Source organism: Lolium perenne, chromosome 5 (genome assembly GCF_019359855.2).
Source record: "Lolium perenne isolate Kyuss_39 chromosome 5, Kyuss_2.0, whole genome shotgun sequence".
Taxonomy (NCBI): Eukaryota; Viridiplantae; Streptophyta; class Magnoliopsida; order Poales; family Poaceae; genus Lolium; species Lolium perenne.
In genome coordinates this window covers 247,089,558-247,161,646 of record NC_067248.2, presented here as the reverse complement: position 1 = coordinate 247,161,646, position 72,089 = coordinate 247,089,558, and the positions used below count along the sequence as shown (strand labels likewise).

Here is a 72,089-nt window from a genome sequence, read left to right as displayed (position 1 = left end):
ATGATATTGCACTATGGCTAGCCTAAGGCATTACTAGTGCTTAGAAAATTTGCAATCGAATTAACTCCAAAGGCCCCCAAGCCACCTTTGCCTCTTTACCCGTATCTTTTCTTTCTCTTTCATCGCAAGTGCAGCTAATTCAGTTAGTCTTGTAATGAATATTAAGATTTTATCTCAAGGATTTTTATAAAGAACTAATTGAAGATTCATTTTAGAAAGATGGCACGTTTCAACTAAAAATTGGCACTTTTGAATTCTTAGATTGCTTTTTCACATGATGCACTTCTTTTAATTTATTTTACCACATACTACCTCCATTCCTATAAATAAGACGCACACATATTTCAATGTGAACCTTGACCAAATAAATAGGACAACAATATCACGATCATATAATACACTAGAAGTTACCCCGCGCGTTGCAGCGGAAAACTGTACTGTGCATATGTAAACTTTTCATAAGTTTGAAAAAATGGTGACATTGTTAGATACTATGTTATTTTAAATCTCTAGATATACAGGTAGAGTCCCCATAATTTATTAGAGTATACACCTTCAATACAATGTAGTGAAGCCGGTAAGATTGTGTACATAGTGTCCCCAGTCATCTTTAAAATAGGACAAATCATGTATGTAGTGTCATACAATGCTCAAATTTAGATTTACAAAATACTGGCCACCCATGTCAAAGTCTTTGCATATTATTATAAGCAGAGTGAGACGATCTGAGGATGCAACTCATCAGACACAGTGAAAATGAACGACATGAGATTCCAAACATAGCAAAGTAATGGTTTATATATAATCTTCGAGCGGTGTGAGGCAACTTTAGAATGCTTAAAGGCCCATTGCTCACATATTCAGCTGATCTTCAGGTATAGTGTTGGTAGTTGTACTGCAATACAACATGGCTTTTGTATATGTTCTTAACCACATTAACTGTGCCATTCTCTGCTTCTGTCAGCTCCACGGGTTCTTGACAACTGGGGTAATGAAAGGAATTTAGCATGTGATTTTTTTTATTTAATCTGCATACCTCGAACATCGTAACAAATCCAGAGAACTCGTATAATATATAAAAGTATCTTCTGATAAACACAACAGCTAAAATAGGTAAAAGGGCACGAGCACAGTAGATGGCTTCTTTCCAGGGGCCTCTATTTTTAATTCTTGTAGTGGTTGTGACATGGCTTCTCTTGACAGTAAAGAAATATCAAAAGGCTTCTCGGATGATTGCTGTTATTTTGTTAAGAGCATAGCAGATTCTTAGACTTGCAACTCATCAAGACAGGGAGAAAATAGTGATATGAGAATTGAGATCTCAATAACCAAAAGAGTACATTATAAACAATGAAAATTAACACTACTAATACCTGATTGTAGTGGAGTTCGACAAAACTCAACAATATTTATGTAGATAGCTCATAAATGGTTATTGAAGAGTCATTCAGGGGTAGTTCGTAGAGCTGAAGTGTTCATGTTTCTGATCCTGATTCCTCAAAAAAAAATGTTTCTGATCCTGCATTTAGCTGCTGCATGACCAATGTGAAAAACACATATTTAAATAAAGCAAATAGTAATTTATCCTGACATGACAAATGAATATTAGATACATTCATACATCAAATTATATCTTCCACCAGCCAAGACTGCATGGTACATGTCCTGATCCCTCTTTTTAAATCTCTGATAGACTGATATGATGCAACCGTCTGTCTTTCTGTCTGATAGACTGGCATAATACAGGGGTCTTTCAGAATAACAACTCTGCTGGAAATCAATGTATTACTGATTCTGTAGTGAACCATGGATAGCCTACATTCAGTAATATACGCAAACAACAAATCGGCAAACACCTGCAGTTCAAGAGTTAAATGACACAAAGAAAGGAAGTGAAAGAGAGAAACTAACGGCGGCGGGCCGACGGTGGAGAAGGGAATACCGAGGTCGATCTGCAGTCGTTGTGCTCGGATGAATACACGCATCGACGATATGGTTGATGGAGTGGAAAACACATGCACGTGGAGCTGTCCTGGTGAGTCTGTGATGACCTTTGCTGATTGATGGAGTCATGTTTTTGGATCGCGGCGTACGTACGTGGACAATGCGAACATAATACCGCCGATGCCAGCAGAGCTATGCGCCATGCGAGTACTGCTATTGAGTAACAATTGTGTGAATGAGTGGTGGGAATAAATAGATGCATAGATGGAGGGGAAGAGGAAGCATGGAGGAATCAAGAGATAGTTAGTAGAAGAAAGTGGATCAGTTAATGTAAGGCAAATGGTCTGCTCGTCTTGGCTAGAAATAATGGACATCGAGTGTTGGAAGGGGAGTGGAGAAGACGCCGCACAGAACCCACCACACCTGAAGGTTGTAATGCGACTGTTACACTACAGAAATCAATTAACGTCAGACAAAATGGAGGATGGTCAGTCCATAGAGCAATACGAAAACGGCTGAGCTGACATGTCGCTGATGTGGACATCTTGCATGTTGAGATAAATAGGGTAGTGGGGGTCTTCTATTTAGAGATCGAAGATAAGCAACATTGTTAGAATCGTGTTGGAAAATATTTTCTAATGATATCAGTTTTATATCAAATATTTTTAATATACTTCATCCTGAAAAATATGTTTCAACTTCATCAAAACTTGCATGTATCTACAAACTAAACTCATCTAAATACATGTATTTAGATAAAATTGAAACATCCTTTTTAAATAGAGAGATATAGATTAATATTTTGTCAAAGATAAAATACGAAAAACAAGGGCGCATTGTTTATTGAAATGGAGTGAGTAGTATATATAAAATCATCTTTGTTGCCAATGATCATATTGAGGGCCCCTATTTCTTGTTTTGCTCAGGGCCTCCGTATTCTCAGGTACGGCCCTGCACGCAGAGTTCTACATACACTCCCCTCATGGGCCGACCCAGGTAAAGGCTCTTCTATTTTCTTTTGTTTTTTTTTTTGGAAAAAAAATTGGTTTGAAAAAGTTCAAGTTTTTTAGCAAAAAAAGTTCAGATTCGAAAAATGTTTTACAGAAAATTGTTCAAAAAAAAAAACTGTTCAGGAACAAATTTTGTTAAAGAAATAAGTGTGCTAAAAAAATTGTGTTCGTAATTTTTTGTTCAGTAATAAAACTTGGTCAAAAAAATATGTTCGTATTTAGAAATTTTAAAAGTCATTCAGAAAAATAAGAAAAAAAAGACAGAAAAGCGAAAAAACCAAAACCAGAAAACTGGGAAAACCAAAGAACACAAAACAAGAAATGGCAAAAAGGCGTAATGGGCCGCGGCCCGGTGACCACCCCTTGTGCTTGCGGAGGGTATTCCCGCATGCACGCGGGCGATAAATAGGTTCAACCCCTGAACGCACAGGTCGCAAGTTCATGGCTGACGCAGTAGGGCCGTAAGGGCTCCGAACAGATCGCTCGTTCGGGGTGCTTCTTATCTGTTCGGCCGGCCCAAGCGAACAGATGAGCCCAACGAGAATGTCTTCTCTTTCAAACTAAAAGGAGCCCAAGGAGAAGTCTCGTAATTGGATTTGCTGGTCTTTGGACTTTCTAGGACTCTGAATTCTGAAACAAGCAGTCCTCGGCCGCCGCCTGCCTGCATCAGCGACGAACGCGGTCGCCGGCCAACGGCTCTTCAATGGTCCCAAATAGACGCACTGCAGCTAACTTCCCAAAACAAAACTATTTCACGAGTTGATGTATCCTTCAGTTTATGCGCTACAAGAACCAGTTTCAACCTGCTCTTAGAGTGGGATCAAAAGTTATACTAACAGACTACAACAACAATATTGACCGTGTTCTGACAAACAACTCGGGCACCGGCTTGACGAAATTCAGGCTTGAATATCATTCTCCTTATGTTGCAAAATCATATCATAATCTCAGAAGTTGGCCTAGGGTTGCTGTTACACCAGGGATTGAAGAACTCGACCTTACACTATCGGCGAATGATGCAACGTTTAAGTTCCCATGCTGTCTGACAGATGTCAAGAATCGGTTTGGTATCTTTGCCATGCCAACTGCACCTTATGTCCCAAATATGACCTTGGTTTGAGAAACCTGGAAATTCTGCATCGGTGTGAAGTACACTGTACGCATTAAGGAGGATAAGTTAGGGTGCCTTCTGTGATCTGTCCAGTTCCGTTGCTTTGGAAAAATTGAAGCTTATGTATTGTCATGACATAATTCGCCTAGACATACCTTGCCTGCTCCAGCGGCTCAGCTTCCTGGAAGTGCTTGAATGCTGGTTCCTTAAAGTGATAGAGAAAAGGCTCCAAATATCTCCAGATTTTGTCTTGCAGGTAATCAAGTGCAACTCTCACTTGAAGTGTCGCTCAAAGTGAAGAACCTGAAGTTGGACCATACTGGTGCCATTAGTTATGCTATTTACAATCTTCCTTACGTGTGCCGAATCTTGAGACTCTTTCAATAAATTCTGGTTATGAGGTATTCTCTTACTTTTAAGTTGCTAAATGCCCATATAAAATTAGGCATATCAGAATACCTGAGACTTAAGTCACTCTTAACCCTGCAAAAGATTACCTAACTAAGATGTTTGAAACATAAATTTAAATATCGTTGTCTTTTATCTTCAGGTTGCAAGACAGTCCGAATATGACTCTTGTGAGGGATCTAGAGATCCCTTGTCTCTTAGGAGCGTGTTTAGTTGCCAACAATGCGTTTTCTCGCATGGGGGAGAAGAAAATTGTGTGTTTGATTGCTCACGAGAGAAAGAATCTTTGCATCGCACGGACTTTAAAGCACCCGAAAAAGTTATATGCGGAGGAACGCTCGATTCGGCCGTTTCTAGCGATGCAGCCTCGTCTCATGCTCGCTGGAGCCTTTTAAGGTGTGAGGGAGAGATGGCGGGAGCCCGCACACGCCGGGGAAAATACGCGGGAGAAATTCGGTCACCTCCCGTTGATACTCCCCCCCCCCCACCCCGCCTCACCGCCCAAAGGCGCGGCACCATTTTCCCCCTTCCAAGCTCTCTGTCCACAGCTACTCACCGGCCTGCAAGGTAAGTGACGGGCTCGTTTGCAGACGGCGGACCTCCGCTACGGCTGCTCTTCCTCCTCCACCTTGCCAAGATGCCATTTTTCTTCCTTCGACGAGTCCGACTGCCGGATCACTGTGAGTACCATCCAACCCTGGCTTAGATGCTCTGATTTGTAAGACGTAAAGTAGTTTACCTATGTTTCTTGCTTTGATCTGTACGTTTAGTGTATATTTTCTACGTTCATGCTTAGATCTGTAAGGACTTGCTATGATCTGTAAGAGTATAGTAGCTTTGCACATGAGTTCTTGCTTCGATCTGTACACATACAATTGTTCTGATCTTGCTTGGATCTGTAAAGCATCAAGTGCCCGTCGTTTCGTCGAACACCAGTGTATGCATTCTTCTAAGTCCAATCGTCCACGTATAAGTGCGATAGTTGGTACGAGGACTGGTTCTACGATGTGTACAACTACTCCTTATACCACCTATGCACTTGTACAGGGCAGCATGCATAGAAGATTACTACTGTGTTATGGTCAATCTGTGTGCACACAACCTGCTTGTAACTTCACTTTGCTACCATGCTTGCACTTATACACTGCAGCTTGTTATCATACTTGCTTGCTTCTGATTGTTGCTGTACCTTCTCATGTCAGCTTCGATGTGTGAAAGATCTAGCTTGCATGCCATTGTTCTTGCACTTTGATACTTTGATTGTTTGTATAGGACGTGAGTCCCGTTGATCAGTCGTCCAAGTCTGTGCTACATGTTGTGCCAATCTGGTACATCCTGGTGCCTGATAAGTTCTGCCCTATCACGAAGAGGCCCAACAAGATATGGTCTGCCGCTCTATCCACCTTCGTGCTGAATAGGGTATGCGAGTTCGTCACAGAAGAGAAGGTTGGAGTGTCGTTGTTCAGGCACAGTGACCTGAAAGCGGTATGTGCGACTATTCTGAAGTACACTGGCCGTGAGGTTTGTGTCCCTCGGGTCTGCAACCATTTGAGGCACTAGAGAGCCGGGTGGGTTCATGTCTGCAAGCTCAAGAAGATGGAGGGGTGCGTTGGGTGGAGAAGACATCAGCTATCATGATGGACGACGATGCATACTTTGCGTACACCAAGGTTAGCGCATTGCAACTTCTCTTGCCCTTGATTCAGTAAGTCAAATATGATGCATGTTGTTAGCTTGCACATGAGAAAGAACTAAGTAACCTCGTCATAGCAGAATCACCCTAGCTAGGGACGCAGAGCTCCTGATACCTTCGATCCGGATTATGATTGTAGTATTGTAAGCTTTTTTTCCCTCGAAGACATAGGTTTAGTCGAATCTTAGGAAGCACTGCTAAAATGGTGTAAAGGAAATATCTACAAGACTTGCTAGTTGGTTTGATTTTATGTTTACCAGACCTTTCTAGTTACTTTGTTTTATGTTTTGTTCAATGGATGGAAATAGGCTAGGGTCAAGGATTCTCCTGCAGCTATGTATACATATAGAAATGAAGTACAAATATGTAGTAAATAAAATAGTGATAAGAGATTTGTGAGCATCACACCGGTAAATACTATTTCCCCTAAACCCAGAGCTGACAACAGTCTCTTGGTCCAACCATTGTTCCCACAGCCGTGAGTAACAACAATTATTAAGTAAATGAATACATACCAAAACATTAAGCTAGATGATTGTGCCGCTAATCCCGAGTGAATCACTAAACATGTACCATTACTTTCCCCTTTCTGTCACTGAGATTTCGCGGTAGCACACTATTCTCCCCTCATCCCACCTCTTCCCTTGGTCGACCCGATAGACATGGGTACCTGTAGACCATCGAATTGAGGCAAAGAGACAATGATACAAGATTGCAAAACTCATGTTCAATTCCTACACATATTCATGAGATTAGATGGATATAAACGCTGCGAGGATTCACCCCAACCCACAGCCCGTGAAGACTACTCACACCTGATATCAAGATCAAAGATAGAACTAATTGTTGCAAATACTTAGTTTGAAATCACAATATTCTTACAATGTTCGCCAATCTCAAGGAGATGTCTATTACAATGGTTATAGCTATGACTATGGAGGAGATGGGAGATGGAATGGATGAACTATGGTGGTGGATCTCCTTCAGTGTGGTGTAGATGGATCTGATGGGTGGCAGCTCTGCTTGACGGCGACTGGCTCTCTTTTTGGCGTGGCTCCCTTCACATAACTTCTAGGGTTTGACCTCGAGAGCACATCGTACGAGCGGATGGAACGGGAGGGCTTGCCCTGTACCGGTGGCCGCTAAACCCCATGTAACCAATTTTCGGCCTCTTGTTGATTTTGCTGCACTTGTGATGATATTTTCTTCAGTAATTGCAGGTCCATTTACCATTATGACTTGATTTCTAGCACACCATTCAAATATAGAAAAGATCACACACCTTTACAATAATTATTCATTAGTAGCACATTGAGAGAGAGACTTAGTAAATTTCTTGACATAGCTAAAGGTTTAAAAGTGAGAAAAAGTGGCGTATTTCACAGCCATCAGCTCCTCAACAGGCCCATAGAGAACTATGCTCAGATGAAGAGGATCTACACCGGCCGTGTTCCAGCCGCTCCGCTCATTCCTGATGCGGTCCATCGTGCTCTGAGCCACCTCATGGATCACAACGCACATGCGAGAAAGTATCTGGCGATGATCCCTGATGCCAGGATGTACTGGTTCAACGCCGTCCTGACCAAGTATTACCTGTGAGGAGCCGAGGCATTGGATGCATGTTGTCTTGGTGTTCTGCTGCTAATGATGAACGTCACATCTATGATGTACATTTTAGGAGTAGCTAGAGTTGATCTGCACTGATGGCACGTCTGTATATTTTGCGAGGTGGTATTTATTTTACCCCTCGGTTGATGAACTTATGTTGCATCACAAGCTGCCGCTCATGCCCTCATGGTGCAACTCCACTGCTAGAACTAATATACATATTCTAGCCTTGATGATTATGTGACCTATGGTTGTTATCCTGTTGTTCCATATTTAGTCGAACACCTTGTGGGCATCTTCGGTGAACTGGGTAAGCTCACCAAGAAGTCTAGGAGGTGATCATATTCCGCATGTTGGACGTAACCAAATAGTCTTGCTTTTGCTCAAACGCGATTTGTGGGCAACCAATCCCTAGCGACTTTGCTTCCCAACTGATGCGAAGTAAGAATTGTTGGCAATCAAACAACTTGCACAACGTGGATTAGAGGTTGCATTAACCCGTACAACATCCACGGAGCCATGTTCCATAGATGCGATCAAAAGTTGTGAGCAACCAATCACGCCCTAGATGAATGCGAGAACACCGCCATGGCAATCTCAAGCTTGTGATGACCACTTCGTTCACTTGTTTCAGCCCCAAAAGAGCATGATTGAGCTGACATGTCATATTCTTGAGAGTGCAACGTCATTTAAGTGCCTCACACCGGACGCTAGTCTTGATATTTATCAGTGTTGTTGCAATACATCGGACATGAAATGCCCTCCTATCGAAACTTCATATATAAGGCATGCGCATAAAGCAATCTTTGCGGTGAAAACATACTTTGAGAGTCATGCACTATGGAATTCAGATGGAAAATTATGTTAAAGCAGCTTATTATAAACCTAGAATTACAGAATAAGGTGTTACTGTTCGACCAACTCCATAAATTAAATAACCATTAGAATATACCCTGGGTTCATTTGGTTTTGTCCTATTATGTTTATGTTGATGGGGTGCTTAATGCAAACAAACCCCGAGAAGGATCGTTTTGGTGGAGGGGACGTAATGAGTTTTGCTTATTATTTTAGAAGCATTACAAAACTGTTTCCAACAGCTGAGGTTTTGTATAAACTGTTTATACAACCCCTTGCTTGTGACGGTAAATCACACGTCCATTGGGAACCCCAAGAGGAAGGTATGATGAGTACATCAGCGAGTTTTCCCTCAGTACGAAACCAAGGTTATCAAACCAGTAGGAGATGAAGATCACGTAAAGGTTGTTGGTGAAGGAGTGTAGTGCGGCGCAACACCAGGGATTCCGGCGCCAACGTGGAACCTGCACAACACAATCAAACTACTTTGCCCCAACTTAACAGGGAGGTTGTCAATCTCACTGGCTTGCTAAAAACAAAGGATTAAACGTATGGTGTGGAAAATTATGTTTGCTTGCAGAAAACAAAAGAGAACAATGATTGCAGTAGGTTGTATTTCAGATGTAAAAGAATGGACCGGGGTCCACAGTTCACTAGTGGTGTCTCTCTAATAAGATAAATAACATGTTGGGTAAACAAATTACAATTGGGCAATTGACAAATAGAGAGGGCATAACAATGCACATACATATCATGATGACTACTATGAGATTTACTTAGGGCATTACGACAAAGAACATAGACCGCCATCCAGCATGCATATATGCCTAAAAAGTCCACCTTCGGGTTAGCATCCACACCCCTTCCAGTATTAAGTTGCAAACAACAGACAATTGCATTAAGTACTGTGCGTAATGTAAACAATACAAATATCGTTAGACAAAGCATTGATGTTTTATCCCTAGTGGCAACAGCACATCCACAACCTTAGAACTTTTCATCCTTGTCCCGATTCAATGGAGGCATGAACCCACTATCTAGCATAAATACCCCCTCTTGGAGTTACAAGTATCAACTTGGCCAGAGCCTCTACTAGCAACGGAGAGCATGCAAGATCATAAATAACATATATGATAGATCAATAATCAACTTGACATAGTATTCCATATTCATCGGATCTCAACAAACACAACATGTAGCATTACAAATAGATGATCTTGATCATGATAGGCAGCTCACAAGATCTAAACATGATGGCATAATAGGAGAAGACAACCATCTAGCTACTGTTATGGACCCATAGTCCAAGGATGAACTACTCACGCATCATTCCGGAGGCGGGCATGGTGATGTAGAGCCCTCCGGTGATGATTCCCCTCTCCGGCAGGGTGCCGGAGGAGATCTTCTGAACCCCCCGAGATGGGGTTGACGGCGGCGGCGTCTCAGGAACTTTTCTCGTATTTTGGCTCTCGGTGTTAGGGTTTTCGGAGACGAAGGAATAAATAGGCGAAGGGGCAGCGTCGGGGGAGCCAGGGGGCTCCCTCCCCACATGTCGGTGATACGTCTCCGACGTATCGATAATTTCTTATGTTCCATGCCACATTATTGATGTTATCTACATGTTTTATGCACACTTTATGTCATATTCGTGCATTTTCTGGAACTAACCTATTAACAAGATGCCGAAGTGCCGATTCTTTGTTTTTCTGCTTTTTGGTTTCAGAAATCCTAGTAACGAAATATTCTCGGAATTGGACGAAATCAACGCCCAGGGTCCTATTTTGCCACGAAGCTTCCAGAAGTCCGAAGAGGAGACGAAGAGGGGCCACGAGGGGGCCACACCCTAGGGCGGCGCGGGCCCCCCCCCCCTTGGTCGCGCGGCCCTGTGGTGTGGGGCCCTCGTGCCGCCTCCTGACCTGCCCTTCCGCCTACTTAAAGCCTCCGTCGCGAAACCCCCAGTACCGAGAGCCACGATACGGAAAACCTTCTAGAGACGCCGCCGCCACCGATCCCATCTCGGGGGATCCAGGAGATCGCCTCCGGCACCCTGCCGGAGAGGGGATTCATCTCCCGGAGGACTCTACGCCGCCATGGTCGCCTCCGGAGTGATGTGTGAGTAGTCTACCCCTGGACTATGGGTCCATAGCAGTAGCTAGATGGTTGTCTTCTCCCCATTGTGCTATCATTGTCGGATCTTGTGAGCTGCCTAACATGATCAAGATCATCTATCTGTAATTCTATATGTTGCGTTTGTTGGGATCCGATGAATAGAGAATACTTGTTATGTTGATTATCAAAGTTATGTCTATGTGTTGTTTATGATCTTGCATGCTCTCCGTTACTAGTAGATGCTCTGGCCAAGTAGATGCTTGTAACTCCAAGAGGGAGTATTTATGCTCGATAGTGGGTTCATGCCTGCATTGACACAGGACAAGTGAAGAAAGTTCTAAGGTTGTGTTGTGCTTTGTTGCCACTAGGGATAAAACATTGATGCTATGTCTAAGGATGTAGTTGTTGATTACATTACGCACCATACTTAATGCAATTGTCTCTGCTTTGCAACTTAATACTGGAGGGGGTTCGGATGATAACTTTGAAGGTGGACTTTTTAGGCATAGATGCGATTGGATGGCGGTCTATGTACTTTGTCGTAATGCCCAATTAAATCTCACTATACTCATCATAATATGTATGTGCATGGTCATGCCCTCTTTATTTGTCAATTGCCCAACTGTAATTTGTTCACCCAACATGCTGTTTATCTTATGGGAGAGACACCTCTAGTGAACTGTGGACCCCGGTCCAATTCTCTATACTGAAATACAATCTACTTGCAATCTTGTTCTCTTGTTTTCGCAAACAATCATCTTCCACACAATACGGTTAATCCTTTGTTACAGCAAGCCGGTGAGATTGACAACCTCACTGTTTCGTTGGGGCAAAGTACTTTGGTTGTGTTGTGCAGGTTCCACGTTGGCGCCGGAATCCCTGGTGTTGCGCCGCACTACATCCCGTCGCCATCAACCTTCAACGTGCTTCTTGGCTCCTCCTGGTTCGATAAACCTTGGTTTCTTTCTGAGGGAAAACTTGCTGCTGTGCGCATCATACCTTCCTCTTGGGGTTCCCAACGAACGTGTGAGTTATACGCCATCAAGCTCTTTTTCTGGCGCCGTTGCCGGGGATCGAAGAAAAGTTACACCGCAAAGATTTTCAACTCCCACGTCAACAGCTCTTTTTAAGCGGCCATTGCTTGGGGAGATCAAGACACGCTGCAAGGGGAGTCTCCACTTCTCAATCTCTTTACTTTGTTTTCGTCTTGCTTAGTTTTATTTACTACTTTGTTTGCTGCACTAAATCAAAATACAAAAAAATTAGTTGCTAGTTTTACTTTATTTGTTATCTTGTTTGCTATATCAAAAACACAAAAAAATTAGTTACTTGCATTTACTTTATCTAGTTTGCTTTATTTACTGTTGCTAAAATGGCCAACCCTGAAAATACTAAGTTGTGTGACTTCACAACCACAAATAATAATGATTTCTTATGCACACCTATTGCTCCACCTGCTACTACAGCAGAATTCTTTGAAATTAAACCTGCTTTACTGAATCTTGTTATGCGAGAGCAATTTTCTGGTGTTAGTTCTGATGATGCTGCTGCCCATCTTAATAATTTTGTTGAACTATGTGAAATGCAAAAGTATAAAGATGTAGATGGTGACATTATAAAATTAAAATTGTTCCCTTTCTCATTAAGAGGAAGAGCTAAAGATTGGTTGCTATCTCTGCCTAAGAATAGTATTGATTCATGGACTAAATGCAAGGATGCTTTTATTGGTAGATATTATCCCCCTGCTAAAATTATATCTTTGAGGAGTAGCATAATGAATTTTAAACAATTGGATACTGAACATGTTGCTCAAGCTTGGGAAAGAATGAAATCTCTGGTTAAAAATTGCCCAACCCATGGACTGACTACTTGGATGATCATCCAAACCTTTTATGCAGGACTGAATTTTTCTTCGCGGAATTTATTGGATTCAGCTGCTGGAGGTACCTTTATGTCCATCACTCTTGGTGAAGCAACAAAGCTTCTTGATAATATGATGATCAACTACTCTGAATGGCACACGGAAAGAGCTCCACAAGGTAAGAAGGTAAATTCTGTCGAAGAAACCTCTTCCTTGAGTGATAAGATTGATGCTATTATGTCTATGCTTGTGAATGATAGGACTAATATTGATCCTAATAATGTTCCGTTAGCTTCATTGGTTGCACAAGAAGAACATGTTGATGTAAACTTCATTAAAAATAATAATTTCAACAACAATGCTTACCGGAACAATTCTAGTAACAACTATAGGCCATATCCTTATAATAATGGCAACGGCTATGGTAATTCTTATGGGAATCCTTACAACAATAATAGGAGTTCACCCCCTGGACTTCAAGCCATTCTTAAAGAATTTATTAGTACACAAACTGCCTTTAACAAATCTGTTGAAGAAAAGCTTGGGAAAATTGATATACTTGCTTCTAAAGTCGATAGTCTTGCTGCTGATGTTGATCTTTTGAAATCGAAAGTTTTGCCTAATAGAAATCATCATGACAAAATTACTACTACAACAAATGCCATCCAAGTTAGAATTAATGAGAATATAAGATTAATGGCTGAACTGCGTGCTAGGTGGGATAGAGAAGAAAATGAAAAACTAGCTAAAGAGAAGAATGTAGCTAAAGTTTGGACTATTACCACCACTTGTAATGCTAATGCTACACATGTTGCTGCACCTCCTACTAATAATAATAAAATAATTGGTGTTAGCAATGTTTCCACTTCTAATGCAAAGCGCGAGAAACTGCTAAATCGCTAAAAGCTAAACCGCACTTTGTGATAAAACTGCTGAAATTTTTTCCAACATTGGGGATGATGATCCCATTGCTTTAGATTATAATGGTTTGAATTTTGATGATTGCCACATCTCTGAAGTTATAAAGTTCTTGCAAAAACTTGCTAAAAGTCCTAATGCTAATGCTATAAATTTGGCTTTCACGCAACATATTACAAATGCTCTCATAAAAGCTAGAGAAGAGAAACTAGAGCGCGAAGCCTCTATTCCTAAAAAGCTAGAGGATGGTTGGGAGCTCATCATTAAGATGAAGGTTAAAGATTTTGATTGTAATGCTTTATGTGATCTTGGTGCAAGTATTTCCGTTATGCCTAAGAAAATTTATAATATGCTTGACTTGCCACCGCTGAAAAATTGTTATTTGGATGTTAATCTTGCTGATCATTCTACAAAGAAACCTTTGGGGAAAGTTGATAATGTTCACATTACCGTTAACAATAACCTTGTCCCCGTTGATTTTGTTGTCTTGGATATTGAATGCAATGCATCTTGTCCCATTATATTGGGAAGACCTTTTCTTCGAACTGTTGGTGCTATCATTGATATGAAGGAAGGTAATATAAAATATAAATTTCCTCTCAAGAAAGGTATGGAACACTTCCCTAGAAAGAGAATGAAGTTACCTTTTGATTCTATTATGAGAACAAATTATGATGTTGACACTTCGTCTCTCGATAATACTTGATACACACTTTCTGCGCCTAGCTGAAAGGCGTTAAAGAAAAGCGCTTATGGGAGACAACCCATGTTTTTACCTACAGTACTTTGTTTTTATTTTTGTGTCTTGGAAGTTGTTTACTACTGTAGCAACCTCTCCTTATCTTAGTTTAGTGTTTTGTTGTGCCAAGTAAAGTCTTTGATAGTAAAGTAAGTACTAGATTTGGATTACTGCGCAGTTCCAGATTTCTTTGCTGTCACGAATCTGGGTCTACCTCCCTGTAGGTAGCTCAGAAAATTAAGCCAATTTACGTGCACAATCCTCAGATATGTACGCAACTTTCATTCAATTTGAGCATTTTCATTTGAGCAAGTCTGGTGGCCTAATAAAATTCGTCAATACGAACTGTTCTGTTTTGACAGATTCTGCCTTTTATTTCGCATTGCCTCTTTTGCTATGTTGGATGAATTTCTTTGATCCACTAATGTCCAGTAGCTTTATGCAATGTCCAGAAGTGTTAAGAATGATTGTGTCACCTCTGAATATGTTAATTTTTATTGTCGCTAACCCTCTAATGAGTTGTTCTAAGTTTGGTGTGGAGGAAGTTTTCAAGGATCAAGAGAGGAGTATGATGCAACATGATCAAGGAGAGTGAAAGCTCTAAGCTTGGGGATGCCCCGGTGGTTCACCCCTGCATATTCTAAGAAGACTCAAGCGTCTAAGCTTGGGGATGCCCAAGGCATCCCCTTCTTCATCGACAACATTATCAGGTTCCTCCCCTGAAACTATATTTTTATTCCATCACATCTTATGTGCTTTGCTTGGAGCGTCGGTTTGTTTTTGTTTTTTGTTTTGTTTGAATAAAATGGATCCTAGCATTCACTTTATGGGAGAGAGACACGCTCCGCTGTAGCATATGGACAAGTATGTCCTTAGGCTCTACTCATAGTATTCATGGCGAAGTTTCTCCTTCGTTAAATTGTTATATGGTTGGAATTGGAAAATGATACATGTAGTAATTGCTATAAATGTCTTGGGTAATGTGATACTTGGCAATTGTTGTGCTCATGTTTAAGCTCTTGCATCATATGCTTTGCACCCATTAATGAAGAAATACATAGAGCATGCTAAAATTTGGTTTGCTTATTTGGTTTCTCTAAGGTCTAGATAATTTCTAGTATTGAGTTTGAACAACAAGGAAGACGGTGTGGAGTCTTATAATGTTTTCAATATGTCTTTTATGTGAGTTTTGCTGCACCGGTTCATCCTTGTGTTTGTTTCAAATAAGCCTTGCTAGCCTAAACCTTGTATCGAGAGGGAATACTTCTCATGCATCCAAAATACTTGAGCCAACCACTATGCCATTTGTGTCCACCATACCTACCTACTACATGGTATTTTCCGCCATTCCAAAGTAAATTGCTTGAGTGCTACCTTTAAAATTCCATCATTCACCTTTGCAATATATAGCTCATGGGACAAATAGCTTAAAAACTATTGTGGTATTGAATATGTAATTATGCACTTTATCTCTTATTAAGTTGCTTGTTGTGCGATAACCATGTTCACTAGGGACGCCATCAACTACTCTTTGTTGAATTTCATGTGAGTTGCTATGCATGTTCGTCTTGTCTGAAGTAAGAGAGATCTACCACCTTATGGTTAAGCATGCATATTGTTAGAGAAGAACATTGGGCCGCTAACTAAAGCCATGATCCATGGTGGAAGTTTCAGTTTTGGACAAATATCCTCAATCTCATATGAGAAAATTATTAATTGTTGTTACATGCTTATGCATAAAAGAGGAGTCCATTATCTGTTGTCTATGTTGTCCCGGTATGGATGTCTAAGTTGAGAATAATCAATAGCGAGAAATCCAATGCGAGCTTTCTCCTTAGACCTTTGTACAGGCAGCATAGAGGTACCCCTTTGTGACACTTGGTTAAAACATGTGCATTGTGATGATCCGGTAGTCCAAGCTAATTAGGACAAGGTGCGGGCACTATTAGTACACTATGCATGAGGCTTGCAACTTGTAAGATATAATTTACATGATACATATGCTTTATTACTACCGTTGACAAAATTGTTTCATGTTTTCAAAATCAAAGCTCTAGCACAAATATAGCAATCGATGCTTTTCCTCTATGGAGGACCATTCTTTTACTTTCAATGTTGAGTCAGTTCACCTATTTCTCTCCACCTCAAGAAGCAAACACTTGTGTGAACTGTGCATTGATTCCTACATATTTGCTTATTGCGCTTATTATATTACTCTATGTTGACAATATCCATGAGATATACATGTTACAAGTTGAAAGCAACCGCTGAAACTTAATCTTCCTTTGTGTTGCTTCAATGCTTTTACTATGAATTATTGCTTTATGAGTTAACTCTTATGCAAGACTTATTGATGCTTGTCTTGAAGTGCTATTCATGAAAAGTCTTTGCTATATGATTCACTTGTTTACTCATGTCATATACATTGTTTTGATCGCTGCAATCACTACATATGCTTTACAAATAGTATGATCAAGGTTATGATGGCATGTCACTCCAGAAATTATCTGTGTTATCGTTTTACCTGCTCGGGACGAGCAGAACTAAGCTTGGGGATGCTGATACGTCTCCGACGTATCGATAATTTCTTATGTTCCATGCCACATTATTGATGTTATCTACATGTTTTATGCACACTTTATGTCATATTCGTGCATTTTCTGGAACTAACCTATTAACAAGATGCCGAAGTGCCGATTCTTTGTTTCTGCTGTTTTTGGTTTCAGAAATCCTAGTAACGAAATATTCTCGGAATTGGACGAAATCAACGCCCGTGGTCCTATTTTGCCACGAAGCTTCCGTAAGTCCGAAGAGGAGACGAAGAGGGGCCACGAGGGGGCCACACCCTAGGGCGGCGCGGCCCCCCCCTTGGCCGCGCGGCCCGGTGGTGTGGGGCCCTCGTGCCGCCTCCTGACCTGCCCTTCCGCCTACTTAAAGCCTCCGTCGCGAAACCCCCAGTACCGAGAGCCACGATACGGAAAACCTTCCAGAGACGCCGCCGCCACCGATCCCATCTCGGGGGATCCAGGAGGTCGCCTCCGGCACCCTGCCGGAGAGGGGATTCATCTCCCGGAGGACTCTACGCCGCCATGGTCGCCTCCGGAGTGATGTGTGAGTAGTCTACCCCTGGACTATGGGTCCATAGCAGTAGCTAGATGGTTGTCTTCTCCCCATTGTGCTATCATTGTCGGATCTTGTGAGCTGCCTAACATGATCAAGATCATCTATCTGTAATTCTATATGTTGCGTTTGTTGGGATCCGATGAATAGAGAATACTTGTTATGTTGATTATCAAAGTTATGTCTATGTGTTGTTTATGATCTTGCATGCTCTCCGTTACTAGTAGATGCTCTGGCCAAGTAGATGCTTGTAACTCCAAGAGGGAGTATTTATGCTCGATAGTGGGTTCATGCCTCGCATTGACACCGGGACAAGGATGAAAGTTCTAAGGTTGTGTTGTGCTGTTGCCACTAGGGATAAAACATTGATGCTATGTCTAAGGATGTAGTTGTTGATTACATTACGCACCATACTTAATGCAATTGTCTGTTGCTTTGCAACTTAATACTGGAGGGGGTTCGGATGATAACCTGAAGGTGGACTTTTTAGGCATAGATGCAGTTGGATGGCGGTCTATGTACTTTGTCGTAATGCCCAATTAAATCTCACTATACTCATCATAATATGTATGTGCATGGTCATGCCCTCTTTATTTGTCAATTGCCCAACTGTAATTTGTTCACCCAACATGCTGTTTATCTTATGGGAGAGACACCTCTAGTGAACTGTGGACCCCGGTCCAATTCTCTATACTGAAATACAATCTCATCGCAATCTTTGTTCTCTTGTTTTACGCAAACAATCATCTTCCACACAATACGGTTAATCCTTTGTTACAGCAAGCCGGTGAGATTGACAACCTCACTGTTTCGTTGGGGCAAAGTACTTTGGTTGTGTTGTGCAGGTTCCACGTTGGCGCCGGAATCCCTGGTGTTGCGCCGCACTACATCCCGTCGCCATCAATCTTCAACGTGCTTCTTGGCTCCTCCTGGTTCGATAAACCTTGGTTTCTTTCTGGGGGAAAACTTCCTGCTGTGCGCATCATACCTTCCTCTTGGGGTTCCCAACGAACGTGTGAGTTACACGCCATCAAGCTCTTTTTCTGGCGCCGTTGCCGGGGATCGAAGAAAAGTTACACCGCAAAGATTTTCAACTCCCACGTCAACAGTCGGCGCAGGGGGCCCCACTGCCGCGCCGCCCTATGGTGTGGGCCCCTGATACGTCCATTTTGCATCACTATTTTATATCATAATTTGTTGTTATTCATTGATATATTTCATATTTAGAGGTGATACTTATGTTATTTCATCTATTTTGCATGTTTCATGATTATTGGAGGATCGCACACCAGAGTCAGGATTCTGCTGGAAAAAGCGCCGTCAGAATGCAATATTTCGGAAGATCTACAATTGACGAAAATTATATGAAAAATCCTATTTTTCCAGAAGACGAAGGGAGCCAAAAGGAGGAGCCAAGGAGGGCCGCCATGGGCCCCCCTCATAGGCCGGCGTGGGCCCTGCCCTGGCCACGCCGCCATGTGGGAGGGGGCCCACAGCCCCCTCTGGCCTCCTCTCCTTCGTGTACATCTTCGTCCCGAAAACCTAAGCTCCAAGGGATAGTCGCGAAGAGTCACAGCCGCCTCTGCGGGGCGGAAAACACCAGAGAGAAAAGAGCTCTCCGGCAGGCTGAAATCTGCCAGGGAAATTCCCTCCCGGAGGGGGAAATCGACGCCATCGTCATCGTCATCGAGCTGGACATCATCTCCATCATCATCACCATCATCTCCATCATCATCACCGCCGTCTCCACCGTGCACCTCGTCACCGCTGTAACAATTTGGGTTGGATCTTGATTGTTTGATAGGGGAAACTCTCCCGGTATTGATTTCTACTTGTTATTGACGCTATTGAGTGAAACCATTGAACCAAGGTTTATGTTCAGATTGTTATTCATCATCATATCACCTCTGATCATGTTCCATATGATGTCTCGTGAGTAGTTCGTTTAGTTCTTGAGGACATGGGTGAAGTCTAAATGTTAGTAGTGAATTATGGTTGAGTAATATTCAATGTTATGATATTTAAGTTGTGGTGTTATTCTTCTAGTGGTGTCATGTGAATGTCGACTACATGATACTTCACCTTTATGGGCCTAGGGGAATACATATTGTACTCATTTGCCAATTGCGGGGTTGCCGGAGTGACAGAAACCTGAACCCCCGTTGGTATATCGATGCAGGAGGGATAGCAGGATCTCTGAGTTTAAGGTTGTGGTTAGATTTATCTTAATTACTTTCTTGTAGTTGCGGATGCTTGCAAGGGGTATAATCATAAGTATGTATTAGTCCTAGGAAGGGCGGTGCATTAGCATAGGTTCATCCACACAACACTTATCAAAACAATGAAGATTAATCGACTATATGAAGCGAAAGCACTAGACTAAATTCCCGTGTGTCCTCAAGAACGTTTGGTCATTATAAGTAAACAAACCGGCTTGTCCTTTGTGCTAAAAAGGATTGGGCCACTCGCTGCAATTATTTCTCTCGCACTTTACTTACTCGTACTTTATTCATCTGCTACATCAAAACCCCCTGAATACTTGTCTGTGAGCATTTACAGTGAATCCTTCATCGAAACTGCTTGTCAACACCTTCTGCTCCTCGTTGGGATCGACATTCTTACTTATCGAAAATACTACGATACACCCCCTATACTTGTGGGTCATCAAGACTATTTTCTGGCGCCGTTGCCGGGGAGTGAAGCGCTATTGGTAAGTGGAATTGGTAAGGGAAACTTTTACTGTTAGTGCTGACTTTATTCCTGCCTGCTGCTATAATTCATTATGGAGAGATCTTCTCTTGAATTTTTATTTGGAAAATCTACTACTACTGCAAAGGTAGTGGATGAGGCGCCAGGTGAGGAAGAAGTTCCATACAAAATACCTATGAAAATTATTGAACGTGTTGTGGATAACCGTTATACAGGGGATGGAACTGTCCATCCTGGAGATCATTTACTGTTGTTACATGAATTATGCGGTTTATTCAAGTGTGCAGGTATTGCTATGGATGAAGTGAGGAAGAAACTATTCTCTATATCGTTGTCTGGTAAAGCGGCGCATTGGTATAAATTACTGAATAATGGGGATTCTCTTGAACGGAATGATATTGTGCCCCGATTTTATTCTAAATTCTATCCTCCAAGTGAAATTCACAAGGATCGGAACCGCATATATAATTTTTGGCCTCATGATGGAGAGAGTATTGCCCAAGCATGGGGGAGATTGAAGTCTTTAATGCTCAAATGCCCCATTTATGAGCTTCCTGGTAATATTATCATTGATAATTTCTATGCAAGACTTTCTTTTCAAGACAAGACCTTGCTGGATACTTCTTGTTCTGGATCATTTACACGCAACAAAGAGGTGTTTAAAAGGGACCTTCTTGATCGGATCCAGGAGAATACTGAAGGATGGGAGAACGACAAAGATAGAGAGTCAGGTATAAACTATGATTATAAATGCATTGAAGCTTTTATGGATACTGATAAATTTCGTAATATTAGTGCTACTTATGGTCTTGATTCTCAAGTCGTTGCAAATCTTTATAAAGCTTTTGCCTCTCATTATGAATTGCATAAGAAGAATTTTGATAAGTATCATGAACCGTATAAAGATAAAATTGATTCATCTATAAATAAATGTGTTGTAATTGAAACTGTTGATCATGTTATTCCTGAAGCTTATATTCAAAAAACTCCTTTCCCTGCTAAAATGAAGGAGTACTCTGTTATAAATAGTGCGGTTAATAAAAGTGAAAAGAAACCTATAGAACCTGAAGAGCAAATAAAAGTTGAACCTGCTATTGCAATAGTTAAAGATCTTGTGACTGAAAATGTGGAAGATGGTCATATTATTTTCTGTGAAGATGCTTCTAATATTGTTTCACATCCTAATAAGTCTAGGAAAACTAGTGTTCCTATGCTATCTGTTAGAATTGGTGATCATTGTTATTATGGTTTATGCGATATTGGTGCAAGTATTAGTGCCATTCCTTATGAGCTTTACACGGAGATTATGCACGAAATTGGTTCTTGTGAACTTGAAGATATTGATGTGGTTATTCGGCTAGCTAATAGAGAAACTATCTCTCCAATTGGTATTGTTCGAGATGTGGAAGTTCTATGTGGTAAGATTAAATACCCTGCTGACTTTTTGGTACTTGGTTCTGCTGCTAGTAAGTATTGTCCTATCATTTTTGGTAGACCTTTTCTAAATACTTGTGGAGCTGTTATAGATTGCAAGAAAGAGAAAATTTTGACTAAATTTTCTGGTGAATCTTATGAGTTTAATTTCTCTAAATTTGCCAAAACTCCTTATAAAGCTGATTCGCCTAATAATGATTTTAGAGTTGAACAATGTGCATCTATTGCTCTTGCTCCTAATAATCCTTTGCAGCAACATTTGGAGAATAGTGAGAGTGAAGTTTTTAGGGAAGAAAGAAATGAGCTTGATGAAATTTTCCTTCGTCAACCTATTCTTAAACATGATTTACCGGTAGAAGATTTAGGTACAACACCACCACCAAAAGAAGATCTTGTTTTTGATTTAAAACCATTTCCTGATAATCTTAAATATGCTCATATTGATGATAAGAAAATATATCCTGTTATTATTAGTTCTAAGCTTTCAGAGATTGAAGAAGAAAGGTTATTGGAAATATTGAAGAAACACCGAGGAGCTATTGGCTACACTCTTGATGACTTGAAGGGGATTTCTCCCTCTATTTGCCAACATGCCATTAATATGGAAGATGATGCAAAGCCTGTTGTTGAACATCAGCGTCGTCTAATTCCTAAGATGAAGAATGTGGTAAGAAATGAGGTATTAAAACTTCTTAAAGCTGGTATTATATATCCTATTGCTGATAGTAGATGGGTTAGTCCTGTGCATTGTGTTCCTAAGAAAGGAGGAACGACTGTTGTACCTAATGATAATGATGAGCTCATCCCTCAAAGAGTAGTTGTAGGGTATAGAATGTGCATTGATTACCGAAAAGTTAATAAGGTTACTAAGAAAGATCATTACCCTTTACCTTTTATTGATCAAATGTTAGAAAGGTTATCTAAAAATACTCATTTTTGCTTTCTTGATGGTTATTTTGGGTTTTCACAAATTGCTGTTAAAACTAAGGATCAAGAGAAAACCACTTTCACTTGTCCCTATGGAACTTATGCTTATAGACGTATGCCTTTTCGTTTATGTAATGCTCCTGCTACTTTTCAAAGATGCATGTCTGCTATTTTTCATGGCTTTTGCGAGAATATTGTGGAGGTATTCGTGGATGATTTTTCTGTCTATGGGAATTCTTTTGATAATTGCTTGCGGAACCTCGATAAAGTTTTGCAGAGATGTGAAGAAACTAACCTTGTTCTTAATTGGGAGAAATGCCACTTTATGGTTAATGAAGGAATTGTATTGGGACATAAAATTTCCGAGAGAGGTATTGAAGTTGATAGAGCTAAAGTTGAAGCAATTGAGAAGATGCCCTATCCTAGGGATGTTAAAGGTATTCGTAGTGTTCTTGGTCATGCTGGGTTTTATAGGAGATTCATTAAAGATTTCTCCAAGATATCAAAACCTCTTACTAATCTTCTTCAAAAAGATGTGCCTTTTGTTTTCGATGATGATTGTAAGGAAGCTTTTGAAACTCTAAAGAAAGCCTTAACAACTGCTCCTATAGTTGAACCTCCTGATTGGAACTTACCTTTTGAAATCATGTGTGATGCTAGTGATTTTGTTGTAGGCGCTGTTCTTGGACAACGAGTATATAAAAAATTAAATGTTATTCATTATGCTAGTAAAACTCTTGATGCTGCTCAAAGAAATTATGCTACAACTGAAAAAGAATTGTTAGCTGTAGTCTTTGCTTGTGACAAGTTTAGATCCTATATTGTTGATTCAAAAGTTACAATTCATACTGATCATGCTGCAATCAGATACCTAATGCAAAAGAAATATGCTAAGCCAAGGCTTATTAGATGGGTGCTTCTGTTGCAAGAATTTGATTTGCATATTGTAGATAGGAAAGGTGCTGATAATCCTGTTGCTGATAATTTGTCTAGATTGGAAAATATTGCTTATGATCCTGTTCCTGTTAATGATAGTTTTCCAAATGAACAATTGGCTGTAATAAAGGTGAGCTCGCGAGATAGCCCTTGGTATGCTGATTATGCTAACTTTATTGTTTCCAAGTACTTGCCTCCAACCTTTTCAGCCCAGCAAAGGAGGAAATTCTTTTATGACTTGAGGCATTATTTTTGGGATGACCCACACTTATATAAAGAAGGAGTGGATGGTATTCTGCGAAGATGTGTTCCCGAATATGAACAACAAGAGATATTGAGTAAATGTCATGGTAGTGCCTATGGAGGACATCACGCCGGAGATAGAGCCGCGCAAAAGGTTCTACAATCAGGTTTTTATTGGCCAACTCTCTTCAAAGATGCAAGGAAGTTTATTTTATCTTGTGATGAATGTCAAAGGGTTGGTAATATCTCCAGACGCAATGAAATGCCTATGAATTATACTCTTGTTATTGAACCATTCGATTGTTGGGGATTTGACTTCATGGGACCTTTCCCTTCTTCAGAAGGTAACACTCATATACTTGTCGCTGTTGATTATGTTACTAAATGGGTGGAAGCCATACCCACAAAAAGTGCTGATGGTGAAACCTCTCTAAGAATGCTTTTAGATATTATTTTTCCTAGATTTGGAGTTCCTAGATATATTATGACTGATGGAGGTTCTCATTTTATTCATGGTGGTTTTAGAAAAACTCTTGCTAAATATGGTATTAATCATAGAATTACTTCTGCTTATCATCCTCAAACTAGTGGGCAAGTAGAACTATCAAATAGAGAGATCAAATCTATCTTGCAAAAGACTGTTAATAAATCTAGAAAGAATTGGGCTAGTAAATTGAAGGAAGCACTATGGGCTTATAGAACTGCTTATAAGAATCCCATGGGTATGTCACCTTATAAAATGGTTTATGGAAAAGCTTGTCATTTACCTTCAGAACTAGAGCACAAAGCTTATTGGGCTGTAAGAGAACTAAATAAAGATCCTAAACTTGTCGGTAAGAAGAGATTGCTACAACTGAGTTCTCTAGATGAATGGAGAAGTGAAGCTTATGAAAATGCTAAACTCTTTAAAGAGAAAGTTAAGAAATGGCATGATAGAAGAATTATCAAAAGAGAATTTAATGTTGGGGATAAAGTCCTATTGTATCGGTCTCGTCTCAGATTCTTTGCAGGGAAATTACTCTCAAAATGGGAAGGACCATATGTCATTGAGGAGGTATATCGTTCAGGAGCGATTAAAATTAGTTCTCTCCAAGGCGATGCCTCACAAGTGGTGAATGGACAAAGACTCAAGCATTATATCTCAGGTGATTCTTATAATGAAGATGTTGATGTTATTCGAGTGGAAACTCCGGAAGCTTTCATCAAAGGACAAATTGACAGTCCGGCAGAATTCGACTTTGAATAGGTAACAGTACTGGTAATAAAAAGTTCGCGTTTTACTTTCCGAACAATGTTTTTGCTATTTTTGGAAAATATGAAAAATTACGAGATCGAAACGGAGTGGAGGAGACGCACGAGGGCTGATACGTCTCCGACGTATCGATAATTTCTTATGTTCCATGCCACATTATTGATGATATCTACATGTTTTATGCATACTTTACATCATATTTATGCATTTTCTGGAACTAACCTATTAACAAGATGCCGAAGAGCCAGTTGTTGTTTTCTGCTGTTTTTGGTTTCAGAAATCCTAGTAAGGAAATATTCTCGTAATTGGACGAAATCAACGCCCAGGGGCCTATTTTCACACGAAGCTTCCAGAAGACCGAAGAGTCAACGAAGTGGGACCACGAGGTGAAAGTCTGCCCAACAAGATTGAAAGATAAAACACCACATACTTACTCATGAGCTATAAAACATTGACACAAATAAGGAGTAATAAAGTTTTGAATTGTTTAAAGGTAGCACATGAAGTATTTACTTGGAATGGCAGAAAAATACCACATACTAGGTAGTTATGGTGGACACAAATGGTATAGGTTTTGGCTCAAGGTTTTGGATTCACGAGAAGCATTCCCTCTCAGTACAAGGCTTTGGCTAGCAAGGTTGTTTGAAGCAAACACAAGTATAAACCGGTACAACAAAACTTACCTAAGAACATATTGCAAGCATTATAAGACTCTACACTGTCTTCCTTGTTACTCAAACACTTTTACCAGAAAATATCTAGACCTTAGAGAGACCAATCATGCAAACCAAATTTCAACAACCTCTACGGTAGTTCTCCACTAATAGGTTTAAACTACATGATGCAAGAGCTTAGACATGATCTACTTGAGAGCTCAAAACAATTGCCGAGTATCAAATTATTCAAGACAATATACCAATTACCACATGAAGCATTTTCTGTTTCCAACCAAATAGCAACAAGTGCAGCGGCTTTCAGCTTTTGCCATGAACATTAAAAGCAAAACGAAGAACACCAATGTTCAAATGAAAAAGTGGAGCATGTCTCTCTCCCACACAAGCATGTTAGGATCCGATTTATTCAGAGAATAAAAATAACTAAACGAAAATAAAAGCACACAGACGCTCCAAATAAAGCACATAAGATGTGACAGAATTAAAATATAGTTTCACTAGAGGTGACCTGATAAGTTCTTGATGAAGAAGGGGGTGCCTTGGGCATCCCCAAGCTTAGACACTTGAGTCTTCTCAAAATATGCAGGGATGAACCACGGGGGCATTCCCAAGCTTAGACTTTTCACTCTTCTTGATCATATTATATCATCCTCCTCTCTTGATCCTTAAAAACTTCCTTCACACCAAACTCAAGTCAATCTTATTAGAGGGTTAGTGCATAATCAAAAATTCACATGTTCAGCAAGGACACAATCATTCCCAACACTTCTGGACATTACCCAAGGTTACTTAAATTTAATGGAGCAAAGAAACCCACTCAAACACAGTAAAAGAGGCAATGCGAAATAAAAGGTAGAATCTGTCAAAACAGAACAGTCCGTAAAGACGAATTTTTTTGAGGCACTTAACATGCTCATATGAAAAATCTCCAGTTGAACGAAAGTTGCGTACATATCTGAGGATTACTCATGAATTTTTTCAAAATTTTTAGATTTTTCTACAGAGAGAAAAACTCAAAATCGTGACAGCTAGAAATCTGTTTCTGCGCAGAAATCCAAATCTAGTATCAACTTTCTATCAAAGACTTTACTTGGCACAACAATGCAATAAAGTAAAAATACAAAGGTATTGCTACAGTAGTGACAAGCACCTTGACTCAAATATAAAACAAAAATTGCAGAAATAAAATAATGTGTTGTCTCCCATAAACGCTTTTTTTAACGCCTTTCAGCTAGGCGCAGAAAGTGAAAATCAAGTAACATCAAGAGAAGAAGCATCAATATCATAATTTTCCTTAAAACACAACTTGTCGCAAAAGGTATCTTAGATGCTCCATTATCTAAATTTTCCATAGTGGTACTAAGGGTTTTATCAATTTTAAGCTCATAATGATTCTTTGGCTTAGGCATCTTAGAGACATACATGAACTTTTGATCCTTACCCACATAAGCTTTCTCCTTAAACTTAAGAGGAGAAAAAGTTGAACCCAAGGTTCCCATAGCTTCTTCAAGTTCACCAATCCTATGGGTTTGATTATCATGGATAGCACAAGTTTCTAAGACAACAATTCTTTCATTAATTCCTCCTAGGGATTTATCAAGTTTATCAGTATTATCAAGTAATATTCCCAATTTAGTTTCAACACTTGGAAGATTTTTCTCTATGGCCTCCAGCTTTTTCATGACATCCTCAAGAGAGATTTCAATTTTAGCTTCATTAACAGGTGGTATTCCAACTAGACTCTCAATGATGCAACTAGCTTCTAAAGCAGGAGTACCTAGGAAATTACCCCCTGCAAGAGTATCAAGAACATATCTATTCCAGCTAGAGATACCAACATAAAAGTTCATAAGGAGGATAATAGTGGAGTGTTTCTTAGTGCACCTATGATGAGAATCACAAATTCTATACCAAGCATCTTTAAAACTTTCTCCCCCTTGTTGCTTAAACGAACGGACTTCAACTTCAGGTTTACTCATTTCAGCAATAATAAAAATAATAAAGCAAAACCGAATTAAATAAACTAAAACAAGTAACTAATTTTTTTGTGTATTTGATATAAAGAAAGCAAACAAGACAGAAAATAAAATAAAGCAAGATGATGCGCGTGGTTGACGTATTATCTTTCTGTTCGACACGCGTCCGTTGGGAACCCCAAGAGGAAGGCGTGATGCGCACAGCGGCAAGTTTCTCTCAGTAAGAAACCAAGGTTTATCGAACCAGTAGGAGTCAAGAAGCACGTGAAGGTTGATGGCGGCGAGATGTAGTGCGGCGCAACACCAGGGATTCCGGCGCCAACGTGGAACCTGCACAACACAAACCAAGTACTTTGCCCCAACGAAACAGCGAGGTTGTCAATCGGCTTGCTGTAACAAAGGATTAGATGTATAGTGTGGAAGATGATTGTTTGCAGAAAACAGTAGAACAATTGCAGTAGATTGTATTTCAGTATAGAGAATTGGACCGGGGTCCACAGTTCACTAGAGGTGTCTCTCCCATAAGATAAATAGCATGTTGGGTGAACAAATTACAGTTGGGCAATTGACAAATAGAGAGGGCATGACCATGCACATACATATTATGATGAGTATTGTGAGATTTAATTGGGCATTACGAAAAAGTACATAGACCGCTATCCAGCATGCATCTATGCCTAAAAAGTCCACCTTCAGGTTATCATCCGAACCCCTTCCAGTATTAAGTTGCTAACAACAGACAATTGCTTTAAGTATTGCGCGTAATGTAATCAATAACTACATCCTCGGACATAGCATCAATGTTTTATCCCTAGTGGCAACAGCACATCCATGACCTTAGAGGTTTCTGTCACTCCCCCAGATTCACGGAGACATGAACCCACTATCGAGCATAAATACTCCCTCTTGGAGTTAAGAGTAAAAACTTGGCCAGAGCCTCTACTAATAACGGAGAGCATGCAAGATCATAAACAACACATAGACATGAATTGATAATCAACATAACATAGTATTCTCTATCCATCGGATCCCAACAAACACAACATATAGCATTACAGATAGATGATCTTGATCATGTTAGGCAGCTCACAAGATCCGACAATGAAGCATAATGAGGAGAAGACAACCATCTAGCTACTGCTATGGACCCATAGTCCAGGGGTGAACTACTCACTCATCACTCCGGAGGCGACCATGGCGGTGTAGAGTCCTCCGGGAGATGAATCCCCTCTCCGGCAGGGTGCCGGAGGCGATCTCCTGAATCCCCCGAGATGGGATTGGCGGCGGCGGCGTCTCTGGAAGGTTTTCCGTATCGTGGCTCTCGGTACTGGGGGTTTCGCGACGAAGACTATTTGTAGGCGGAAGGGCAGGTCAGGGGGCCACACGAGGGGCCCAGGAGACAGGCCGGCGCGGCCAAGGGCTGGGCCGTGCCGCCCTAGCCTCTGGCGGCCTCGTGGCCCCACTTCGTTGACTCTTCGGTTGACATAGGCATCCCAAATGGGCCTGCCGAAGATAGTACCCGGGGTTTACTGAAGGCCCACTACCCGAAGAATAAGAAGATTCGAGAGCCCAAGATATATCAAGGAAAGTCAAGAGTTGTAATAGGAAGTGTTATTTGTAATCTGGCGGGATGAGTTAGAAACCGTCCCGGACTCTGTAACTTGTACAGCACGAATCCCTCGGCTCCACCTCCTATATAAAGGGGGAGTCGAGGGACGAAGAAGGAATCGAATCATTGTCTACAAACCCTAGTTTTCATAATCGTCGAGTACTTTTCGGCTGAAACCTTCGAGATCTACTTACCCTCTACTTCCAACTAAACCCTAGCCTACAATCCATAGGCATTGACAAGTTAATACCTTGTCAATTGGCGCCGTCTGTGGGAATTAGAGGCGTAAGGATCTGATCTCGATGGCACGTTCAAGATCTTCGACATCATCAACTGCAAGCAACACAATGGATCGAGGTAAACAGATCGCTGCTGGTCTTGTCGATTTTGTTCCTCACCCACCCTCCCGTTTGGATGCATATGCGTATCTGGCGGAGCCCATGGAGATGACGTTCGGAAGGTTTCACTTTCGCGTCGAGAAGGAAGGATCGTATCGTGTCGAGGTTCCGATTTCGTCGGGATCGTCGAAGGCCGATACCGATTTTTCAAGCTATACGTCGTCAACCGAGTCAGGAGAAGAAGAAACTTTGGCGACACGCTACATCAGCACCAGAACAAGAGAGAAACTCGCCAAGATCTTCAACGACATGTCGTTTGAGTCATCTGCGGACTCATATATAAGCGATGGCTCAAGCGATGTCGACAGTTACGACTTCATCGACAAATCTATCACAGTGGGCAAGGTCTTCATCAATCTCAACGATGATGTCACCAAACCCAACGTAGATCTGAGTACAAAGTATCATCAGATTTACGCCATTGAAGATCAAGAGGAGACATCTGAGGCTTTCGACAGTCTGGGAAATCCATACGTCGATCCCTCCAATCTGCGACAAGGCCTGGGCAACAAATACGTCGGGCCAGAGCCACGAGATAGAGTTCAACTTTCACAAGCAGCGTGGGACAGAGCCGCGAGAGCTATGAACGGCACAGAACCAATGGCTACCACGGCCACACCAGAGGAATTGCAAGCATATCAATATAGGCTCGCACGAGCTGCGAGGGAATTGGAAAAACAGACAGCTGAGTTGAACAGGAGGAAGGAAGCAGCTTACGCATCCAGCAGGAGAAGGGCAGATCTGAGTCGACAATCTAGAACTTCGGGTGATAGCCACAGGGAGGCTCGGAACAGAGGAAGATCAAGGTTACAACACATACCCGAAGCAGAAAGAGAGCACTTGGTTCAAAACCTCGACATGTCCTTTATGTCGATAGACACAAGAGGAAACATTATCCCTAAGACACCAGAAGCTGGGTATATGGCGACACAAGCTTTTATCCTCACGTCTAAACCACCTCCAGGTGATCCAAGGGAAACACTATACAATATGGCGATAGCAGGAGTTGGAGCTATGGGGACAGCGTTCGTTACAACGCCTCCCGAAGGAACAGCAAGGCAAAATAGTCCACGACCTGCAGCAGCAACGGCGGCAGCCCCTGAAGGACCAAGTGGAGCAAGAGATACGGCAGCACAAGCAAGAGTCGACAGAGCACGACAAAGCAGAAGGGATCATCGGCAATCTCCGGAGCTTAACGACGAAGATATGTGCGGCTTGCCATGCTTCACGAGGAGAGTCCAAAAAACTCGAGTCCCCTCAGGATTCAAGCTACCCGATAATTTCAAAAAGTTCGACGGCCTTCAAGATCTAGAGGATTGGCTAGTCGACTATCTGGAGACAGTGAAGCTCACGGGAGGAACCAGGGCAACAGCCATGCAAAGCATTCAGGTGCATTTGAGTGGAGCCGCACGATCGTGGATAAAGAAACTCACTCCAGGATCTATCGACAAATGGGAAAGTTTCGAGGACGTGTTCGTCAAGAACTTCGCATCCACGTGCAAAAAACCCGCGTCGTTAGAGGAGTTGAGAGCATGTCGACAAAAGCCAGATGAGCCAATGAGAAAGTACATCCAAAGATGGAATATCATCAAAAATTCAGCAGAAAATATATCTGACGAGAGAGCGATAGATGCGTTTGTCGCAGGAGTCAGGCGTGGAGATTTTGTCGAGGATTTGGGAAGGACCAATCCAAAGACAGTATCCGCGTTAATGGAGATAGCAAATAAATGGGCAGATGGAGAAGACGTTGTCCACAACAAACGGCACAGGTCGCCAGAGGAGGACCGTGGTCGAAACTATCAACCGAGACGAAGATTTCCTCGGCAGTACCAGAACTATGACGCTCCAGGACAAATTTCGGCAGGTTTTCGGACAAATACAGGAGGAAGCAACAGAGATGATTACCAGAGAAGCAATGAACAGCGAGGTGATAACAGGGATGATTCACGCAGCAGGCAAAATAGCGGGCCTAGGTTTCCAAGTCCTTTCGTGTCCCCTGACGAGCTGAGGAATGGACCTTGCCAGAGGCCCTTCTTCCTCGACAAAGAATGGTAAAAGACAAGTCAGGGCACCTGCGGAAGAAGCTGTCGAAATTTTCAGGCAATGTTGCGGTGCAGCAACGCTAACGCGCGGGCAAAGAGAGAAATCCTCGAGAACCTAGAAGCGAGATTCACTTGCCGCCTCCTCCCGCGATCACAGATGACAATCGGCATCAGCTCGAGAATAGCGGCAGCACCTGCACCACCACCTTATGTTGATCCTAACTCCAATGGAGCAAAGTGTCGATGATTCGAAGGGAAGGCCGTCCAATAGAGCTCCGACAGTAATCTCACGACAGGTGTTTATGGCAGAGAAAATGCCTCCACCAACAGTTGAGTACCTTAATTGGTCAGGACAAGATATCGGCTTCACAATAGCAGATCATCCGCAGCAAGTTCCTCGACCAGGGCAGTCAGCACTTATTCTGCCAAAGAATTATCGCGGGATTTGATGTCTCTCGAGTGTTCATAGACGGCGGCAGCAGCTTGAACCTTATGTATGCAGATACATTGAGGAAGATGAACATATCTTTAGCAAACTTGAAACCAACGAGACACAAGGTTCCACGGCATCACACCGGAGAAACCAAGTTATCCATTGGGAAAGATCAATCTCGACGTTCAGTTTGGGACCCGAGAAAATTATAGAATCGAGAGGCTCGAATTTGAAGTCGTGGATTTTTCGTCGCAGTACCACGCTCTGTTGGGACGACCAGCATATGCTAGATTTATGGCGGTGCCACACTATACATACCTGTTGTGGAGGTTGCCTGGGCCAAAGGGACCAATCACAGTCAAAGGAAGCTTTGCCTTAGCCGATAAATGCGACAAGGATTTTCACCGGCTGTCAGAAACTTTCGGGATGCAAGCCGAGTACTTGGCGTCAAAAAGCATGACTGATTACGACGTACTACCAGACGTTGGAAGGCCAAACAAAGAATCAACTTTCAGTGCGAGAAAAATTCAAAAGAGGTGCAGATTCACCCGACAGACCCGAAAAAGACGACATCTATCGCAAAACGACATGGATATCGCATAGGAAAGCGCGCTCGTCGAGTTCCTCCGTGAGCACTGGAAAATCTTCGCATGGTGTCCAGCTGACATGCCAGGAGTACCCAGGGAACTTGCCGAGCACCACCTAAACTTGGATCCACTAGCGAGACCAATCAAACAACCTTTGCGGCGTTTTTCGGAACCAAACCGCAAAGCCATGCTGTCAGAAATCAATCGACTACAAGAAGCTGGTTTTATCAAAGAGATATTCACAGAAGCCACATGGGTAGCAAATCCTGTCTTTGGTGCCGAAGAAAAACACTAAGGTCCTTCGCATGTGCGTCGACTTTACGTGTCTCAATAAACATTGTCCAAAGGATCACTTTCCCCTCCCGAGGATCGATCAAATTATCGACTCCACAGCTGGATGTGAACGTCTTTCCTTCCTGGATGCATATTCTGGTTATAACCAGATCAGATTGAAAGAAGAAGATGAAGTAAAGACCGCGTTTATTACACCTTACGGCGTGTTTTGCTACAGAACAATGCCCTTTGGTTTAAAAAATGCGGGAGCAACATATCAGAGGATGATGCAGAAGTGTTTGGCGACACAGATCGGGAAGAACGTGCAAGTATACATTGATGATGTCGTCATAACATCAAAAAAGGGGGCAACGCTGATCGAGGATCTCAAAGAAACTTTTGATAACCTCGACAAATTCTGCCTGAAGCTGAACCCGACGAAGTGTTCCTTTGGCGTCCCAAATAGAGAACTTCGGGGTTTCTAGTCTCAGCAAGAGGGATTGAAGCAAATCCCGACAAAATACAAGCTATCATAACAATGAGGAAGCCAACAAAGTTGAAGGAGATACAACAGCTAACTGGGCGAGTCGCGGCTTTGAGCAGATTCGTCGCTAGGCTGGGTGAAAAAGCATCACCATTTTACGCTCTGATAAAGCAAGGAGATAAATTCCAGTGGAACGAAGAAGCTGACAGAGCTTTCGAGGATTTGAAGCGCACAATCTCGACACCACCAATTTTGGTGGCGCCAAAAGAAAGGGAACCTCTCCTGCTGTATATCGCAGCCACGCCCCAAGTGGTGAGCACGGTGCTAGTTGTTGAAAGGGAAGAAGAAGGAAAACTCCACGGCGTGCAAAGGCCAGTATACTTCGTTAGCGAAGTTTTATCGCCCTCAAAACAAAGGTATCCTCAGTACCAAAAGATAGCATATGGAGTGTTCGCGACAGCACGAAAATTGCGCCACTATTTTTCGGCACATCCGATCATAGTGGTCAATGAAGCTCCCTTGTCAAATATACTGAACAACCTGTGAAGCTACGGGTCGTGTCTCCCGTTGGGGACTAGAACTTTCCCCTCGGGACATCACGTATGACAAAAGAAAAGCAATCCCGTCGCAAGTACTGCCGGACTTCATTGCAGAGTGGATGGAGTTGCAAAATACAGACCTCCAGATTTGTCGAGAACCTGGACCATGAACTTTGACGGATCCAAAAGATCGGAAGGAGCCGGGCGCAGAGTAGTACTCATATCACCTGAAGGCGACAAGTTAAAGTACATCCGTCGGATGACGTTCCCTAACGCATCTAACAATGAAGCAGAATATGAGGCTCTCATACACGGGATGAAGATGGCGAAAGCCTGCGGTGCAACTCGACTAAAAATCTTTGGCGACTCACAGTTGGTGGCTCAGCAAGTTATGAACCAATGTGACGCAGTCAATGATAGCATGATGGCGTACAAGGAGGTGTACAACGAGCTCGAGAAGTTGTTCGATGGATGCGAAGTAAATCATATTAGCAGATTGAGCAACGACGAAGCCGACGTTCTTGCAAACATCGGGTCGCAATGCCTTGCAGTCCCGCCAGGTGTATTCTGGGAAGAGATAACAGAGAGGTCCACCAAATCAACAAAATCAAAAAAGAAGGAGAAGAAACCCTCGGGGGCTACCAAGGAAAAACAAGAGGAAGAAGAAGAAGATCAGGACCTGGTCATGGTGATACAGATACCGTGGATGCAGCCGTACATATCATACATCCTCAGGAAAGAAATACCCGATGATCCAGTTGAGGCAAGACGAGTAATTCGACGCTCCAAAGCTTTCACGGTGGTCAAAGGAGAATTGTATAAGCGAAGTATTTCAGGCGTCTTGCAAAGGTGTGTCACACCCGAAGAAGGAAGAATAATTCTGAAGGACGTACACGAAGGAATATGTGGCCACCACGCGAGTAGTCGAGCTATTGCAGCCAAGGTCTTTCGGGCAGGATTCTACTGGTTGACAGCAATCGAGGACGCCAAGGACATAGTAAGAACTTGCGACGCGTGTCAAAGGTTTGCCGCAAAACCTCACTCTCCAGCAGCAGAGCTAGCACCAATACCATTGTCATGGCCCTTTGCTCAATGGGGACTTGATATGGTAGGCAAGTTACACAAATCCTGGCCAGGAGGAAAGGAGTATATGCTAGTAGCTGTCGACAAATTTACAAAGTGGATAGAAGCGAAGCCGATAAATTCACCAGACGGAGCATCCGCAGTAAAATTTATAAAAGGCCTCGTTTTCAGATTTGGAGTGCCCCACAGCATCGTCACAGACAACGGCAGTAACTTCACATCCCACGAATTCAAAGATTATTGCGAAGAGGTGGGCATCAAGTTGCACTTTGCGTCAGTTGCACATCCTCAAACCAATGGGCAAGTCGAGAAAGCCAATGGCATCATCTGCAATGGCATCAAGAAACGCTTGTTAGGACCACTGGAAAAAGCTCGGCATACCTGGCCAGAAGAACTACCAAGTGTGTTGTGGAGCATCCGAACAACACCAAACACAGCAACACAGGAAACGCCGTTTTTCTTGGTTCATGGAGCAGAAGCAGTACTACCAATCGAGATAGAGCACAACTCTCCACGTGTCGTCGAATATGACGAAGAAGTGTCGAGAAAAGCGCTAGAAGACGACGTGGACGCACTTGATGAAGCCCGAGACGAAGTATTGTCTCGGGTAACCAAATACCAACAGGACTTGAAGAATTACCACAGTCGACGTTTGCGGCCAAGATCTTTTCAGGTGGGAGACCTAGTTCTTCGGCTCACGCAAAAAAGTCATGAAAAACTCGAGTCACCATGGCTTGGCCCTTACATTGTCACGGAAGTAATCGGAGGAGGAGCATACAGGATAAAGGACAAGAAGACAGGGGTGGAGGAGCCAAACCCCTGGAACGTGGCGCAACTCAGGCGGTTCTACGCCTAGAGTCGAAATATAGTCCTTGTAAAACTTCAATATACTGAAACGCCCGCGAGTTTTCAGACGCACTCTTTTCCTTTTTCGGGGCACCGAGTGGGGCCGGAGAAGGTTTTTAATGAGGCGGGCTCGCGGTGCTGCAATATAATAAAGATAGTGTCAATATACCTTTCTCTTTATCGACATGTTCAAAGTCTTCGCTTCGACGAATTTCAATATAGTCCATCAAAAAAGAAAAAACCTTGCTTTGGTATTAAAATACCTCGTGAGTCAGTAAAAATACAAAATAGTACTCAATAAAGAAGCTCGGGGACTCATATTCGCCATAAATATATAAATGCCTTGGTTCAAAACCTCGCAAATATACAAATACAGTAAAGAGTCACCGAAACACTCGGGGGCTAGACGAACAGAGAAATATAACGATTGCTTTACAATATAGTCATGGATTATAAAGAAGAAGTATCTACAAGAGGAAAATAACTAGTCTTGATTCAATATGTCATCAAGAGTAACTCTGTTTTCTTCAGGAGCAGCACCAAGAAAATCGGCATAATGGCCATCGGCAAAAAAGTCGGCGTCCATCCGAAGAAGGTCCTCAATCATTTCTTCGGCTATAGGCGTAACCTTCGTGTTAATCCTGTCAACACCAACTCTTCGACGTTGTACCCTTTGATGAACTTTTGCGACAACTTGGGTAAGGTCAAGATTTGAGTGGCAGATCTGGAGCATGATAAGAGCAAATCTGGCGCCAGCTACCAGTTGAGCTTTGACAAAATCATGGATACTGCGAGCATCCTTGAATCTTTCCATCAATTCAGGAAGAGTTTTTGGTTGGACGTTCCGAGGAAACATGGAGTTGTAAACCATGGACAAGGTCTTGGTACAGAAGTCAAGGAAATCGCGAGTTTGAGAGGTGCGATCTTGGAATCTGACAATTTGTCGGGTCCTCTCTGGGGTAGCCCAAAACAAAGAACCATGGTCCAGGGAAAGGTTAACAAGGAGGTTCGTCCTAGCATGTACCCTCTCTTCCTCGGTAGCAGCATCAGTAAAGGAACCTATCAAAACAACGAAGGGGAAACCTTTAAGAGACATAGCATGAGGATGAAAGATATCGGAGGATGAAGCAAGCATACCCGACATATCTGCACTGGCTTCATTCATTAATTCGAGCATGAAATTCTCTCGAGTGGTTGCCTTTTCAGCCTCGGAAGCAGCAATTTCCTTAGCAGCCACGGCCTCGTGAGCTTGTCAAGAGCAACTTTTCGGCTTCAGATGACTTACGAGATTGCTCCATCATCACAAGTGTTTGCTTCTTCGCATACTGAAGCTGCTGTCGAAGCTCATCCAGTTCTTGCGACAAGGTATCGTCGACAGGTGCAGTATCAGCAAAAGTTCTCCTCGCGCGAGAAGAAGAAGGCGAAACATCGGAAGGAGCGGAAGATGGAGTATAGTTATCAAATATCAACTGAAATTTAAACAAGACAACATCAAACAACAAGCAAAGATAGAGTTTTCATTGATCTCTCGGAATAATTACAAAGGCATTACAGTGGAGCTAAGGAAGTACGTGTCGCCAAATGGCTACTTTGGCGACAAGAGCAAAAGAAACATAGAAAGAAAAATAAAGAGGCATGCAACTAGACCTCCGGCCTTGATGAGCTAGGAGTCGACGCTGGCTTGATCCCGAGATAGGCCAAGATCTTCTTCGTGTTGGGCTTGGCTGCCTTAATCAACGACCTCCATCTTGATTGCTCTATCTGCTCGGTGTCGCCAACTTTCATCCAGTCAATAGTCTGTCGACTGTCAGCAACCAACGCGACAGTGTTCTCAACGGCAACCTTCATATTCTCTTGGCGCATCTTCAGTCCAAGGTCTTCCGATGTATTGAACATCTTGGCAAGGTTGAGGAAAGTCGCAGGCTCCTCTTTCTTCGGGAAGAAGTAGGGGAACAATGCCGACAACACTGCGCTAGCATTCGACACACCTTCACGAATCTCGGATCCATGAAGCTCCAGATAGGAAAGTGCGTCAAGGACAGGGTCATTGACAGGATTCGTTAGATCAAAATCCTGGTTTGTTTGGGCTGTCAAGGAAACAAAGCATTAGTGAAAAGACAAGAAACAACGATTCTCATAGAAATAGAAGGGATCAGCAAAATTACTGAAAGTGCGGCGACTCTGAGTTTTCAGGCGCTTGAGGATTCCTTCTTCACGAGAAGCTTGCGCAGCTTTGTGCTCATCCAAGGCAGCTGTAGCATCCTCAAGTTTTTTCTGCAGTTCCTCGACACCAGCAGCTTTCGCCTTGGCTTCATCAGCTTCGGCCTCGGCTTTGCTAGCAGCGAGTTCGGCTTTCTTGCGAGCCGCCTCACTTTGCTCAAGTTTTCGAGCAAGTGCGTTGGCGCGTTCGTTGGCCTCTGCAAGTTTCTCTGTCGACATATGGAAAAGAGAGAGAAGAAAGATCAAAATCGCGAAAAGCAACAGGAGTAAAAAATCAAGGAAAAACAGCAAGTATAAAAGTCGTTACCTTCGACTCTATTAGCGTATTCACGGTATCCAATAAATTGGGAACCGATGCGGAGAAGATCTTTGATCATAGGCTGTTCAAGGTGAACACAGCAAGAGAAACATCGGCATGAAAAAGAGAAAAGGTGTGAAAAAACAAAATAAGGAAAATATAGATGTCGACAAGCTTACATCATCTAAGAGCTGAGTCGACGAACTGCCCAACTGAGGGGCAGGTTCAACAATCTTTTCAACCCTTGTCCTTTTTGGTGAAGGAGCAAGGGGGCTTGATGGTGGAGTAGTAGTGACGACGTTTTGTTGAGGAGGCGAGGTTTCTTCTCCTTCAACTAGCGTGTCTGAAGCAACTACAGTACGTGACGTGCTTGTCCGAGGAGCCACGTCAGTAGTTGGTAGTTCTTTCTCGTCATCACTGTTGATCAAAAAATCGGCAGCATAAAAAGCAAGACAAGATAAATATTTCGAGTAAAAAAAAAAGAAAGGAAGGGGAGAAATAAAGACGACTTACGAGCTGACGAGGGATTCAACATAAGGATCGTAAGCTGCCTTCGGATGAGAAGGAACAACTTCTTCAGCCTTAGAAGTGCCGGAATCCTCGGCATCAGTCCTTTTCCTTTTGTTCCTTGGAGAAACAGCAGGAGGAAGGGATTGCGTCGATTCACTGGCTTCAGACTCAACTTCTTTTTCGTGAGAAGCCGCAGATTTGTGAGAACCCGCGACTTCACTTTCAGGAATAGAAGAACCTTGAGTATCTTCGGCAATGATGGCCTGTTCTTCGACTTCTCCATCCTCAGGAAGAGGAGGAAGGGAAGCCATAGTAGGATGGTTCTGCAAGAAAATAGCGACAAAAGAAAATTAGCGAGATACCAATACAATGAGATGCAAGGAAAAGTTTGGAGCAAGACAGAAATTCGAGAAGACAAAATACCTCGGGAAGAGGATTGGAAGCACTGTATGGTTCTACTCGACAAGAGGAGGGAATAGGATCCTTCTTGGCTAGTCGAGAAACTCTTCGAACCAATTTCTCCAAGTCCTTTACAGAAAGATCGTTGGAGATTCTGTTGGCGTCGTTTTTGCCGTAGTACGTCCAAAGGGGATTTTTGCGAGCACGAAGAGGCTGCACTCTAATCCTAAGGAAGTAGGCAGTGATTTGAACACCAGACAGCTCTTTGCCTCGAGTGTTTTGAAGCTGATGAATACGAGACATGAGTGCCTCTGTCGCCTTTTTCTCTTCCTCAGAAGCTTCGGCATCCCAGGAGCGGCGGCGCTGAATTCTGGCATTTCCGTCGAAAGGAACTATGTTGTGTTCAACGGAGTTGGCGCTTTCTTCGTGAATGTAAAGCCACTTTTTGCGCCATCCTTGGACAGAATCAGGAAATTTGACGTCGAAATAATCGACATCAGTACGAACACAGATAACAACGCCACCTATGTTATAAGTGACGTTGTGGGAGCCATTGCGGCGGAGGCAGAAAATGCGTTTCCACAGAGCCCAATTGGGAGGGATTCCGAGGAAGCATTCGCAAAGTGTGATGAAAATAGAAATGTGAAGGATGGAATTGGGGGTCAACTGGTGCAGTTGAATCCCATAAACAAAGAGAAGGCCGCGGAGAAAATCGTGAATTGGGGTCGAAAGACCACGGATAAGGTGATCAACAAAACTAACCCGGTACTCCATTGGAGGCTTGGGGTAGCTTTCTTCGCTGGGAAAGCGGATGGCGTTTTCCTTCTTCATGAGGCCAAGCCTCTTCAGCGTGTTGATGTCCTGGTTGGAGATTTTAGATCTCTCCCACTCAAGATCCTCGGCGGCCATCTTGGATTCCGGAGATCTTGTGGCGAGTGAGTCGCGTGCGCGGTGGCATCAACAGCAATGGGCGAGCAATGCTCGTGAGTGCGGATGATCGAGAGAGAGTTGGGCGCAGGGGAAGCTTTTGCGAAGAGGAACAGATGAGCGGCGCAAGCGAGGGGATGAACGGAGGTTGAAGAAAGGTTTATATAAGAATCGGGTGAAGCAGTGCGCCGTTGGATGAAGAAATCGTGTGGTGAAAAAAGATCTCCTAGATACAAGGGTAAAAAAGTATTTTTACTGAGATAGGCGTTACCGTACGTGCGCCAGAAAAAGCGGAGGACGTGTGTCCCCCACTTGCACGACGTGTCAACATGGTGGAAGCAATGGACCCACAGGGCAGAAAAATCACGACTATTCAACAGGGATGAAGTAAATTTGGTTAAGGGAAGCATGTCGACAAGAAAAATAAAAGAAGATTGGCGACAGGGAGAATTATTAAATACTTCGGGAGCCTTTGATCAAATACAAGTTTTTGCCCAAATGCTCGGGGGCTACTTCGACAAAAAGTAAAATTTCGAGTATGGCAATATAGAAATTATGGAGCCTACAACCAAGCACAAGTCCTTGGCTGTAGCCTCGGGGCTACTCCCATCGGAGCGCTGGTCGCGCACCCGAGAGATAAAAAAAAGAAGAGAGAGATCATATTGGGAAATAATGACAATATAGCGACAAGGTGGACTAAAATGTCGAGCCTACAACCAAGCACAAGTTCTTGGTTGTAGCCTCGGGGGCTACTCCCATCGGGAACGCTGTTCGCGTGCCCGATGAAATTAACAAAGGAAAAATAGAAAAGCAAGAGAGTATATTTCGAGTTATAATTAACTCTACATATACTCCCATCGGGAGAACAATATAAGTCAAAATTGACTCGATAAAATGTGCCATTCCAACAGCCGGAAAAGCACTCGACAATATATTCTCAGAACGCCGAAGTTGCGATCAATTTCTGAATGCCGCAAATTTGCGAAGGTAAGACCCCAGATCCGTTCTGCTGGGCGTGGCATTGCCAAAGACTGCGCTCTGCTACCTTTATCCGTATCAACAGATACGAAGAAAAATCCTAACGGACGCGTTAGGTACCCGATAAATTTGACTGGGACTCGACGAATGGTAAGACCTTAAGCGGCACCTGTCGAAGTTTACACCAGTATCCCGAGATCATGTCCAGGGACGTGATCTTGAAGTAGGTTTTTGCGGATTGCCACTAGAGCAGTTAACTAGTACCTGATCCGTCAGATGAACTAGCCCCAATTACCATTATCCCTGTACAATATAGAATTTTATGTGAAGAAATATAAAAAAGTTGAAGCTTTCGAATAAAAATAAACAGTGGAGATTTTCCCTGATTCTACGATTCAAGCAAAATCTCGGGGGCTACTGACATAGGCATCCCAAATGGGCCTGCCGAAGATAGTACCCGGGGTTTACTGAAGGCCCACTACCCGAAGAATAAGAAGATTCGAGAGCCCAAGATATATCAAGGAAAGTCAAGAGTTGTAATAGGAAGTGTTATTTGTAATCTGGCGGGATGAGTTAGAAACCGTCCCGGACTACAGAATTTGTATGCCACGATTTAATCCCTCGGCTCCACCTCCTATATAAAGGGGGAGTCGAGGGACGAAGAAGGAATCGAATCATTGTCTACAAACCCTAGTTTTCATAATCGTCGAGTACTTTTCGGCTGAAACCTTCGAGATCTACTTACCCTCTACTTCCAACTAAACCCTAGCCTACAATCCATAGGCATTGACAAGTTAATACCTTGTCATCGGTCTTCTGGAAGCTTCGTGTGAAAATAGGCCCCTGGGCGTTGATTTCGTCCAATTCCGAGAATATTTCCTTACTAGGATTTCTGAAACCAAAAACAGCAGAAAACAACAACTGGCTCTTCGGCATCTTGTTAATAGGTTAGTGCCGGAAAATGCATAAATATGATATAAAGTGTGCATAAAACATGTAGATATCATCAATAATGTGGCATGGAACATAAGAAATTATCGATACGTCGGAGACGTATCAGCATCCCCAAGCTTAGTTCCTGCTCGTCCCGAGCAGGTAAACGATAACAAAGATAATTTCTGGAGTGACATGCCATCATAACCTTGATCATACTATTGTAAGCATATGTAATGAATGCAGCGATCAAAACAATGTAAATGACATGAGTAAACAAGTGAATCATATAGCAAAGACTTTTCATGAATAGTACTTCAAGACAAGCATCAATAAGTCTTGCATAAGAGTTAACTCATAAAGCAATAATTCATAGTAGAGGTATTGAAGCAACACAAAAGAAGATTAAGTTTCAGCGGTTGCTTTCAACTTATAACATGTATATCTCATGGATATTGTCAATGTAAAGTAATATAACAAGTGCAATATGCGAGTATGTAGGAATCAATGCACAGTTCACACAAGTGTTTGCTTCTTGAGGTGGAGAGAAATAGGTGAACTGACTCAACATAAAAGTAAAAGAATGGTCCTTCAAAGAGGAAAGCATCGATTGCTATATTTGTGCTAGAGCTTTGGTTTTGAAAACAAGAAAGAATTTTGTCAACGGTAGTAATAAAGCATATGTGTTATGTAAATTATATCTTACAAGTTGCAAGCCTCATGCATAGTATACTAATAGTGCCCGCACCTTGTCCTAATTAGCTTGGATTACCGGGATTATCGCAATGCACATGTTTTAACCAAGTGTCACAAAGGGGTACCTCTATGCCGCATGTACAAAGGTCTAAGGAGAAAGCTCGCATTGGATTCCTCGCTATTAATTATTCTCAACTTAGACATCCATACCGGGACAACATAGACAACAGATAATGGACTCCTCTTTAATGCATAAGCATGTAGCAACAATTAATTTTCTCATATGAGATTGAGGATGTATGTCCAAAACTGAAACTTCCACCATGATTCATGGCTTTAGTTAGCGGCCCAATGTTCTTCTCTAACAATATGCATGCTCTAACCATTAAAGGTGGTAAATCGCCCTTACTTCAGACAAGACGGACATGCATAGCAACTCACATGATATTCAACAAAGAGTAGTTGATGGCGTCCCCAGGAACATGGTTATCGCACAACAAGCAACTTAATAAGAGATAAAGTGCATAAGTACATATTCAATACCACAATAGTTTTTAGGCTATTTGTCCCATGAGCTATATATTGTAAAGGTAGAGGATAGAAATTTAAAGGTAGCACTCAAGCAATTTACTTTGGAATGGCGGAGAAATACCATGTAGTAGGTAGGTATGGTGGACACAAATGGCATAGTGGTTGGCTCAAGTATTTTGGATGCATGAGAAGTATTCCCTCTCGATACAAGGTTTAGGCTAGCAAGGCTATTTGAAACAAACACAAGGATGAAGCGGTGCAGCAAAACTCACATAAAAGACATATTGTAAACATTATAAGACTCTACACCGTCTTCCTTGTTGTTCAAACTCAATACTAGAAATTATCTAGACCTTAGAGAGACCAATTATGCAAACCAAATTTTAGCATGCTCTATGTATTTCTTCATTAATAGGTGCAAAGTATTTGATGCAAGAGCTTAAACATGAGCACAACAATTGCCAAGTATCACATTATCCAAGACATTTTAGCAATTACTACATGTATCATTTTCCAATTCCAACCATATAACAATTTAACGAAGAAGAAACTTCGCCATGAATATTATGAGTAGAGCCTAAGGACATATTTGTCCATATGCTACAGCGGAGCGTGTCTCTCTCCCACACAAAGAATGCTAGGATCCATTTTATTCAAACAAAACAAAAAACAAAAACAAACCGACGCTCCAAGCAAAGCACATAAGATGTGATGGAATAAAAATATAGTTTCAGGGGAGGAACCTGATAATGTTGTCGATGAAGAAGGGGATGCCTTGGGCATCCCCAAGCTTAGACGCTTGAGTCTTCTTGATATATGCAGGGGTGAACCACCGGGGCATCCCCAAGCTTAGAGCTTTCACTCTCCTTGATCATGTTGTATCATCTCCCTCTCTTGATCCTTGAAAACTTCCTCCACACCAAACTCAAAACAACTCATTAGAGGGTTAGTGCACAATCAAAATATACATGTTCAGAGGTGACATAATCATTCTTAACACTTCTGGACATTGCACAAAGCTACTGAAACTCAATGGAATCGAAATATTGATACGTCTCCGACGTATCGATAATTTCTTGTGTTCCATGCCACATTATTGATGATATCTACATGTTTTATGCACACTTTATGTCATATTCGTGCATTTTCTGGAACTAACCTATTAACAAGATGCCGAAGAGCGAGTTGCTGTTTTCTGCTGTTTTTGGTTTCAGAAATCCTAGTAAGGAAATATTCTCGGAATTGGACGAAATCAACGCCCAGGGTCCTATTTTGCCACGAAGCTTCCAGAAGACCGAAGAGGAGACGAAGTGGGGCCACGAGGTGGCCACACCCTAGGGCGGCGCGGCCTGGCCCTTGGCCGCGCCGACCTGTGGTGTGGGGCCCTCGTGTGGCCCCCTGACCTGCCCTTCCGCCTACTTAAAGCCTCCGTCGCGAAACCCCCAGTACCGAGAGCCACGATACGGAAAACCTTCCAGAGATGCCGCCGCCGCCAATCCCATCTCGGGGGATTCAGGAGATCGCCTCCGGCACCCTGCCGGAGAGGGGAATCATCTCCCGGAGGACTCTACGCCGCCATGGTCGCCTCCGGAGTGATGTGTGAGTAGTCTACCCCTGGACTATGGGTCCATAGAAGTAGCTAGATGGTTGTCTTCTCCCCATTGTGCTTAATTGTCGGGTCTTGTGAGCTGCCGAACATGATCAAGATCATCTATCTGTAATTCTATATGCTGCGTTTGTTGGGATCCGATGAATAGAGAATACTTGTTATGTTGATTATCAAAGTTATGTCTATGTGTTGTTTATGATCTTGCATGCTCTCCGTTACTAGTAGATGCTCTGGCCAAGTAGATGCTTGTAACTCCAAGAGGGAGTATTTATGCTCGATAGTGGGTTCATGTCTCCGTGAATCTGGGGAAGTGACAGAAATATCTATGATTATGGATGTGCTGTTGCCACTAGGGATAAAACATTGGTGCTATGTTCAAGGATGTAGTTACTGATTACATTACGCGCAATACTTAATGCAATTGTCTGTTGTTAGCAACTTAATACTGGAGGGGGTTCGGATGATAACCTGAAGGTGGACTTGTTAGGCATAGATGCATGCTGGATAGCGGTCTATGTACTTTGTCGTAATGCCCAATTAAATCTCACTATACTCATCATAATATGTATGTGCATGGTCATGCCCTCTTTATTTGTCAATTGCCCAACTGTAATTTGTTCACCCAACATGCTGTTTATCTTATGGGAGAGACACCTCTAGTGAACTGTGGACCCCGGTCCAATTCTCTATACTGAAATACAATCTACTGCAATACTGTTTTACTATTTTCTGCAAACAATCATCTTCCACACAATACGGTTAATCCTTTGTTACAGCAAGCCAGTGAGATTGACAACCTCACTGTTTCGTTGGGGCAAAGTACTTTGGTTGTGTTGTGCAGGTTCCACGTTGGCGCCGGAATCCCTGGTGTTGCGCCGCACTACATCCCGCCGCTATCAACCTTCAACGTGCTTCTTGACTCCTACTGGTTCGATTAAACCTTGGTTTCTTACTGAGGGAAACTTGCCGCTGTGCGCATCACACCTTCCTCTTGGGGTTCCCAACGGACGTGTCAACCACACGCATCAAGCAAATTTCTGGCGCCGTTGCCGGGGAGATCAAGACACGCTGCAAGGGGAGTCTCCACTTCCCAATCTCTTTACTTTGTTTTTGTCTTGCTTAGTTTTATTTACTACTTTGTTTGCTGCACTAAATCAAAATACAAAAAAATTAGTTGCTAGTTTTACTTTATTTGCTATCTCGTTTGCTATATCAAAAACACAAAAAAAATTAGTTACTTGCATTTACTTTATCTAGTTTGCTTTATTTACTACTGCTAAAATGAGTAATCCTGAAGTTGGTACCACTACGGATGGGGGAGCTCATGATAAAGATGCAACATCCTTCGATAATACTTGATACACACTTTCTGCGCCTAGCTGAAAGGCGTTAAAGAAAAGCGCTTATGGGAGACAACCCATGTGTTTTTACTACAGTACTTTGTTTTTATTTTGTGTCTTGGAAGTTGTTTACTACTGTAGCAACCTCTCCTTATCTTAGTTTAGTGTTTTGTTGTGCCAAGTAAAGTCGTTGATAGTAAAGTTCATACTAGATTTGGATTACTGCGCAGAAACAGATTTCTTTGCTGTCACGAATCTGGGCTGTTTTCTCTGTAGGTAACTCAGAAAATTATGCCAATTTACGTGAGTGATCCTCAGATATGTACGCAACTTTCATTCAATTTGAGCATTTTCATTTGAGCAAGTCTGGTGCCTCGATAAAATTCGTCAATACGAACTGTTCTGTTTTGACAGATTCTGCCTTTTATTTCGCATTGCCTCTTTTGCTATGTTGGATGAATTTTTTTGATCCATTAATATCCAGTAGCTTTATGCAATGTTCAGAAGTGTTAAGAATGATTGTGTCACCTCTGAACATGTAATTTTTATTGTCCACTAACCCTCTAATGAGTTGTTCTAAGTTTGGTGTGGAGAAGTTTTCAAGGATCAAGAGAGGAGTATGATGCAATATGATCAAGGAGAGTGAAAGCTCTAAGCTTGGGGATGCCCCGGTGGTTCACCCCTGCATATTCTAAGAAGACTCAAGCGTCTAAGCTTGGGGATGCCCAAGGCATCCCCTTCTTCATCGACAACATTATCAGGTTCCTCCCCTGAAACTATATTTTTATTCCATCACATCTTATGTGCTTTTCTTGGAGCGTCGGTTTGTTTTTGTTTTTTGTTTTGTTTGAATAAATGGATCCTAGCATTCACTTTGTGGGAGAGAGACACGCTCCGCTGTAGCATATGGACAAGTATGTCCTTAGGCTCTACTCATAATATTCATGGCGAAGTTTCTTCTTCGTTAAATTGTTATATGGTTGGAATTGGAAAATGATACATGTAGTAAATTGCTAAAATGTCTTGGATAATGTGATACTTGGCAATTGTTGTGCTCATGTTTAAGCTCTTGCATCATATACTTTGCACCCATTAATGAAGAAATACATAGAGCATGCTAAAATTTGGTTTGCATATTTGGTCTCTCTAAAGTCTAGATAATTTCTAGTATTGAGTTTTGAACAACAAGGAAGACGGTGTAGAGTCTTATAATGTTTACAATATGTCTTTTATGTGAGTTTTGCTGCACCGCTTCATCCTTGTGTTTGTTTCAAATAACCTTGCTAGCCTAAACCTTGTATCGAGAGGGAATACTTCTCATGCATCCAAAATACTTGAGCCAACCACTATGCCATTTGTGTCCACCATATCTACCTACTACATGGTATTTCTCCGCCATTCCAAAGTAAATTGCTTGAGTGCTACCTTTAAATTTCCATTCTCCACCTTTACAATATATAGCTCATGGGACAAATAGCTTAAAAACTATTGTGGTATTGAATATGTACTTATGCACTTTATCTCTTATTAAGTTGCTTGTTGTGCGATAACCATGTTTCTGGGGACGCCATCAACTATTCTTTGTTGAATATCATGTGAGTTGCTATGCATGTCCGTCTTGTCTGAAGTAAGAGAGATCTACCACCTTATGGTTAAGCATGCATATTGTTAGAGAAGAACATTGGGCCGCTAACTAAAGCCATGATTCATGGTGGAAGTTTCAGTTTTGGACATATATCCTCAATCTCATATGAGAATAATAATTGTTGCCACATGCTTATGCATTAAAGAGGAGTCCATTATCTGTTGTCTATGTTGTCCCGGTATGGATGTCTAAGTTGAGAATAATCAATAGCGAGAAATCCAATGCGAGCTTTCTCCTTAGACCTTTGTACAGGCGGCATAGAGGTACCCCTTTGTGACACTTGGTTAAAACATGTGCATTGCGATGATCCCGGTAGTCCAAGCTAATTAGGACAAGGTGCGGGCACTATTAGTATACTATGCATGAGGCTTGCAACTTGTAAGATATAATTTACATGATACATATGCTTTATTACTACCGTTGACAAAATTGTTTCTTGTTTTCAAAATCAAAGCTCTAGCACAAATATAGCAATCGATGCTTTTCCTCTATGGAGGACCATTCTTTTTACTTTTATGTTGAGTCAGTTCACCTATTTCTCTCCACCTCAAGAAGCAAACACTTGTGTGAACTGTGCATTGATTCCTACATACTTGCATATTGCACTTATTATATTACTCTATGTTGACAATATCCATGAGATATACATGTTACAAGTTGAAAGCAACCGCTGAAACTTAATCTTCCTTTGTGTTGCTTCAATGCTTTTACTATGAATTATTGCTTTATGAGTTAACTCTTATGCAAGACTTATTGATGCTTGTCTTGAAGTACTATTCATGAAAAGTCTTTGCTATATGATTCACTTGTTTACTCATGTCATATACATTGTTTTGATCGCTGCATTCACTACATATGCTTTACAAATAGTATGATCAAGGTTATGATGGCATGTCACTCCAGAAATTATCTTTATTATCGTTTTACCTGCTCGGGACGAGCAGAACTAAGCTTGGGGATGATGATACGTCTCCGACGTATCGATAATTTCTTGTGTTCCATGCCACATTATTGATGATATCTACATGTTTTATGCACACTTTATGTCATATTCGTGCATTTTCTGGAACTAACCTATTAACAAGATGCCGAAGAGCGAGTTGCTGTTTTCTGCTATTTTTGGTTTCAGAAATCCTAGTAAGGAAATATTCTCGGAATTGGACGAAATCAACGCCCAGGGTCCTATTTTGCCACGAAGCTTCCAGAAGACCGAAGAGGAGAAGAAGTGGGGCCACGAGGTGGCCACACCCTAGGGCGGCGCGGCCTGGCCCTTGGCCGCGCCGACCTGTGGTGTGGGGCCCTCGTGTGGCCCCCTGACCTGCCCTTCCGCCTACTTAAAGCCTCCGTCGCGAAACCCCCAGTACCGAGAGCCACGATACGGAAAACCTTACTGAGACGCCGCCGCCGCCAATCCCATCTCGGGGGATTCAGGAGATCGCCTCCGGCACCCTGCCGGAGAGGGGAATCATCTCCCGGAGGACTCTACGCCGCCATGGTCGCCTCCGGAGTGATGTCTGAGTAGTCTACCCCTGGACTATGGGTCCATAGCAGTAGCTAGATGGTTGTCTTCTCCCCATTGTGCTTAATTGTCGGGTCTTGTGAGCTGCCGAACATGATCAAGATCATCTATCTGTAATTCTATATGTTGCGTTTGTTGGGATCCGATGAATAGAGAATACTTGTTATGTTGATTATCAAAGTTATGTCTATGTGTTGTTTATGATCTTGCATGCTCTCCGTTACTAGTAGATGCTCTGGCCAAGTAGATGCTTGTAACTCCAAGAGGGAGTATTTATGCTCGATAGTGGGTTCATGTCTCCGTGAATCTGGGGAAGTGACAGAAATCTCTAAGATTATGGATGTGCTGTTGCCACTAGGGATAAAACATTGGTGCTATGTTCAAGGATGTAGTTACTGATTACATTACGCGCAATACTGAATGCAATTGTCTGTTGTTAGCAACTTAATACTGGAGGGGGTTCGGATGATAACCTGAAGGTGGACTTTTTAGGCATAGATGCATGCTGGATAGCGGTCTATGTACTTTGTCGTAATGCCCAATTAAATCTCACTATACTCATCATAATATGTATGTGCATGGTCATGCCCTCTTTATTTGTCAATTGCCCAACTGTAATTTGTTCACCCAACATGCTGTTTATCTTATGGGAGAGACACCTCTAGTGAACTGTGGACCCCGGTCCAATTCTCTATACTGAAATACAATCTACTGCAATACTGTTTTACTGTTTTCTGCAAACAATCATCTTCCACACAATACGGTTAATCCTTTGTTACAGCAAGCCAGTGAGATTGACAACCTCACTGTTTCGTTGGGGCAAAGTACTTTGGTTGTGTTGTGCAGGTTCCACGTTGGCGCCGGAATCCCTGGTGTTGCGCCGCACTACATCCCGCCGCCATCAACCTTCAACGTGCTTCTTGACTCCTACTGGTTCGATTAAACCTTGGTTTCTTACTGAGGGAAACTTGCCGCTGTGCGCATCACACCTTCCTCTTGGGGTTCCCAACGGACGTGTCAACCACACGCATCAAATATCCATCAAGCATATCAAAACAGGCAATGCGAAATAAAAGGCAGAATCTGTCAAAACAGAACAGTTCGTAAGGACGAATTTTATTGAGGCACCAGACTTGCTCAAATGAAAATTCTCAAATTGAATGAAAGTTGCGTACATATCTGGGGATCACTCACGTAAATTGGCATAATTTTCTGAGATACCTACAGAGAATTTTGCCCAGATTCGTGACAGCAAATAAATCTGTTTCTGCGCAGTAATCCAAATCTAGTATGAACCTTACTATCAACGACTTTACTTGGCACAACAAAGCACAAAACTAAGATAAGGAGAGGTTGCTACAGTAGTAAACAACTTCCAAGACTCAAAAATAAAACAAAGTACTGTAGTAAAAACATGGGTTGTCTCCCATAAGCGCTTTTCTTTAACGCCTTTCAGCTAGGCGCAGAAAGTGTGTATCAAGTGTTATCAAGAGACGAAGTGTCAACATCATAATTTTTTATAATAATAGAATCATAAGGTAACTTCATTCTCTTTCTAGGGAAGTGTTCCATACCTTTCTTGAGAGTAAATTGATATTTAATATTACCTTCCTTCATATCAATGATAGCACAACCAGTTTGAAGAAAAGGTCTTCCCAAAATAATGGGACAAGATGCATTGCATTCAATATCCAAGACAACAAAATCAACGGGGACAAGGTTATTGTTAACGGTAATGCGAACATTATCAACTTTCCCCAAAGGTTTCTTTGTAGAATGATCAGCAAGATTAACATCCAAATAACAATTTTTCAGCGGTGGCAAGTCAAGCATATTATAAATTTTCTTAGGCATAACAGAAATACTTGCACCAAGATCACATAAAGCATTACAATCAAAGTCATTGACCTTCATCTTAATGATGGGCTCCCAACCATCCTCTAGCTTCCTAGGAATAGAAGCTTCGCGTTCTAATTTCTCTTCTCTAGCTTTTATGAGAGCATTTGTAATATGTTTCGTGAAAGCCAAATTTATAGCACTAGCATTAGGACTTTTAGCAAGTTTTTGTAAGAACTTTATGACTTCAGAGATGTGGCAATCATCAAAATTCAAACCATTATAATCTAAAGCAATGGGATCATCATCCCCAATGTTGGAAAAAATTTCAGCAGTTTTATCACAAAGCGGTTTCAGTTTTAGCAGTTTCGGGTAGTTTTTCGCGCTTTGCATTAGAAGTGGAAACATTGCTAACACCAATTCTTTTATTAGTAATAGTAGGAGGTGCAGCAACTTGTGTAGCATTAGCATTGCTAGTGGTGGTAATAGTCCAAACTTTAACTATATTTTCTTCTTTTTCATTTTCTTCTCTTTCCCACCTAGCACGCAATTTGGCCATCAATCTTATATTCTCATTAATTCTAACTTGGATGGCATTTGCTGTAGTAACAATTTTATTATTAAGATTTTCATGAGGCATAACTTTCGATTTCAAAAGATCAACATCAGCAGCAAGACTATCGACTTTAGAAGCAAGTATATCAATTTTCCCAAGCTTTTCTTCAACAGATTTGTTAAAAGCAGTTTGTGTACTAATAAATTCTTTAAGCATGGCTTCAAGTCCAGGGGGTGTGTTCCTATTATTGTTGTAAGAATTCCCATAAGAATTACCATAGCCGTTGCCATTATTATAAGGATATGGCCTATAGTTGTTACTAGAATTGTTCCGGTAAGCATTGTTGTTGAAATTATTATTTTTAATGAAGTTGACATCAACATGTTTTTCTTGAGCAACCAATGAAGCTAACGGAACATTATTAGGATCAATATTAGTCCTATCATTCACAAGCATAGACATAATAGCATCAATCTTATCACTCAAGGAAGAGGTTTCTTCGACAGAATTTACCTTCTTACCTTGTGGAGCTCTTTCCGTGTGTCATTCAGAGTAATTAATCATCATATTATCAAGAAGATTTTTTGCTTCACCAAGAGTGATGGACATAAAGGTACCTCCAGCAGCTGAATCCAATAGGTTCCGCGAAGAAAAATTCAGTCCTGCATAAAAGGTTTGGATGATCATCCAAGTAGTCAGTCCATGGGTTGGGCAATTTTTAACCAAAGATTTCATTCTTTCCCATGCTTGTGCAACATGCTCAGTATCCAATTGTTTAAAATTCATTATGCTACTTCTCAAAGATATAATTTTAGCAGGAGGATAATATCTACCAATAAAAGCATCCTTGCATTTAGTCCATGAATCAATACTATTCTTAGGCAGAGATAGCAACCAATCTTTAGCTCTTCGTCTTAATGAGAAAGGGAACAATTTTAATTTTATAATGTCACCATCTACATCTTTATACTTTTGCATTTCACACAATTCAACAAAATTATTGAGATGGGCAGCAACATCATCAGAACTAACACCAGAAAATTGCTCTCGCATAACAAGATTTAGTAAAGCATGTTTAATTTCAAAGAATTCTGCTGTAGTAGCAGGTGGAGCAATAGGTGTGCATAAGAAATCATTATTATTTGTGGTTGTGAAGTCACACAACTTAGTATTTTCAGGAGTACCCATTTTAGCAGTAGTAAATAAAGCAAACTAGATAAAGTAAATGCAAGTAACTAATTTTTTTTGTGTTTTAATATAGAGTGCAAGACAGTAAATAAAGTAAAACTAGCAACTAATTTTTTTGTATTTTGATATAATGCAGCAAACAAAGTAGTAAATAAAGCAAGACAAAAACAAAGTAAAGAGATTGGGATGTGGAGACTCCCCTTGCAGCGTGTTTTGATCTCCCCGGCAACGGTGCCAGAAATTTTGCTTGATGCGCGTGGTTGACGTATTGTCTTTCCGTTCGACACGCGTCCGTTGGGAACCCCAAGAGGAAGGTGTGATGCGCACAGCGGCAAGTTTCCCTCAGTAAGAAACCAAGGTTTATCGAACCAGTAGGAGTCAAGAAGCACGTGAAGGTTGATGGCGGCGAGATGTAGTGCGGCGCAACACCAGGGATTCCGGCGCCAACGTGGAACCTGCACAACACAAACCAAGTACTTTGCCCCAACGAAACAGCGAGGTTATCAATCTCACCGGCTTGCTGTAACAAAGGATTAGATGTATAGTGTGGAAGATGATTGTTTGCAGAAAACAGTAGAACAATTGCGATGGGATTGTATTTCAGTATAGAGAATTGGACCGGGGTCCACAGTTCACTAGAGGTGTCTCTCCCATAAGATAAATAGCATGTTGGGTGAACAAATTACAGTTGGGCAATTGACAAATAGAGAGGGCATGACCATGCACATACATATTATGATGAGTATTGTGAGATTTAATTGGGCATTACGACAAAGTACATAGACCGCTATCCAGCATGCATCTATGCCTAAAAAGTCCACCTTCAGGTTATCATCCGAACCCCTTCCAGTATTAAGTTGCTAACAACAGACAATTGCATTAAGTATTGCGCGTAATGTAATCAATAACTACATCCTCGGACATAGCATCAATGTTTTATCCCTAGTGGCAACAGCACATCCATAACCTTAGAGGTTTCTGTCACTCCCCCAGATTCACGGAGACATGAACCCACTATCGAGCATAAATACTCCCTCTTGGAGTTAAGAGTAAAAACTTGGCCAGAGCCTGTACTAATAACGGAGAGCATGCAAGATCATAAACAACACATAGACATGAATTGATAATCAACATAACATAGTATTCTCTATCCATCGGATCCCAACAAACACAACATATAGCATTACAGATAGATGATCTTGATCATGTTAGGCAGCTCACAAGATCCGACAATGAAGCATAATGAGGAGAAGACAACCATCTAGCTACTACTATGGACCCATAGTCCAGGGGTGAACTACTCACTCATCACTCCGGAGGCGACCATGGCGGTGTAGAGTCCTCCGGGAGATGAATCCCCTCTCCGGCAGGGTGCCGAAGGCGATCTCCTGAATCCCCCGAGATGGGATTGGCGGCGGCGGCTTCTCTGGAAGGTTTTCCGTATCGTGGCTCTCGGTACTGGGGGTTTCACGACGAAGACTATTTGTAGGCGGAAGGGCAGGTCAGGGGGCCACACGAGGGGCCCAGGAGACAGGCCGGCGCGGCCAAGGGCTGGGCCGCGCCGCCCTAGCCTCTGGCTGCCTCGTGGCCCCACTTCGTTGACTCTTCGGTCTTCTGGAAGCTTCGTGTGAAAATAGGCCCCTGGGCGTTGATTTCATCCAATTCCGAGAATATTTCCTTACTAGGATTTCTGAAACCAAAAACAGCAGAAAACAACAACTGGCTCTTCGACATCTTGTTAATAGGTTATTGCCAGAAAATGCATAAATATGATATAAAGTGTGCATAAAACATGTAGATATCATCAATAATGTGGCATGGAACATAATAAATTATCGATACGTCGGAGACGTATCACAAGACAATAAACAAAGTAAAGAGATTGGGTGTGAGAGACTCCCTTTGCAGCATGTCTTGATCTCCCCGGCAACGGCGCCAGAAAAGTAGCTACTTGTGACGGTAAAGAACACGTCCGTTGGGAACCCCAAGAGGAAGGTATGATGAGTACAGCAGCGAGTTTTCCCTCAGTAAGAAACCAAGGTTATCGAACCAGTAGGAGATGAAGATCACGTGAAGGTTGTTGGTGAAGGAGTGCAGTGCGGCGCAACACCAGGGATTCCGGCGCCAACATGGAACCTGCACAACACAATCAAACTACTTTGCCCCAACTTAACAGTGAGGTTGTCAATCTCACCGGCTTGCTGAAAACAAAGGAGTAAACGTATGGTGTGGAAAATTATGTTTGCTTGCAGAAAACAAAAGAGAACAATGATTGCAGTAGGTTGTATTTCAGATGTAAAAGAATGGACCGGGGTCCACAGTTCACTAGTGGTGTCTCTCCAATAAGATAAATAACATGTTGGGTAAACAAATTACAGTTGGGCAATTGACAAATAGAGAGGGCATAACAATGCACATACATATCATGATGACTACTATGAGATTTACTTAGGGCATTACGACAAAGAACATAGACCGCCATCCAGCATGCATCTATGCCTAAAAAGTCCACCTTCGGGTTAGCATCTGCACCCCTTCCAGTATTAAGTTGCAAACAACAGACAATTACATTAAGTACTGTGCGTAATGTAAACAATACAAATATCCTTAAACAAAGCATTGATGTTTTATCCCTAGTGGCAACAACACATCCACAAACTTAGAACTTTCTGTCACTGTCCCAGATTCAATGGAGGCTTGAACCCACTATCTAGCATAAATACCCCCTCTTGGAGTTACAAGTATCAACTTGGCCAGAGCCTCTACTAGCAACGGAGAGCATGCAAGATCATAAATAACATATATGATAGATCAATAATCAACTTGACATAGTATTCCATATTCATCGGATCCCAACAAACACAACATGTAGCATTACAAATAGATGATCTTGATCATGATAGGCAGCTCACAAGATCTAAACATGATGGCATAATAGGTGAAGACAACCATCTAGCTACTGCTATGGACCGATAGTCCAAGGATGAACTACTCACGCATCAGTCCGGAGGCGGGCATGGTGATGTAGAGCCCTTCGGTGATGATTCCCCTCTCCGGCAGGGTGCCGGCGGAGATCTTCTGAATCCCCCGAGATGGGGTTGACGGCAGCGGCGTCCCAGGAACTTTTCTCGTATTTTGGCTCTCGGTGTTAGGGTTTTCGGAGACGAAGGAATAAATAGGCGAAGGGGCAGCGTCGGGGGAGCCAGGGGGCTCCCTCCCCACATGTCGGCGCGGGGGGCCCCACTGCCGCGCCGCCCTATGGTGTGGGCCCCCTGCTGGCCTTCCTCGACTCTTCTTCGGACTTCTGGAACACTCCGTGGAAAATAGGGCCGTGGGCTTTTGTTTCGCCCAATTCCGAGAATATTCGTAAACTAACTTTTCTAAAATCAAAAACAGCAGAAAACAGGAACTGACACTGTGGCATCTTGTTAATAGGTTAGTCCCAGAAAATGCATGAAAACATTATAAAGTGTGAATAGAACATGTACGTATTGTCATAAAAATAGCATGGAACATAAGAAATTATAGATACGTTGGAGACGTATCACCCCTCTTCATCGAGGCCTTCCTCGAGTTGCAGGCTACTCAACCAGCACTTACTCAGCGGTTTCCCATCTCCACCACGCCTCCGCCTCTAGCTACCTTTTCCTTGGATGTGAATCTCGACCAAGGTTTCGGCCAACCTTAGAGGGCGAAGAACATATGTCGGATCCAACAGAACAAGCTGATTCCAAGAAGATGAAACAAAAGGTGGAGGAGGTCACAAAGGAATCTAAAGCTCGAAACCGCGAGGGGGAGGTCAAAGGGCAATGGTAGCCCTACAACGTTACTGAGACGAGCTGCAAATCTTAGAAGCGGAGGGTTTTAAATTCGAAACCTAGCACCTGGCGGGTAGTTCCGACTGCCTCGTTACCCGCTCTAGGTGGAGGGGAGATAGTTCTGACTAAGGTGTTGCTGGAGCAAGTTTTTTCGCTTCCGTCAAGAAACTCTTTTGTCGAACTCTTGACAAAGTATGGCCTCCAGCCTTAAAACATTCCGCCTAACAACATCCTTGCCATCTCCAACTACGTGGTTCTCTATGAAGGTCACCTCCAACTGGAGTCGGATCTCACTCTCTTCCAATACTATTACTCCGTCAAGAAGGTTTCAGTGCCCAAGACCTATGCACTTGCCAACTACGCCAGTGTGACTTTCAAGATCCGTCCTAACCTGATATACCCTCCGTTGGATCGTCACGAGTATGCGAGATACTAGTCAGGTGGATTCTTCTATGTGAAGGACACCAAGGCTCTGGGTTAGGACCACAGACTTCCAACTTTCAAGGACATGGAACCAGAGGAAACCACCTTCTGGAACATCCAACCCACTACAACAGATCATCCAAATCTTCAGCGGATGGCTGATGCATGTAAACTGCACGCATGAACTTTGTAGTTTGGTGACACATATATGATGTTATATCCATATTTTTATTGATTTTTGGGGTTTTATCAATGTTTCCCTTTATTTTAGTTATAACTCGATCTACACGACATGAAAACCCTGTTTTGTGTATTTTTAGCGTTCAGGGACCTAAACGAAGTCAAATTGAGCTAGGACTTTGGGGTTGTCAATATTTCACCAAGAGAAGCGTCTGGAGCACTTGGACCTCACGAGATGGGCCAGGAGGGGCGAAAGAGGCATGGTGGTGCGCCCAGCCAGGGGGCGTGTCACCCATGCTCTTTCCCCCGACCGTTCGGTTCGCTTGATTCTTTCACGCACGGACTCTATCTAACCTAAAAGCTCCTATATAAAGGACTTCCCCCAAGGCTTCCTCGAGGAGAGCGCCACAGAAACACCAAAACACCCAACAGAGCCAGAACCAGCGAAAGGATTGAGGGGGAAACTCCATCGGAGCCGCCACCGGAGGGATCTCCACCTTCTCCAACGTCTCGGCCATCATAACCATGCTGAATAGGGAGTAGTACACCTCTGTACTATGGTTTTGTGACAATAGCTTGATCTATTTCTCTCTTGCTTCTTCAAAGATCTAGTACCATATGAGCTGCCCAACATGATTATGGTTGTATATGTAATTTCTATGTGGTGGTCTTTATATTGATATATGAGATTAGAACCTATTATGTGTAAGATATATTGATAGATGCATATCATGTACCCTGTTCTTAAGTACTTGTTCTGATCCAACTTGTATGCAACAACATGTGTGGTCGCAAGTGTGTATTAGATGGAGTAGCATGGTGGTAATAATTGAATAGTGACAAAAATTTAAGATCTATTATGGTATTACCTTTCTTTTACTGCCTCACTAGTGTAAGGGTATATTGCCCCTATGTGTGGTTTTGGTAATCAATGACAACCCCTATGGACTAATGTTTTCATTGAGTTTATATGAAGGAATATTCCATAGGTACTACTTGCTCTCCATGTGTTGGATTCAAGTATGGATGCCATGAAGATAAAGATATACCTTGTGTATTGGCATCAAGATCATCGGTATGAAGATATATATGTGATATGATCAAGAAGAAGAAACGAAGATGGAGTTCTTATGTGGAACTCAATATTAGCCATGCTCTATCTTATGTGAGTATGAGAAGATACAAGGGTGAGTTTGGGCAAGTTCAAGATGAGCATCTTGAGTGGATCACATGCTTGAAGCTTGCCGTCCATTTGGTGATAGTGGACATGTGAAGATGTGCATCAATGGAGTTTTCCCATCATAGTGTATGGAGGAGCATTTGTGAGTCTTCACGAAGCAACATTGATCAAGTGAGGCATTCATGTGTGGAGCTTGAAGTGTTATCATCAAGATCAAGCGGGATGCGCAAGGCAAAGGTATGACCTTGTTAGGTTTTCCTTTTACCGGTCTCAAGGTGGTTGATGGGAGACCGGATTATAGGATAGATAGCCGCACTATTAAGAGGGGCTTTCGGTTGGGTAACTTGATCACATCGTCTTAGGGAGCTCAATCTTTTGCATACTTTGCGCATTCTTATTGCTTCTTGGTATTTCTCGGTGTGAGGTTCTTGAGCTTGTTGCTAGCTTTACAACAAGCCCAAGTTCATCGAAAACGGAGTTCGCATGCATCTTCTATTGCGTTTTCAAGGTTGGGTGATTTTACCGGTTATTCATAATATAAGGTTGTACCTTTTATATTCATGATAAAATCTCCTCCTATAGATTCTTGGGTTTTCACTTTCCATAAGATAGCATTTGTTGTTATCTTCCAAACAAAATTGGTTTCATGCGATTCGGAGTTCGGGAGCATTAGTTATTAAAGAAAAAGGAAAGTGGGAAAAGAATAAAAAGGAAAAAGAAAAAATGGGGGGGGGCAGCCGGTCGGCCGCCGGCTCTGCCGGGCCGCGCGCCGGCCCACCCGGCCAAAACCGGCCTGGCCGCTTGTGCCTTCCGGGGAGGTCTCCAGTGGGCCGCCGGTCCACTCCGGCCCAAGTGCCGGTTTCCCTCCGGCCGCCGGTGGCCACCCCGCCCACTGGTCTCCCCACCGGCCCACGCGCCTCATCGCCTTACCGGCCGCCCGCGCACGCTGTGCAGTCGCCCGGCTGCTGGGCCGGTCCGGCCGGATGGGCCACCGGCCGCATCAGCGCCAAATCCGGCCGGCCGGCCTGGCAGCCGGCTGGGCCGTTTTCTGGCTAGTTTTTTTTGCCCGTTTTTCTTGTCTTTTTCCCCCCAACAGTTTTATTTGCTCCCATGCTATAAATAGCTCTTCTTCCACCTTGAGCAACTACTTCTTCCCCTTTCTCTCACCTCCATTGTTGCATTTGAAGAAGTTGCTCTCTCTCTTGTTCCCCACCATGATTCTTGCTCATATTTGAGGATTTGAGAGAGGAGATCTAGATCTACACTTCCACCAAACCATTTTTTCTCTAAGTGAGGGAATCTCTTGGGATCTAGATCTTGGAGTCTTTAGTTGACTTTCCCCCTTGTTCTTCCTCTCCAATCTCATCCTAGCATTCGTTGCTTTGGTGGGATTTGAGTGTGAAGGACTTGAACACCTCCGGTGTTCTTGCTTTGCATCATTGCATAGTGTTGAGCTCTCCACCACGATTTGTTCGAGTGAGAGACTGTGAGCTTGTTACTCTTGGAGGGTGACCTCCTAGTTGGCTTGGTTGGTGTCCCGGTGATCTCTTCGTGGAAGATTGTGAAGGGGCCCGAGCTTCTCCTTCGTGGAGCTTGTGAAGTGGTTGTGGAGCTTGCCATCTCCGGAGCGGAGGAAAAGCTAACCATAAGGAAAGGGCCATAATCCTTCGTGGGTGTGGTTCGGAGAATAGGGTGAGCCTTCGTGGCGCGGGGAATCCTTCGTGGGACCTCCACTCCTCCAAACGTGACGTACCTTGTTGCAAAGCAAGGGAACACGGGAATACATCCTCGTCTCCGCGTGCCTCGGTTATTTCTATACCCGAGCTCTCTTTCCTTGTGATAGCCATCGTGCTTGAAGTTCATATATCTTGCTATCACTTGTGCTACATATATCTTGTGCCTATCTTGCTTAGCTCTAGTTGCTATTGTTACACTTAGTTGAGCTTAGCATATTTAGGGTTTGTGCTTGTAAACTAAACGATAGTTTAATTCCGCATTCTTACAAGACAAATCCGCAATAGTTTTTAATTGCCTATTCACCCCCCCCCCCCTCTAGGCGACATCTCGATCTTTCAATTGGTATCAGAGCAAGGTCTCTCCTTGTTTTAGGCTTCACCGCCTTGAGAGTAAAGATGTCGGCTAGTATAGTGCACAATGACACAATTGTCTTTAATGGCACAAATTATCTTTTGTGGCGAAATTGCTTGCTTTGTAATCTTCGGACCTTGTGTCCACATATAGAGCAATTTCTAGATGTCGGTTTTTCTCCTCCGATGGATTCTCAAAATCTATCTTTAGAGGATGAGAAAAACTTACATCTTGAAGCTCAAGTATCTAATGAGCTTTTATTCTCCTTGAGACCCGATTTTCGTAGGTTCTTGATATATATAAAGCGAAAGTCGTCTCATGAGATGTGGATCAAGCTTAAGGAAATGTTTGGTGGATCCACTTCTCATTTGGTCGGTGGTGACTCCGAGGAGCTCTCTTCTTCTTCACATCATGAAGAGCTCCAAGTTGCTTCCACCTCCGGCCGTGATGAGTCATCATCTTCTTCCACTTCACCAACGTGTTGCAAGACACAAGGTAATGATATGGTGAGTGGTGAGGGAAATTGCAATGTTGATATTGTGCTCAATAGTGATGACTCTTCATCTCTATCTCATTGCAATGTTTCCTCTTTGGACTTAAACACATCTTGCATTGAAAATAATCTACATGCTTGTGTTGATAGTCCTTGCATATCATGTGTAAATTGCTTACATAGATCTCATGAGGATATGCTTGCCTTGTCTTGCTCCCATAATCAAAATGTTTCTATTTCCTCTAGTTGCTTGTTGACTAACATTGTAGAGGAAACCGAACACTCTATGGATCAAGACATGATTTCAAATGAGGATTCAAGAATATCTTCATCTTCATCCTCCGGTATGCACATGTGCCTTATGGCAAATGGACCAAAGGTATCTCCTACTTTGACTCCTAACACATCCTCTAATGATGAGAGTGATGATGATGATAATGATGAAGAACATAATATCTTGGTGCATGATATGGCAATGGTATATGCTTCTCTTCGTGGTAATAAAGAAGCTCGTGCTTATCTCGAACACTCTATGGATACCTTGAATAAATATAGGGAAACCATAGTGGAGTTGGAATCCCATGTTGAAAATGGGGAAATGAGATTCACTCTCCTCAAGCATGAGCTAAAAGATGAGAAGCATGCTAATTTCATGCTTACACAAAAAATTGAATCCTATATGCATGAAAATGAGAAAACTATTGTTGATGCTTGTGCTACTAACTCTAATTCTTGTGAAGCATCGACCTTAAAGGAGAATGTTGAGCTAAGGGCTCAACTTGAGTTGCTAACTAGCAATTATAGGGAATTGGAAGAAAGTCATAAAAAGCTCTCAAGCTCTCATGATGATCTTCTAATTTCCTATGATGGGCTAAAGTTAGCTCATGAGGCAAGTATCACTAAGGTAAGATCTTGTGAGCCTCATATGGATGTTAGCACAATCTCTACTACAAATGTTATATTGCCATGTGCTAGTCCTTGTAATCCATCTAGTCAAACTAGTGATACACCTTGTGTTGGATTACTCACTTTGCCTTGTTGCTCTAACAATGAAGCTTCTACTTCCTCTAGTACTTGTATTTCTACTAACCATGTAGAGGAAATCAAAGAGCTCGAGGCCCAAGTCCTTTCTTTAAAGAAAGACTTGGAAAAGCGTCATGAAGGGAAATCCGCACTTGACAAGATGCTAAGTGTGCAACAATCCCCCAATGACAAGAGTGGACTTGGATTCAACTCCAATAACAAGAACAAGTCCAAGAGCAAAAGCAACAAGAAGAAGGGCCAAGACAAAGTCAAGGATCCGGCCAAGTTGGTTTGTTTCAAGTGCAAGGTTGAAGGGCATCATGTTAGATCATGCCCATTGAAGAAGAAGAAGAAGAAGCACTTGAGTGAGAAACAACAAGGGAAACGGCCACAAGGTAAAGGTCAAGCTCATGCTCGACCTCAAGTTGAAGATAGGCCACTTCCCAAGAAGAATCAAGATATTGTTCCCCAAGAGAAGAAATCAATAAAGAAGAGAAAGGGGAACACTTGCTACTTATGCCGTGAGAAGGGGCACTTTGCTTCTTCTTGCTTAGGTGGTACCTTATCTAACCCTATAATTGTTGATAATGATTATTCTCTAGGGAAGGATAAGGATGGCAATGTGTTTGCCAAGTTTGTTGGAACTCAAAGTGGTTTCAAGAAAAGAACCATTTGGGTTGCCAAGCCTATTGTGACTAATCTCTTAGGACCCAACTTGGTTGGGGACCAACAATCTCAAACTTGATCAATAGGTGCATATGGAGGTCATTGGAGACTTGGCTACTTCATGAAGAATTAAGGGATCTTCATATATTATATTTTTACCAAGCCAAGTCATATGGATTATCATCTATATCTTATATCCAATGTTCCTCTTTGCGGTAACTTATACTTCAACTCTTCATGTTTATTGTAAGTTACTTGCCCCTTTGCATGTTTGGTTTTGTACCAAATATGTGTATGTATGTGTTGTGTCTTACTTGCCTATATTGTGTATTCAAGTATGTTTGTTTGACTCATCATATACTTGTGTATTGCTTTGAGCCTAATGCATCTTGATGATATCTTATTTGGCTCTCTTTTGAGTGATTAATGGAACATCCCATTTTGGGGGAGTGTTATGCTTTGTGCATTTCTCCTTCTATAAAATGTGTGTATATGGGTATCACCACTTAGTATTGATATTGCAAGATTATCTAGTCACTATGTGGTGTGTCATACTCATGAGAAATTCAAATTCTAAATGTCCATTAATCATCTCTAGTCGAATTTCAATTGCCTCTTGAATAAGAAGAAATGTTTTATCACATTATGGGGGAGTAATATGTTTTGTACATATCACAAACCTAGGAAATGTAAACATATGAGGTTTTGCCACTTATAGTTGATACTCTTAATTATCTTGTACCTAAGTGGCATGTTTGCTCAAACAAGCTCCATTCTTATTAAAAATCTTTTATTGCTCATCTTATGGGTTCTTGTTTGAGTAAGAAATTCTTGGTACGGTTTTCCTCAAATACATATCTCTATATCTTATTTGGGACACCGTTTGCTTCAAGTTATTCTAATCATTGCCGTGCGTGATTGTTTGACTAGTTGAAGCTATCAAGAATCTTCATCCTTGCATAGTGCTTAATTCTATATACTTATCCTATGCCTTTTATTGTGAAATTGATCCTTACTATCCTTGTTAATATACCACCGGAAGTTAATTCCAATATTCTCATTGTCTTTGACAATTGACAACCTTGTATGTGGTTGAATCTATGGATCACCTTCACTTTGGATTATTTCTTATTGCCTTATTTTTATTCTCAACAAATCCTTGTTGCTCCCATGTGTCTTCCTTGTCCCTTTGAGAAATCTTTTGATAAATTCTCTTGATTCATATCAAGTGATTGTTTTGGAAGACAAACCTTTTCCTTACGGTACATTGTGCCATTGTGAAAAGTGAAGAGGGTTTGGTTTATTTGTTTGAACCTTGCTCTTTTGGGGAGTTTGCTATCTCATTCCTTCTTACATATTCCATTTGCTTGAATGAGATAAATCTTTGAGCATGTTTGCTTTATTTCATCCTTTATGCTCAATGGTTCCTTCTTAATTCATTTGTTGAACCTTGTTGAACAAATCTTTTGTAATTTGCGTCTTTGATATAATTTGGACAACAAATTTGTTTGGGGACACCTTTATGCCTTATTCAATTCATTTGATGTTTTGTCCAAAGTATATCCTTCTTGGATCTTTGAAAGCTTTTGTGCATGCTTGTATGTAATTTGTTTATTCTTATAGCATGCTTGCTTCCTTCGATCCATTATATAGGATATACTCCATAAAATCCTAAATGGCTAAGATGTGCATGAAATTCAAACTTCATCTAAATATGCACATGTTTATATGGAGTGTGTCCTATATATTGTGGTTAGTCTAACCATGTTGGACCCAATGAGTTTGGGGACCAAGATGTACTTGAATATTGTTTTAGGTACATTGGAGATGCAATGGAGGCTTGTCTCATCTCTAAGGAAGATGTTGTCACCATATACTAATTGGAGTCAAGCTAGGATGATCGATGAACTCTTATCTACTACATCAAGCCATTGCTATCTCGGTAACAAGTATCTTATTCATGCATTCTCATATAGCATCCAACCTCTTGTAGGTTGTATCTTGGCATGAAATTATTTATTTCAAAAATATTGCGGTTCTTGAAAAATCATTTTTAAAGTAAAACTTATTATTGTACATTTGAGTAATTTGAGAAGATGCATATGTTGGGAATATATATATACATCATGTTTATAATTCACCTACCCAAATATGCCCTCTAGCAATTTATTGCATATCAATTCCTCAAAGAGCTCTTATGTGCAATATTGATGAAATTGCGAAATAAATCCATATTTATGATACTTGTTGCCTTTCTCAAAACACTCCAACTAGCTCTATTTCCCTTATTGTTAGTTGTGATGTTTTTGAGGTTTAACTTGGTTGAAGTTCATTCATATACCATAAGTGAAAATTGGAGCCATATGCTATATATGCTTCTTAAGCAAACATCGTTTGGTATATTTTATGACTTCATCTTGGATATCTTGTCTTATCTATTTTGTTAACCTCTTGTGTGTGCATGTTTCTTTATGGATCACTTTGTCCACTTTAGAAACTCATATACATAAGATTGTTAATCCATCATCTTGATATCCTTGTTCTTTGCCGACCATCTTTTACCCCTTTTGTTTTTAGTGGGTTGGTAAAAAAATTATGAGTGCTTGGTTTATTTATTTTCTTCATGCACTCATATCTCGTAATTGTTGGACTAAAGTTGTTCTTGATAAGCATACTCTCTTTATCTTAGTTGTGTTCTAAATGATATATAGGGAGTGAGGATTCCATGTTTGTGCATATTGTATTCAAATGCAAACATTATAAATTGTGCACGAACCTTGGGGAGCTTTCTTATTTTTAGAAGCACTATATCTCTCTTATCATGATATCTTTGTTTGTCCAATTGGATCTTTGATTGCTTGCTTTATTTGTTGAAGCTCACTTCACCATGTTATCTTTATGCAATCTTTGATCCTCAATATAGTTTGACTTCCTTCAAGTATTCATCATTGGATATGTGCACTTGATTCCACTCAAATTATGAGAAGTGCACACTTTGGGGAGGAACTCACATTATATTGGCCTTCTAAATTTTTCACCCATTTTGACAATCGATGCCAATGGGGGAGAAGTTTAGAGGGTTTAAGGGAATGGTTTTATACTTAAGTTTGGTTTGTGCTTAAGTATTTTGCCTCTCATGCATTCCATATCTATATGTCTTGCATGGTTGTATATATATAGTGGAAACTATCCCAAAGGTTAATCTTGACAATATATGCAATGAATTCATGATTCATCACACGTGCATACATTGTGGGGGAGTTTTCTCTATATATATTGGTTCTACTCACATCCATTGCATTTGTTGTAGTTGTGTGAGTAGAGCCGGTTTTGATATGGGCTAATAGCTTTGTGTTACTTGACCATATCAAATACAACCTCTTGTATACAACTTATTCTCGGATAAGTTGCGTACTTGTCACTAATATTCATTATATAAACCCTCTTATTGTGGTTGTCATCAATTACCAAAATGGGGGAGATTGTAAGGGTATATTGCCCCTATGTGTGGTTTTGGTAATCAATGACAACCCCTATGGACTAATGTTTTCATTGAGTTTATATGAAGGAATATTCCATAGGTACTACTTGCTCTCCATGTGTTGGATTCAAGTATGGATGCCATGAAGATAAAGATATACCTTGTGTATTGGCATCAAGATCATCGGTATGAAGATATATATGTGATATGATCAAGAAGAAGAAACGAAGATGGAGTTCTTATGTGGAACTCAATATTAGCCATGCTCTATCTTATGTGAGTATGAGAAGATACAAGGGTGAGTTTGGGCAAGTTCAAGATGAGCATCTTGAGTGGATCACATGCTTGAAGCTTGCCGACCATTTGGTGATAGTGGACATGTGAAGATGTGCATCAATGGAGTTTTCCCATCATAGTGTATGGAGGAGCATTTGTGAGTCTTCACGAAGCAACATTGATCAAGTGAGGCATTCATGTGTGGAGCTTGAAGTGTTATCATCAAGATCAAGCGGGATGCGCAAGGCAAAGGTATGACCTTGATAGGTTTTCCTTTTACCGGTCTCAAGGTGGTTGATGGGAGACCGGATTATAGGATAGATAGCCGCACTATTAAGAGGGGCTTTCGGTTGGGTAACTTGATCACATCGTCTTAGGGAGCTCAATCCTTTGCATACTTTGCGCATTCTTATTGCTTCTTGGTATTTCTCGGTGTGAGGTTCTTGAGCTTGTTGCTAGCTTTACAACAAGCCCAAGTTCATCGAAAACGGAGTTCGCATGCATCTTCTATTGCGTTTTCAAGGTTGGGTGATTTTACCGATTATTCATAATATAAGGTTGTACCTTTTATATTCATGATAAAATCCCCTCCTATAGATTCTTGGGTTTTCACTTTCCATAAGATAGCATTTGTTGTTATCTTCCAAACAAAATTGGTTTCATGCGATTCGGAGTTCGGGAGCATTAGTTATTAAAGAAAAAGGAAAGTGGGAAAAGAATAAAAAGGAAAAAGAAAAAAATGGGGGGGGGGGGCAGCCGGTCGGCCGCCCGGCCTGCCGGGCCGCGCGCCGGCCCACCCGGCCAAAACCGGCCTGGCCGCTTGTGCCTTCCGGGGGAGGTCTCCAGTGGGCCGCCGGTCCACTCCGGCCCAAGTGCCGGTTTCCCTCCGGCCGCCCGGCGGCCACCCCCGGCCCAGCCGGTCTCCCCGCCGGCCCACGCGCCTCATCGCCTTACCAGCCGCCGCGCGCGCTGTGCGATCGCCGGCTGCTGGGCCGGTCCGGCCGGATGGGCCACCGGCCGCATCAGCGCCAAATCCGGCCGGCCGTCCTGGCAGCCGGCTGGGCCGTTTTCTGGCTAGTTTTTTTTGCCCGTTTTTCTTGTCTTTTTCCCCCCAACAGTTTTATTTGCTCCCATGCTATAAATAGCTCTTCTTCCACCTTGAGCAACTACTTCTTCCCCTTTCTCTCACCTCCATTGTTGCACTTGAAGAAGTTGCTCTCTCTCTTGTTCCCCACCATGATTCTTGCTCATATTTGAGGATTTGAGAGAGGAGATCTAGATCTACACTTCCACCAAACCATTTTTTCTCTAAGTGAGGGAATCTCTTGGGATCTAGATCTTGGAGTCTTTAGTTGACTTTCCCCCTTGTTCTTCCTCTCCAATCTCATCCTAGCATTCGTTGCTTTGGTGGGATTTGAGTGTGAAGGACTTGAACACCTCCGGTGTTCTTGCTTTGCATCATTGCATAGTGTTGAGCTCTCCACCACGATTTGTTCGAGTGAGAGACCCTGAGCTTGTTACTCTTGGAGGGTGACCTCCTAGTTGGCTTGGTTGGTGTCCCGGTGATCTCTTCGTGGAAGATTGTGAAGGGGCCCGAGCTTCTCCTTCGTGGAGCTTGTGAAGTGGTTGTGGAGCTTGCCATCTCCGGAGCGGAGGAAAAGCTAACCATAAGGAAAGGGCCATAATCCTTCGTGGGTGTGGTTCGGAGAATAGGGTGAGCCTTCGTGGCGCGGGGAATCCTTCGTGGGACCTCCACTCCTCCAAACGTGACGTACCTTGTTGCAAAGCAAGGGAACACGGGAATACATCCTCGTCTCCGCGTGCCTCGGTTATTTCTATACCCGAGCTCTCTTTCCTTGTGATAGCCATCGTGCTTGAAGTTCATATATCTTGCTATCACTTGTGCTACATATATCTTGTGCCTATCTTGCTTAGCTCTAGTTGCTATTGTTACACTTAGTTGAGCTTAGCATATTTAGGGTTTGTGCTTGTAAACTAAACGATAGTTTAATTCCGCATTCTTACAAGACAAATCCGCAATAGTTTTTAATTGCCTATTCACCCCCCCCCCCCCACTCTAGGCGACATCTCGATCTTTCAACTAGGAATAAAGTGCATACATGTGCTATAATTATCATTGACGTTGTAATAATCTTGTTTGTTCAAAGTAGCATATTTGAGATTCAAACATTATATATGTCAAATTACTTAAGGCTTTACTCTATTGATTTCTTAATTCAAGATTGCTTGGAGTTTTCCATTTTTTGAGGAATATAAGAGAGATGTGTTGCATCATCTCTATGGTAGGACGTAATGCCCATATGAATGCTTATCAAACACATATTGGAGTTCCCCCATATTATGGCATTGATGAATTTTTTGTGTCCACTACAACTTAAAAAAGATAGTAAATCATTAGAAACACCTTTCCAACACTATTACCACACTTTACATTTACCACTATTTATTAATCCAAACGCACACAAACAAAAAACCCAAAAACCATCATCCCTTTACTGTTTTTATTTAGTTTACTTAGGTTACTTACTTTATTTTACTTTACTTTAAGTTATACTTGTATTTCCTATTACTAATACGAAAGTTTGTGCTTGAGAACCACACGGTTGAGTTGAGGACACAAGGCTAGAACTTTATTTTGCGGGTTGTTAAAAGAGGTGAAGAAGAATTCAACTTATCCCCGAGAGTTTGATATAAACCCTCGAGTAACCCTTGTGGGTAAAAGATGCTTACTACAACACTCTGCACTTGAAGTCCCAACGAGTTGGTACACACAGAGTGGTTGCCATCAAGAACATTTTCTAACGGCGTTACTGGGGAATTTCAAGAAGCTACATCACCGGGTTGCTGCGTGGTGCAACAATTACCAAGGCAACTGCTACAACATTATCTAGCAACGTGGACATCACAACTACATCTTCATCAAGTTGGAGTGAGCACATCTTGGCATCATCAACACCAATTTTGTGCAAACACCTAAGTTTGTGGAGGTTGCACCATTGTGAGCTTTTCTTTTTTCCTTTAGATTACCAAATTAATTTTCTTTGTAGTCTTTTTAGTTTAAACATAAAAACCCATAAAAAATAAAAAATAAAAATATAAAAAAGAATCCTCGTATGCCTACTAGTCTAGATAAGAAGAACACCTTGGAGGAGTATTATAAAAATGATATAATAGCTATGAAATATAGAGAGTTATATGAAGGAAAATTACTAGAAACTTTCTACTTTTTAATACAATTGCTACTAAGTTTGTTAACTATTATGATTAGGTCAATCGTTGCTTAAACTATATTTTAGTCAATTTAAATTTCAATGCCAGTCCCATGAAGAACATGTTATTACATCCTACAATAGAGGTGATTATGCTTATTTAGAAGTAGACCAATTTGTTAGTTTTAGGGTAGCCTATAAATTATACACCTATATCAATGAACATGAAACTGCCCTGCTCGTTTTGTATAAGATACACAACAAAATTGGAGTCTAAAACCTTTGCGATAGAGATCGATCTCACTCTGGCCGTCCCTTTCTCTGTAGAAGCTCAGATCACGTGGTCTCGCCATCCTGTAAAAAGAAAGCAGAGAGCATTACTCTGTTTGACCTGAATTGACTAAGATGTTAAATTTCCCTTGAAAAAATAAAGAGAGAGGAGAGACCCTTGCGGTAGAAGCCGAGGCTGCCGCCGTGTCGCCCTTCTTGCGTGAGTGCCACGTCTTACCTTGATATCGCCAGCTGGTGCCCTCGCTCGCTCGCAGTCTTCCTTCCTTCTTCCTACTTTCCCCCCACTCCCCACTCTCCAGTGGAGTGAAAAAAAAAAGTACCAGAGCCGTAGTAGCCAGCCAGCCATGGCCGCCACCTCCGCCTCCCGCCTGGACCGCCCGCCCGCCTTTCCTCCCTACGACGTCCCCGTGCCCTACGCCCGAGGGCAGCTCTACTCCACCAAGACCCCGCCTTTCACCCTGCCGCGCAGCTGCCTCCTCCCGCCGCCTCCTCTGCCGCTGGCCTGCGGCGGCCACGGCCCCGTGGGCTGCGCCTACTCCGCCGGCTCGCCCCCGCCCTTCCCGCCCTTCCCGTGGGCTACGCCGCCGCCGCTGCCGGCGACGCGCTGCATTATCGCGGAGATCGAAGAGTCCGCCAAGGCGGAGGTGGAGGATAACTTCTCCCCCCGCTCCGTCCTCACGCCCTGGAGGCGGGCCACCCCCGCCCCCGCCTCGCCGCCGCCCCTGCCTCTCGTCGTCGGCGGCAAGCGAGCCTTCGACCCAACCAGCGACAAGACTTCTCTCATGATCTGCAATATCCCCAACAGCTTCGTGTAAGTGCGCGCGCCCGCCCGCCACTGGCATTTCCCCTTTCTTTGCGCCCTTCCTTGCTTGCTTCAATCCTGTGTCCGCGAGCATCAATCGATTTGGTTCTTGGCCGATGCGCGCAGGAAACGGAGGTTCATGTCGATTCTGGACCAGCATTGCGCCCAGGAGAACAACAACCCCGAGTGGCGCGTCGTCGGCTTCGTCAGATCGGAGTACGACTTCCTCTACCTCCCAATCGACTTCAGGTACCGCTAATCTCGCCATCTCCGCGCTATTTCCCAGCATACGCGGCTCCTGTTTCGTCCGATCCGAACTTGTTTGCGGCGCAGGACAAAGTACAACAAGGGCTACGCCTTCGTCAACATGACGACGGCGACGGCGGCGCGGCGCCTCCACGCCTTCCTCCACGGCCACAGCTGGGCCTCCATCGGCTCCGCCAAGGTCTGCGAGGTCGTGTACGCGGACATTCAGGTACGCAACCACGCACTCATCCCCTAACCTGTCCTCCCTCCTCCGGCCGGCGCCATAACCCAATATCTTTGCCTGCTCTGCTCTGTTCGCAGGGGGTGGACGCCCTGTCGGCGCACTTCTCCGGCTCCAGGTTCCCCTGCGGCGGCAACAAGGAGTACCTGCCGGTGCGCTTCGGCCCTCCCAGGGACGGCCACCGCCAGACGGTGGAGCGCGTCATCGGCCGCGCGGTGCCCCGTCCCCGCTGATTGATCCGATCCGCCCGCCCGCCGCCCGTATGTGTCGTCGTCAAGTTTTCATCTGAACTTTTGGACGAGTAGCATTCGGTCGCGGCCCTGAGGTTTCTGGAGGTTTAAGATTAGGATTAACGTTGTGTTCTGATGTGAGACGATGTAGAACTTTTCCTTTCGTGTCCTTTCGTGGCATAAAACCTGAACTGCCCACCCTGAATAAACTGACGGTGTTGTGTGCATGTGCGGCTGTTTGATCTAGTATCATTTTCTAGTTTAGTTAAGTCGATTTGTTTTCTCCTTTTGGGGAACAAGTCTCTTGCGCATTGCGCATGGATCAAACTTACGTTGTTTGAAGACAGCCTCCTGTTATGCTAAAACTTATATGGACACATGGACAAATGCAAAAACTTATGAAAAATGTGGACAG

General features: G+C 42.4%; 1 protein-coding gene across 1 annotated transcript; it reads left to right on the top strand.

Annotated features, from left to right (window-relative positions):
- The first annotated feature begins 70,410 nt into the window (after positions 1-70,410).
- Positions 70,411-71,901, top strand: LOC127302573 (protein MEI2-like 6). The gene is made up of 4 exons (XM_051333060.2): positions 70,411-70,966; positions 71,084-71,206; positions 71,291-71,432; positions 71,525-71,901. Exons 1-4 carry the CDS (start codon positions 70,500-70,502, stop codon positions 71,675-71,677), a joined length of 885 nt encoding a protein of 294 aa, XP_051189020.1. The 5' UTR covers positions 70,411-70,499; the 3' UTR covers positions 71,678-71,901.
- The last annotated feature ends 188 nt before the right edge of the window (positions 71,902-72,089 follow it).

Bases quoted from the DNA above. Each gene is read 5' to 3' on its own strand.
- LOC127302573 (XM_051333060.2), top strand. From the start codon at position 70,500: ATGGCCGCCACCTCCGCCTCCCGCCTGGACCGCCCGCCCGCCTTTCCT. The intron at 70,967-71,083 runs GTAAGTGCGCGC...CGATGCGCGCAG, and splicing joins AATATCCCCAACAGCTTCGT to GAAACGGAGGTTCATGTCGA. The intron at 71,207-71,290 runs GTACCGCTAATC...TTTGCGGCGCAG, and splicing joins TACCTCCCAATCGACTTCAG to GACAAAGTACAACAAGGGCT.